Genomic DNA, 72,089 nt, shown 5'->3' with positions numbered 1-72,089 from the left:
CACTCACCTGCTGCCCTCTATATAACACCGCCATAGCCTGGACACTCACCTGCTGCCCTCTATATCACACCGCCATAGCCTGGACACTCAGCATGCTGCCCTCTATATAACACCGCCATAGCCTGGACACTCTGCATGCTGCCCTCTATATAACACCGCCATAGCCTGGACACTCTGCATGTTGCCTTCTATATAACACCGCCATAGCCTGGACACTCTGCGTGCTGCCTTCTATATAACACCGCCATAGCCTGGACACTCAGCATGCTGCCGTCTATATAACACCGCCATAGCCTGGACACTCAGCGTGCTGCCCTCTATATAACACCGCCATAGCCTGGATACTCTGCGTGCTGCCTTCTATATAGCACCGCCATAGCCTGGACACTCAGCATGCTGCCGTCTATATAACACCGCCATAGCCTGGACACTCAGCATGCTGCCGTCTATATAACACCGCCATAGCCTGGACACTCTGCACGCTGCCCTCTATATAACACCGCCATAGCCTGGACACTCAGCATGCTGTCTTCTATATAACACCGCCATAGCCTGGACACTCTTCATGCTGCCTTCTATATAACACCGCCATAGCCTGGACACTCTGCATGCTGCCTTCTATATAACACCGCCATAGCCTGGACACTCAGCATGCTGCCCTCTATATAACACCGCCATAGCCTGGACACTCTGCTCGCTGCCCTCTATATAACACCGCCATAGCCTGGACACTCTGCTCGCTGCCCTCTATATAACACCGCCATAGCCTGGACACTCAGCATGCTGCCTTCTATATAACGCCGCCATAGCCTGGACACTCAGCATGCTGCCTTCTATATAACACCGCCATAGCCTGGACACTCTGCACGCTGCCCTCTATATAACACCGCCATAGCCTGGACACTCTGCACGCTGCCCTCTATATAACAGCGCCATAGCCTGGACACTCAGCATGCTGCCTTCTATATAACACCGCCATAGCCTGGACACTCAGCATGCTGCCTTCTATATAACACCGCCATAGCCTGGACACTCTGCACGCTGCCCTCTATATAACACTGCCATAGCCTGGACACTCTGCATGCTGCCCTCTATATAACACCGCCATAGCCTGGACACTCAGCGTGCTGCCCTCTATATAACTCCGCCATAGCCTGGACACTCAGCATGCTGCCCTCTATATAACACCGCCATAGCCTGGACACTCAGCATGCTGCCGTCTATATAACACCGCCATAGCCTGGACACTCAGCGTGCTGCCCTCTATATAACACCGCCATAGCCTGGACACTCTCAGCATGCTGCCGTCTATATAACACCGCCATAGCCTGGACACTCAGCAGGCTGTCTTCTATATAACACCGCCATAGCCTGGACACTCTTCACGCTGCCCTCTATATAACACTGCCATAGCCTGGACACTCTGCTCGCTGCCCTCTATATAACACCGCCATAGCCTGGACACTCAGCATGCTGCCTTCTATATAACGCCGCCATAGCCTGGACACTCTGCATGCTGCCTTCTATATAACACCTCCATAGCCTGGACACTCAGCGTGCTGCCCTCTATATAACACCGCCATTGCCTGGACACTCTGCATGCTGCCTTCTATATAACACCGCCATAGCCTGGTCACTCAGCATGCTGCCTTCTATATAACACCGCCATAGCCTGGACACTCTGCATGCTGCCCTCTATATAACACCGCCATAGCCTGGACACTCTGCATGCTGCCTTCTATATAACGCCGCCATAGCCTGGACACTCTGCATGCTGCCTTCTATATAACACCGCCATAGCCTGGACACTCAGCATGCTGTCTTCTATATAACACCGCCATAGCCTGGACACTCTGCATGCTGCCCTCTATATAACACCGCCATAGCCTGGACACTCTGCATGCTGCCTTCTATATAACACCGCCATAGCCTGGACACTCTGCACGCTGCCTTCTATATAACACCGCCATAGCCTGGACACTCTGCATGCTGCCTTCTATATAACACTGCCATAGCCTGGACACTCTGCATGCTGCCTTCTATATAACGCCGCCATAGCCTGGACACTCAGCATGCTGCCGTCTATATAACACCGCCATAGCCTGGACACTCAGCGTGCTGCCTTCTATATAACACCGCCATAGCCTGGACACTCTGCATGCTGCCTTCTATATAACACCGCCATAGCCTGGACACTCTGCATGCTGCCTTCTATATAACACCGCCATAGCCTGGACACTCTTCATGCTGCCTTCTATATAACACCGCCATAGCCTGGACACTCAGCATGCTGCCCTCTATATAACGCCGCCATAGCCCGGACACTCTGCACGTTGCCTTCTATATAACGCCGCCATAGCCTGGACACTCTGCATGCTGCCCTCTATATAACACCGCCATAGCCTGGACACTCAGCATGCTGCCCTCTATATAACACCGCCATAGCCTGGACACTCAGCATGCTGCCCTCTATATAACACCGCCATAGCCTGGACACTCAGCATGCTGTCTTCTATATAACACCGCCATAGCCTGGACAATCAGCATGCTGCCTTCTATATAACACCGCCATAGCCTGGACACTCTGCATGCTGCCTTCTATATAACACCGCCATAGCCTGGACACTCTGCATGCTGCCTTCTGTATAACACCACCATAGCCTGGACACTCAGCATGCTGCCTTCTATATAACGCCGCCATAGCCTGGACACTCAGCATGCTGCCTTCTGTATAACACTGCCATAGCCTGGACACTCAGCGTGCTGCCTTCTATATAACACCGCGATAGCCTGGACACTCAGCATGCTGCCCTCTATATAACACCGCCATAGCCTGGACACTCTGCATGCTGCCCTCTATATAACACCGCCATAGCCTGGACACTCAGCATGCTGCCCTCTATATAACACCGCCATAGCCTGGACACTCAGCACGCTGCCTTCTATATAACACCGCCATAGCCTGGACACTCTGCATGCTGCCGTCTATATAACACCGCCATAGCCTGGACACTCTGCATGCTGTCTTCTATATAACACCGCCATAGCCTGGACACTCAGCGTGCTGCCCTCTATATAACACCGCCATAGCCTGGACACTCTGCATGCTGCCTTCTATATAACACCGCCATAGCCTGGACACTCTGCATGCTGCCTTCTATATAACACCGCCATAGCCTGGACACTCTGCATGCTGCCTTCTATATAACACCGCCATAGCCTGGACACTCTGCATGCTGCCTTCTATATAACACCGCCATAGCCTGGACACTCTGCATGCTGCCTTCTATATAACACCGCCATAGCCTGGACACTCTGCATGCTGCCTTCTATATAACACCGCCATAGCCTGGACACTCTGCATGCTGCCTTCTATATAACACCGCCATAGCCTGGACACTCAGCACGCTGCCTTCTATATAACACCGCCATAGCCTGGACACTCAGCATGCTGCCTTCTGTATAACACCGCCATAGCCTGGACACTCTGCACGCCGCCCTCTTTATAACACCGCCATAGCCTGGACACTCTGCATGCTGCCCTCTATTTAACACCGCCATAGCCTGGACACTCAGCATGCTGCCCTCTATATAACACCGCCATAGCCTGGACACTCTGCATGCTGCCTTCTATATAACATCGCCATAGCCTGGACACTCAGCACGCTGCCTTCTATATAACACCGCCATAGCCTGGACACTCAGCATGCTGCCTTCTATATAACACCGCCATAGCCTGGACACTCTGCACGCTGCCCTCTATATAACACCGCCATAGCCTGGACACTCAGCATGCTGCCTTCTATATAACACCGCCATAGCCTGGACACTCAGCATGCTGCCCTCTATATAACACCGCCATAGCCTGGACACTCACCTGCTGCCCTCTATATAACACCGCCATAGCCTGGACACTCAGCATGCTGCCTTCTATATAACACCGTCATAGCCTGGACACTCTGCACGCTGCCCTCTATATAACACCGCCATAGCCTGGACACTCAGCATTCTGCCCTCTATATAACACCGCCATAGCCTGGACACTCAGCACGCTGCCTTCTATATAACACTGCCATAGCCTGGACACTCTGCATGCTGCCCTCTATATAACACCGCCATAGCCTGGACACTCTGCATGCTGCCTTCTATATAACACCGCCATAGCCTGGACACTCAGCATGCTGCCCTCTATATAACACCGCCATAGCCTGGACACTCACCTGCTGCCCTCTATATAACACCGCCATAGCCTGGACACTCACCTGCTGCCCTCTATATAACACCGCCATAGCCTGGACACTCAGCATGCTGCCCTCTATATAACACCGCCATAGCCTGGACACTCACCTGCTGCCCTCTATATAACACCGCCATAGCCTGGACACTCTGCATGTTGCCTTCTATATAACACCGCCATAGCCTGGACACTCTGCGTGCTGCCTTCTATATAACACCGCCATAGCCTGGACACTCAGCATGCTGCCGTCTATATAACACCGCCATAGCCTGGACACTCAGCGTGCTGCCTTCTATATAACACCGCCATAGCCTGGACACTCAGCGTGCTGCCCTCTATATAACACCGCCATAGCCTGGATACTCTGCGTGCTGCCTTCTATATAGCACCGCCATAGCCTGGACACTCAGCATGCTGCCGTCTATATAACACCGCCATAGCCTGGACACTCAGCATGCTGCCGTCTATATAACACCGCCATAGCTTGGACACTCAGCATGCTGTCTTCTATATAACACCGCCATAGCCTGGACACTCTTCATGCTGCCTTCTATATAACACCGCCATAGCCTGGACACTCTGCATGCTGCCTTCTATATAACACCGCCGTAGCCTGGACACTCAGCATGCTGCCGTCTATATAACACCGCCATAGCCTGGACACTCTGCTCGCTGCCCTCTATATAACACCGCCATAGCCTGGACACTCTGCTCGCTGCCCTCTATATAACACCGCCATAGCCTGGACACTCAGCATGCTGCCTTCTATATAACGCCGCCATAGCCTGGACACTCAGCATGCTGCCTTCTATATAACACCGCCATAGCCTGGACACTCTGCACGCTGCCCTCTATATAACAGCGCCATAGCCTGGACACTCAGCATGCTGCCTTCTATATAACACCGCCATAGCCTGGACACTCAGCATGCTGCCTTCTATATAACACCGCCATAGCCTGGACACTCTGCACGCTGCCCTCTATATAACACCGCCATAGCCTGGACACTCTGCATGCTGCCCTCTATATAACACCGCCATAGCCTGGACACTCAGCATGCTGCCCTCTATATAACACCGCCATAGCCTGGACACTCAGCGTTCTGCCCTCTATATAACTCCGCCATAGCCTGGACACTCAGCATGCTGCCCTCTATATAACACCGCCATAGCCTGGACACTCAGCATGCTGCCGTCTATATAACACCGCCATAGCCTGGACACTCAGCGTGCTGCCCTCTATATAACACCGCCATAGCCTGGACACTCTCAGCATGCTGCCGTCTATATAACACCGCCATAGCCTGGACACTCAGCAGGCTGTCTTCTATATAACACCGCCATAGCCTGGACACTCTTCACGCTGCCCTCTATATAACACCGCCATAGCCTGGACACTCTGCTCGCTGCCCTCTATATAACACCGCCATAGCCTGGACACTCAGCATGCTGCCTTCTATATAACGCCGCCATAGCCTGGACACTCAGCATGCTGCCTTCTATATAACACCTCCATAGCCTGGACACTCTGCATGCTGCCTTCTATATAACACCGCCATAGCCTGGACACTCAGCATGCTGCTTTCTATATAACACCGCCATAGCCTGGACACTCTGCATGCTGCCCTCTATATAACACCGCCATAGCCTGGACACTCTGAATGCTGCCGTCTATATAACACCGCCATAGCCTGGACACTCTGCACGCTGCCCTCTATATAACACCGCCATAGCCTGGACACTCACCTGCTGCCCTCTATATAACACCGCCATAGCCTGGACACTCAGCATGCTGCCTTCTATATAACACCACCATAGCCTGGACACTCAGCATGCTGCCCTCTATATAACACCGCCATAGCCTGGACACTCTGCATGCTGCCTTCTATATAACACCGTCATAGCCTGGACACTCTGCACGCTGCCCTCTATATAACACCGCCATAGCCTGGACACTCAGCATGCTGCCCTCTATATAACACCGCCATAGCCTGGACACTCAGCACGCTGCCTTCTATATAACACTGCCATAGCCTGGACACTCTGCATGCTGCCCTCTATATAACACCGCCATAGCCTGGACACTCAGCATGCTGCCTTCTATATAACACCGCCATAGCCTGGACACTCAGCATGCTGCCCTCTATATAACACCGCCATAGCCTGGACACTCACCTGCTGCCCTCTATATAACACCGCCATAGCCTGGACACTCACCTGCTGCCCTCTATATCACACCGCCATAGCCTGGACACTCAGCATGCTGCCCTCTATATAACACCGCCATAGCCTGGACACTCTGCATGCTGCCCTCTATATAACACCGCCATAGCCTGGACACTCTGCATGTTGCCTTCTATATAACACCGCCATAGCCTGGACACTCTGCGTGCTGCCTTCTATATAACACCGCCATAGCCTGGACACTCAGCATGCTGCCGTCTATATAACACCGCCATAGCCTGGACACTCAGCGTGCTGCCCTCTATATAACACCGCCATAGCCTGGATACTCTGCGTGCTGCCTTCTATATAGCACCGCCATAGCCTGGACACTCAGCATGCTGCCGTCTATATAACACCGCCATAGCCTGGACACTCAGCATGCTGCCGTCTATATAACACCGCCATAGCCTGGACACTCTGCACGCTGCCCTCTATATAACACCGCCATAGCCTGGACACTCAGCATGCTGTCTTCTATATAACACCGCCATAGCCTGGACACTCTTCATGCTGCCTTCTATATAACACCGCCATAGCCTGGACACTCTGCATGCTGCCTTCTATATAACACCGCCATAGCCTGGACACTCAGCATGCTGCCCTCTATATAACACCGCCATAGCCTGGACACTCTGCTCGCTGCCCTCTATATAACACCGCCATAGCCTGGACACTCTGCTCGCTGCCCTCTATATAACACCGCCATAGCCTGGACACTCAGCATGCTGCCTTCTATATAACGCCGCCATAGCCTGGACACTCAGCATGCTGCCTTCTATATAACACCGCCATAGCCTGGACACTCTGCACGCTGCCCTCTATATAACACCGCCATAGCCTGGACACTCTGCACGCTGCCCTCTATATAACAGCGCCATAGCCTGGACACTCAGCATGCTGCCTTCTATATAACACCGCCATAGCCTGGACACTCAGCATGCTGCCTTCTATATAACACCGCCATAGCCTGGACACTCTGCACGCTGCCCTCTATATAACACTGCCATAGCCTGGACACTCTGCATGCTGCCCTCTATATAACACCGCCATAGCCTGGACACTCAGCGTGCTGCCCTCTATATAACTCCGCCATAGCCTGGACACTCAGCATGCTGCCCTCTATATAACACCGCCATAGCCTGGACACTCAGCATGCTGCCGTCTATATAACACCGCCATAGCCTGGACACTCAGCGTGCTGCCCTCTATATAACACCGCCATAGCCTGGACACTCTCAGCATGCTGCCGTCTATATAACACCGCCATAGCCTGGACACTCAGCAGGCTGTCTTCTATATAACACCGCCATAGCCTGGACACTCTTCACGCTGCCCTCTATATAACACTGCCATAGCCTGGACACTCTGCTCGCTGCCCTCTATATAACACCGCCATAGCCTGGACACTCAGCATGCTGCCTTCTATATAACGCCGCCATAGCCTGGACACTCTGCATGCTGCCTTCTATATAACACCTCCATAGCCTGGACACTCAGCGTGCTGCCCTCTATATAACACCGCCATTGCCTGGACACTCTGCATGCTGCCTTCTATATAACACCGCCATAGCCTGGTCACTCAGCATGCTGCCTTCTATATAACACCGCCATAGCCTGGACACTCTGCATGCTGCCCTCTATATAACACCGCCATAGCCTGGACACTCTGCATGCTGCCTTCTATATAACGCCGCCATAGCCTGGACACTCTGCATGCTGCCTTCTATATAACACCGCCATAGCCTGGACACTCAGCATGCTGTCTTCTATATAACACCGCCATAGCCTGGACACTCTGCATGCTGCCCTCTATATAACACCGCCATAGCCTGGACACTCTGCATGCTGCCTTCTATATAACACCGCCATAGCCTGGACACTCTGCACGCTGCCTTCTATATAACACCGCCATAGCCTGGACACTCTGCATGCTGCCTTCTATATAACACTGCCATAGCCTGGACACTCTGCATGCTGCCTTCTATATAACGCCGCCATAGCCTGGACACTCAGCATGCTGCCGTCTATATAACACCGCCATAGCCTGGACACTCAGCGTGCTGCCTTCTATATAACACCGCCATAGCCTGGACACTCTGCATGCTGCCTTCTATATAACACCGCCATAGCCTGGACACTCTGCATGCTGCCTTCTATATAACACCGCCATAGCCTGGACACTCTGCATGCTGCCTTCTATATAACACCGCCATAGCCTGGACACTCAGCATGCTGCCCTCTATATAACGCCGCCATAGCCCGGACACTCTGCACGTTGCCTTCTATATAACGCCGCCATAGCCTGGACACTCTGCATGCTGCCCTCTATATAACACCGCCATAGCCTGGACACTCAGCATGCTGCCCTCTATATAACACCGCCATAGCCTGGACACTCAGCATGCTGCCCTCTATATAACACCGCCATAGCCTGGACACTCAGCATGCTGTCTTCTATATAACACCGCCATAGCCTGGACAATCAGCATGCTGCCTTCTATATAACACCGCCATAGCCTGGACACTCTGCATGCTGCCTTCTATATAACACCGCCATAGCCTGGACACTCAGCGTGCTGCCTTCTATATAACACCGCCATAGCCTGGACACTCTGCATGCTGCCTTCTATATAACACCGCCATAGCCTGGACACTCTGCATGCTGCCTTCTATATAACACCGCCATAGCCTGGACACTCTGCATGCTGCCTTCTATATAACACCGCCATAGCCTGGACACTCAGCATGCTGTCTTCTATATAACACCGCCATAGCCTGGACACTCTGCATGCTGCCCTCTATATAACACCGCCATAGCCTGGACACTCAGCATGCTGTCTTCTATATAACACCGCCATAGCCTGGACACTCTGCATGCTGCCTTCTATATAACACCGCCATAGCCTGGACACTCTGCATGCTGCCTTCTATATAACACCGCCATAGCCTGGACACTCAGCACGCTGCCTTCTATATAACACCGCCATAGCCTGGACACTCAGCATGCTGCCTTCTATATAACACCGCCATAGCCTGGACACTCTGCATGCTGCCTTCTGTATAACACCACCATAGCCTGGACACTCTGCACGCCGCCCTCTATTTAACACCGCCATAGCCTGGACACTCAGCATGCTGCCCTCTATATAACACCGCCATAGCCTGGACACTCAGCATGCTGCCCTCTATATAACACTGCCATAGCCTGGACACTCTGCACGCTGCCTTCTATATAACACTGCCATAGCCTGGACACTCTGCATGCTGCCTTCTATATAACACTGCCATAGCCTGGACACTCAGCGTGCTGCCCTCTATATAACACTGCCATAGCCTGGACACTCAGCATGCTGCCTTCTATATAACACCGCCATAGCCTGGACACTCAGCATGCTGCCCTCTATATAACACCGCCATAGCCTGGACACTCAGCACGCTGCCTTCTATATAACACCGCCATAGCCTGGACACTCTGCATGCTGCCGTCTATATAACACCGCCATAGCCTGGACACTCTGCATGCTGTCTTCTATATAACACCGCCATAGCCTGGACACTCAGCGTGCTGCCCTCTATATAACACCGCCATAGCCTGGACACTCTGCATGCTGCCTTCTATATAACACCGCCATAGCCTGGACACTCAGCACGCTGCCCTCTATATAACACCGCCATAGCCTGGACACTCTGCATGCTGCCTTCTATATAACACCGCCATAGCCTGGGCACTCAGCACGCTGCCTTCTATATAACACCGCCATAGCCTGGACACTCAGCATGCTGCCTTCTGTATAACACCGCCATTGCCTGGACACTCTGCACGCCGCCCTCTTTATAACACCGCCATAGCCTGGACACTCTGCATGCTGCCCTCTATATAACACCGCCATAGCCTGGACACTCAGCATGCTGCCCTCTATATAACACCGCCATAGCCTGGACACTCAGCATGCTGCCGTCTATATAACACCGCCATAGCCTGGACACTCAGCATGCTGCCCTCTATATAACACTGCCATAGCCTGGACACTCTTCACGCTGCCTTCTATATAACACCACCATAGCCTGGACACTCTGCACGCCGCCCTCTATTTAACACCGCCATAGCCTGGACACTCAGCATGCTGCCCTCTATATAACACCGCCATAGCCTGGACACTCAGCATGCTGCCGTCTCTATATCACCGCCATAGCCTGGACACTCAGCATGCTGCCCTCTATATAACACCGCCATAGCCTGGACACTCTTCACGCTGCCTTCTATATAACACCGCCATAGCCTGGACACTCTGCACGCTGCCCTCTATATAACACCGCCATAGCCTGGACACTCAGCATGCTGCCTTCTATATAACGCCGCCATAGCCTGGACACTCTGCATGCTGCCTTCTGTATAACACCGCCATAGCCTGGACACTCAGCATGCTGCCTTCTATATAACGCCGCCATAGCCTGGACACTCAGCATGCTGCCTTCTGTATAACACTGCCATAGCCTGGACACTCAGCGTGCTGCCCTCTATATAACACTGCCATAGCCTGGACACTCAGCATGCTGCCTTCTATATAACACCGCCATAGCCTGGACACTCAGCATGCTGCCCTCTATATAACACCGCCATAGCCTGGACACTCAGCACGCTGCCTTCTATATAACACCGCCATAGCCTGGACACTCTGCATGCTGCCGTCTATATAACACCGCCATAGCCTGGACACTCTGCATGCTGTCTTCTATATAACACCGCCATAGCCTGGACACTCAGCGTGCTGCCCTCTATATAACACCGCCATAGCCTGGACACTCTGCATGCTGCCTTCTATATAACACCGCCATAGCCTGGACACTCAGCACGCTGCCCTCTATATAACACCGCCATAGCCTGGACACTCTGCATGCTGTCTTCTATATAACACCGCCATAGCCTGGACACTCAGCACGCTGCCTTCTATATAACACCGCCATAGCCTGGACACTCAGCGTGCTGCCTTCTATATAACACCGCCATAGCCTGGACACTCAGCATGCTGCCTTCTGCATAACACCGCCATAGCCTGGACACTCTGCACGCCGCCCTCTTTATAACACCGCCATAGCCTGGACACTCTGCATGCTGCCCTCTATATAACACCGCCATAGCCTGGACACTCAGCATGCTGCCTTCTATATAACACCGCCATAGCCTGGACACTCTGCATGCTGCCTTCTATATACACCGCCATAGCCTGGACACTCAGCATGCTGCCCTCTATATAACACCGCCATAGCCTGGACACTCAGCACGCTGCCTTCTATATAACACCGCCATAGCCTGGACACTCAGCACGCTGCCTTCTATATAACGCTGCCATAGCCTGGACACTCAGCGTGCTGCCCTCTATATAACACCGCCATAGCCTGGACACTCTGCAGCTGTACAACTACAAGTCTCAGCAGTCGCCTCATTGTCCGCTTCCTTGTTGGTTGAACTACAGATCCCAGCGAGTCTGTGTACAGTGTCACTGCTCCAGGGGGTGCAGCGGTTATGAGAAGGGGGTAACACACTTACTACGAGTGCCCCTCCATGACAGACCCCTTTATAGGCCGCCTCCACCTCTAGTAGGCTTACACTGTTGTTGGTATGGTTACAGTTAGGTGACACGGACCTGTTCAGTATACTGTGAGTAGCGCTGTCTCTCTGATTCATTCTCGCCTTGACTACTGTAACTCCTTACTAATCGCTCTTCCCCTCACTAAACTCTCCCCTCTACAATCTATCCTGAATGCAGCGGCCAGGCTCATCTATCAGGCTAGACGCTACAGCGAGGCCTCTGGTCTGTGCCAGTCGCTACATTGGCTGCCTATTCATTATAGAATAAAATATAAAGTTATTACTCTCATCCACAAGGCTCTCCATAATGCTGCACCTCCCTACATTTCCTCCCTCATCTCTGTCTACCGCCCAACCCGTGTTCTCCGCTCACTCAATGATCTAACACTTACATCCTCTATTATCAGAACCTCCCCCGCTCGTATACAAGACTTCTCCCGAGCTGCACCACTTCTCTGGAATGCTCTACCCCGGACAATCAGATTAACTCCCAATTTCTACAGCTTCAAACGCAAACTGAAGACGCATCTTATCAAACAGGCCTATCACAATGTCTAACGTAAACCCTTAACCCTCCTCTGTCCCCGCTCCCACATTACCCCACATGATATGATGTTGTCTCAGGATAACTTTATAGGTCCAAGCTCCATCCACATGTTACAGGACACGACTGGTGACGGCTCATAAAGTCTTATGTTTCTGTAATCAAGGTGACTGTCATTACAAAAATGTCTGACCCCTGTATAAGCAATGTCACCCCTGACCACTTCTCTCTCCTGTATACTGGTGTATCACTCAGTATATGATATCCCTGTATATACAGTGCACAGTACCACCTCTCTCTCCTGTATACTGGTGTATAGCTCAGTATGTGATATCCCTGTATATACAGACAGCGCACAGTACCACCTCTCTCTCCTGTATACTGGTGTATCGCTCAGTATGTGATATCCCTGTATATACAGACAGCGCACAGTACCACTTCTCTCTCCTGTATACTGGTGTATAGCTCAGTATGTGATATCCCTGTATATACAGACAGCGCACAGTACCACTTCTCTCTCTCCTGTATACTGGTGTATTGCTCAGTATGTGATATCCCTGTATATACAGACAGCGTACAGTACCACCTCTCTCTCCTGTATACTGGTGTATTGCTCAGTATGTGATATCCCTGTATATACAGACAGCGCACAGTACCACTTCTCTCTCCTATATACTGGTGTATTGCTCAGTATATGATATCCATGTATATACAGACAGCGCACAGTACAACTTCTCTCTCCTGTATACTGGTGTATCACTCAGTATGTGATATCCCTGTATATACAGTGCACAGTACCACCTCTCTCTCCTGTATACTGGTGTATTGCTCAGTATATGATATCCCTGTATATACAGACAGCGCACAGTACCACCTCTCTCTCCTGTATACTGGTGTATAGCTCAGTATGTGATATCCCTGTATATACAGACAGCGCACAGTACCACTTCTCTCTCTCCTGTATACTGGTGTATCGCTCAGTATATGATATCCCTGTATATACAGACAGCGCACAGTACCACTTCTCTCTCTCCTGTATACTGGTGTATTGCTCAGTATGTGATATCCCTGTATATACAGACAGCGTACAGTACCACCTCTCTCTCCTGTATACTGGTGTATTGCTCAGTATGTGATATCCCTGTATATACAGACAGCGCACAGTACCACTTCTCTCTCCTATATACTGGTGTATTGCTCAGTATATGATATCCATGTATATACAGACAGCGCACAGTACAACTTCTCTCTCCTGTATACTGGTGTATCACTCAGTATGTGATATCCCTGTATATACAGTGCACAGTACCACCTCTCTCTCCTGTATACTGGTGTATTGCTCAGTATATGATATCCCTGTATATACAGACAGCGCACAGTACCACCTCTCTCTCCTGTATACTGGTGTATAGCTCAGTATATGATATCCCTGTATATACAGTGCACAGTACCACCTCTCTCTCCTGTATACTGGTGTATCGCTCAGTATATGATATCCCTGTATATACAGCGCACAGTACCACTTCTCTCTCCTGTATACTGGTGTATAGCTCAGTATATGATATCCCTGTATATACAGACAGCGCACAGTACCACCTCTCTCTCCTGTATACTGGTGTATCGCTCAGTATATGATATCCCTGTATATACAGACAGCGCACAGTACCACCTCTCTGTCCTGTATACTGGTGTATTGCTCAGTATGTGATATCCCTGTATATACAGCGCACAGTACCACTTCTCTCTCCTGTATACTGGTGTATAGCTCAGTATATGATATCCCTGTATATACAGACAGCGCTCAGTACCACCTCTCTGTCCTGTATACTGGTGTATAGCTCAGTATGTGATATCCCTGTATATACAGACAGCGCACAGTACCACTTCTCTCTCTCCTGTATACTGGTGTATCGCTCAGTATATGATATCCCTGTATATACAGACAGCGCACAGTACCACCTCTCTCTCCTGTATACTGGTGTATAGCTCAGTATGTGATATCCCTGTATATACAGACAGCGCACAGTACCACCTCTCTCTCCTGTATACTGGTGTATAGCTCAGTATGTGATATCCCTGTATATACAGACAGCGCACAGTACCACTTCTCTCTCCTGTATACTGGTGTATCACTCAGTATATGATATCCCTGTATATACAGACAGTGCACAGTACCACTTCTCTCTCCTGTATACTGGTGTATCGCTCAGTATATGATATCCCTGTATATACAGACAGTGCACAGTACCACTTCTCTCTCCTGTATACTGGTGTATCGCTCAGTATGTGATATCCCTGTATATACAGACAGCGCACAGTACCACCTCTCTCTCCTGTATACTGGTGTATAGCTCAGTATGTGATATCCCTGTATATACAGACAGCGCACAGTACCACCTCTCTCTCCTGTATACTGGTGTATAGCTCAGTATGTGATATCCCTGTATATACAGACAGCGCACAGTACCACCTCTCTCTCCTGTATACTGGTGTATCACTCAGTATATGATATCCCTGTATATACAGACAGCGCACAGTACCACTTCTCTCTCCTGTATACTGGTGTATTGCTCAGTATGTGATATCCCTGTATATACAGACAGCGCACAGTACCACCTCTCTGTCCTATATACTGGTGTATCGCTCAGTATATGATATCCCTGTATATACAGACAGCGCACAGTACCACCTCTCTGTCCTGTATACTGGTGTATCCCTCAGTATATGATATCCCTGTATATACAGACAGCGCACAGTACCACCTCTCTCTCCTGTATACTGGTGTATCCCTCAGTATATGATATCCCTGTATATACAGACAGCGCACAGTACCACCTCTCTCTCCTGTATACTGGTGTATCCCTCAGTATATGATATCCCTGTATATACAGACAGCGCACAGTGCCACCTCTCTGTCCTGTATACTGGTGTATCCCTCAGTATATGATATCCCTGTATATACAGCGCACAGTACCACCTCTCTCTCCTGTATACTGGTGTATTGCTCAGTATGTGATATCCCTGTATATACAGCGCACAGTACCACTTCTCTCTCCTGTATACTGGTGTATAGCTCAGTATATGACATCCCTGTATATACAGACAGCGCACAGTACCACCTCTCTCTCCTGTATACTGGTGTATAGCTCAGTATATGATATCCCTGTATATACAGACAGTGCACAGTACCACCTCTCTCTCCTGTATACTGGTGTATTGCTCAGTATGTGATATCCCTGTATATACAGACAGCGCACAGTACCACTTCTCTCTCCTATATACTGGTGTATTGCTCAGTATATGATATCCATGTATATACAGACAGCGCACAGTACAACTTCTCTCTCCTGTATACTGGTGTATAGCTCAGTATGTGATATCCCTGTATATACAGACAGCGCATAGTACCACTTCTCTCTCCTGTATACTGGTGTATCCCTCAGTATATGATATCCCTGTATATACAGACATTGCACAGTACCACCTCTCTGTCCTGTATACTGGTGTGTAGCTCAGTATGTGATATCCCTGTATATACAGACAGCGCACAGTACCACCTCTCTCTCCTGTATACTGGTGTATAGCTCAGTATGTGATATCCCTGTATATACAGTGCACAGTACCACTTCTCTCTCCTGTATACTGATGTATCCCTCAGTATGTGATATCCCTGTATATACAGTGCACAGTACCACTTCTCTCTCCTGTATACTGGTGTATCACTCAGTATGTGATATCCCTGTATATACAGTGCACAGTACCACTTCTCTCTCCTGTATTCTGGTGTATAGCTCAGTATATGATATCCCTGTATATACAGACAGCGCACAGTACCACCTCTCTCTCCTGTATACTGGTGTATAGCTCAGTATATGATATCCCTGTATATACAGTGCACAGTACCACCTCTCTGTCCTGTATACTGGTGTATAGCTCAGTATGTGATATCCCTGTATATACAGACAGCGCTCAGTACCACCTCTCTGTCCTGTATACTGGTGTATCGCTCAGTATATGATATCCCTGTATATACAGACAGCGCACAGTACCACCTCTCTCTCCTGTATACTGGTGTATAGCTCAGTATGTGATATCCCTGTATATACAGACAGCGCACAGTACCACTTCTCTCTCCTGTATACTGGTGTATCACTCAGTATATGATATCCCTGTATATACAGACAGTGCACAGTACCACCTCTCTCTCCTGTATACTGGTGTATTGCTCAGTATGTGATATCCCTGTATATACAGACAGCGCACAGTACCACCTCTCTGTCCTATATACTGGTGTATCGCTCAGTATGTGATATCCCTGTATATACAGACAGCGCACAGTACCACCTCTCTCTCCTGTATACTGGTGTATCGCTCAGTATATGATATCCCTGTATATACAGACAGCGCACAGTACCACTTCTCTCTCCTGTATACTGGTGTATCGCTCAGTATATGATATCCCTGTATATACAGCGCACAGTACCACTTCTCTCTCTCCTGTATACTGGTGTATCCCTCAGTATATGATATCCCTGTATATACAGACAGCGCACAGTACCACTTCTCTCTCCTGTATACTGGTGTATCGCTCAGTATGTGATATCCCTGTATATACAGACAGCGCACAGTACCACCTCTCTCTCCTGTATACTGGTGTATCGCTCAGTATGTGATATCCCTGTATATACAGACAGCGCACAGTACCACCTCTCTCTCCTGTATACTGGTGTATAGCTCAGTATGTGATATCCCTGTATATACAGACAGCGCACAGTACCACTTCTCTCTCCTGTATACTGGTGTATCACTCAGTATATGATATCCCTGTATATACAGACAGTGCACAGTACCACCTCTCTCTCCTGTATACTGGTGTATTGCTCAGTATGTGATATCCCTGTATATACAGACAGCGCACAGTACCACCTCTCTGTCCTATATACTGGTGTATCGCTCAGTATGTGATATCCCTGTATATACAGACAGCGCACAGTACCACCTCTCTCTCCTGTATACTGGTGTATCGCTCAGTATATGATATCCCTGTATATACAGACAGCGCACAGTACCACTTCTCTCTCCTGTATACTGGTGTATCGCTCAGTATATGATATCCCTGTATATACAGCGCACAGTACCACTTCTCTCTCTCCTGTATACTGGTGTATCCCTCAGTATATGATATCCCTGTATATACAGACAGCGCACAGTACCACTTCTCTCTCCTGTATACTGGTGTATCGCTCAGTATGTGATATCCCTGTATATACAGACAGCGCACAGTACCACCTCTCTCTCCTGTATACTGGTGTATCGCTCAGTATGTGATATCCCTGTATATACAGACAGCGCACAGTACCACCTCTCTCTCCTGTATACTGGTGTGTAGCTCAGTATATGATATCCCTGTATATACAGACAGCGCACAGTACCACTTCTCTCTCTCCTGTATACTGGTGTATCGCTCAGTATGTGATATCCCTGTATATACAGCGCACAGTACCACTTCTCTCTCTCCTGTATACTGGTGTATCGCTCAGTATGTGATATCCCTGTATATACAGACAGCGCACAGTACCACCTCTCTCTCCTGTGTACTGGTGTATAGCTCAGTATATGATATCCCTGTATATACAGACAGCGCACAGTACCACTTCTCTCTCTCCTGTATACTCGTGTATTGCTCAGTATATGATATCCCTGTATATACAGACAGTGCACAGTACCACCTCTCTCTCCTGTATACTGGTGTATCGCTCAGTATATGATATCCCTGTATATACAGACAGCGCACAGTACCACCTCTCTCTCCTGTATACTGGTGTATCGCTCAGTATATGATATCCCTGTATATACAGACAGCGCACAGTACCACTTCTCTGTCCTGTATACTGGTGTATAGCTCAGTATGTGATATCCCTGTATATACAGCGCACAGTACCACCTCTCTCTCCTGTATACTGGTGTATCGCTCAGTATATGATATCCCTGTATATACAGACAGCGCACAGTACCACCTCTCTCTCCTGTATACTGGTGTATAGCTCAGTATGTGATATCCCTGTATATACAGACAGCGCACAGTACCACCTCTCTCTCCTGTATACTGGTGTATCGCTCAGTATATGATATCCCTGTATATACAGACAGCGCACAGTACCACCTCTCTCTCCTGTATACTGGTGTATAGCTCAGTATGTGATATCCCTGTATATACAGACAGTGCACAGTACCACCTCTCTCTCCTGTATACTGGTGTATCGCTCAGTATATGATATCCCTGTATATACAGACAGCGCACAGTACCACCTCTCTCTCCTGTATACTGGTGTATCGCTCAGTATATGATATCCCTGTATATACAGACAGCGCACAGTACCACTTCTCTGTCCTGTATACTGGTGTATAGCTCAGTATGTGATATCCCTGTATATACAGCGCACAGTACCACCTCTCTCTCCTGTATACTGGTGTATCGCTCAGTATATGATATCCCTGTATATACAGACAGCGCACAGTACCACCTCTCTCTCCTGTATACTGGTGTATAGCTCAGTATGTGATATCCCTGTATATACAGACAGCGCACAGTACCACCTCTCTCTCCTGTATACTGGTGTATCGCTCAGTATATGATATCCCTGTATATACAGACAGCGCACAGTACCACCTCTCTCTCCTGTATACTGGTGTATAGCTCAGTATGTGATATCCCTGTATATACAGACAGCGCACAGTACCACCTCTCTCTCCTGTATACTGGTGTATCCCTCAGTATGTGATATCCCTGTATATACTGACAGCGCACAGTACCACCTCTCTCTCTCCTGTATACTGGTGTATTGCTCAGTATATGATATCCCTGTATATACAGACAGCGCACAGTACCACTTCTCTCTCTCCTGTATACTGGTGTATCCCTCAGTATATGATATCCCTGTATATACAGACAGCGCACAGTACCACCTCTCTCTCCTGTATACTGGTGTATCGCTCAGTATATGATATCCCTGTATATACAGACAGCGCACAGTACCACCTCTCTCTCCTGTATACTGGTGTATAGCTCAGTATGTGATATCCCTGTATATACAGACAGCGCACAGTACCACCTCTCTCTCCTGTATACTGGTGTATCGCTCAGTATATGATATCCCTGTATATACAGACAGCGCACAGTACCACCTCTCTGTCCTGTATACTGGTGTATCCCTCAGTATGTGATATCCCTGTATATACAGACAGCGCACAGTACCACTTCTCTCTCTCCTGTATACTGGTGTATCCCTCAGTATATGATATCCCTGTATATACAGACAGCACACAGTACCACCTCTCTCTCCTGTATACTGGTGTATCGCTCAGTATATGATATCCCTGTATATACAGACAGCGCACAGTACCACTTCTCTCTCCTGTATACTGGTGTATAGCTCAGTATATGATATCCCTGTATATACAGACAGCGCACAGTACCACCTCTCTGTCCTGTATACTGGTGTATCCCTCAGTATGTGATATCCCTGTATATACAGACAGCACACAGTACCACCTCTCTCTCCTGTATACTGGTGTATCGCTCAGTATATGATATCCCTGTATATACAGACAGCGCACAGTACCACTTCTCTCTCCTGTATACTGGTGTGTAGCTCAGTATATGATATCCCTGTATATACAGACAGCGCACAGTACCACCTCTCTGTCCTGTATACTGGTGTATCGCTCAGTATATGATATCCCTGTATATACAGACAGCGCACAGTACCACTTCTCTCTCCTGTATACTGGTGTATCGCTCAGTATATGATGTCCCTGTATATACAGTGCACAGTACCACCTCTCTCTCCTGTATACTGGTGTATAGCTCAGTATGTGATATCCCTGTATATACAGACAGCGCACAGTACCACCTCTCTGTCCTGTATACTGGTGTATCGCTCAGTATATGATGTCCCTGTATATACAGTGCACAGTACCACCTCTCTCTCCTGTATACTGGTGTATCGCTCAGTATATGATATCCCTGTATATACAGCGCACAGTACCACCTCTCTCTCCTGTATACTGGTGTATCGCTCAGTATATGATATCCCTGTATATACAGACAGCGCACAGTACCACCTCTCTCTCCTGTATACTGGTGTATCGCTCAGTATATGATATCCCTGTATATACAGACAGCGCACAGTACCACCTCTCTCTCCTGTATACTGGTGTATAGCTCAGTATGTGATATCCCTGTATATACAGACAGCGCACAGTACCACCTCTCTCTCCTGTATACTGGTGTATCTCTCAGTATATGATATCCCTGTATATACAGACAGCGCACAGTACCACTTCTCTCTCCTGTATACTGGTGTATCCCTCAGTATATGATATCCCTGTATATACAGACAGCGCACAGTACCACTTCTCTCTCCTGTATACTGGTGTATCGCTCAGTATGTGATATCCCTGTATATACAGACAGCGCACAGTACCACTTCTCTCTCCTGTATACTGGTGTATCGCTCAGTATATGATATCCCTGTATATACAGACAGCGCACAGTACCACCTCTCTGTCCTGTATACTGGTGTATCCCTCAGTATATGATATCCCTGTATATACAGACAGCGCACAGTACCACTTCTCTCTCTCCTGTATACTGGTGTATCCCTCAGTATATGATATCCCTGTATATACAGACAGCGCACAGTACCACTTCTCTCTCCTGTATACTGGTGTATCGCTCAGTATATGATATCCCTGTATATACAGACAGCGCACAGTACCACCTCTCTCTGTCCTGTATACTGGTGTATCGCTCAGTATATGATATCCCTGTATATACAGACAGCGCACAGTACCACCTCTCTCTGTCCTGTATACTGGTGTATCGCTCAGTATATGATATCCCTGTATATACAGACAGCGCACAGTACCACTTCTCTCTCCTGTATACTGGTGTATCGCTCAGTATGTGATATCCCTGTATATACAGCGCACAGTACCACCTCTCTCTCCTGTATACTGGTGTATCGCTCAGTATATGATATCCCTGTATATACAGACAGCGCACAGTACCACCTCTCTCTCCTGTATACTGGTGTATTGCTCAGTATATGATATCCCTGTATATACAGACAGCGCACAGTACCACCTCTCTCTCCTGTATACTGGTGTATCGCTCAGTATGTGATATCCCTGTATATACAGACAGCGCACAGTACCACCTCTCTCTCCTGTATACTGGTGTATTGCTCAGTATATGATATCCCTGTATATACAGACAGCGCACAGTACCACCTCTCTCTCCTGTATACTGGTGTATTGCTCAGTATATGATATCCCTGTATATACAGACAGCGCACAGTACCACCTCTCTCTCCTGTATACTGGTGTATCGCTCAGTATATGATATCCCTGTATATACAGACAGCGCACAGTACCACTTCTCTCTCCTGTATACTGGTGTATCGCTCAGTATATGATATCCCTGTATATACAGACAGCGCACAGTACCACCTCTCTCTCCTGTATACTGGTGTATAGCTCAGTATGTGATATCCCTGTATATACAGACAGCGCACAGTACCACTTCTCTCTCTCCTGTATACTGGTGTATAGCTCAGTATGTGATATCCCTGTATATACAGACAGCGCACAGTACCACCTCTCTCTCCTGTATACTGGTGTATCGCTCAGTATGTGATATCCCTGTATATACAGACAGCGCACAGTACCACCTCTCTCTCCTGTATACTGGTGTATCCCTCAGTATATGATATCCCTGTATATACAGACAGTGCACAGTACCACCTCTCTCTCCTGTATACTGGTGTATTGCTCAGTATGTGATATCCCTGTATATACAGACAGTGCACAGTACCACTTCTCTGTCCTGTATACTGGTGTATCGCTCAGTATGTGATATCCCTGTATATACAGACAGTGCACAGTACCACTTCTCTGTCCTGTATACTGGTGTATCGCTCAGTATATGATATCCCTGTATATACAGACAGCGCACAGTACCACCTCTCTCCTGTATACTGGTGTATCCCTCAGTATGTGATATCCCTGTATATACAGCGCACAGTACCACCTCTCTGTCCTGTATACTGGTGTATCCCTCAGTATGTGATATCCCTGTATATACAGCGCACAGTACCACCTCTCTCTCCTGTATACTGGTGTATCGCTCAGTATATGATATCCCTGTATATACAGACAGCGCACAGTACCACCTCTCTCTCCTGTATACTGGTGTATCGCTCAGTATGTGATATCCCTGTATATACAGACAGCGCACAGTACCACCTCTCTCTCCTGTATACTGGTGTATAGCTCAGTATATGATATCCCTGTATATACAGACAGCGCACAGTACCACTTCTCTCTCTCCTGTATACTGGTGTATCGCTCAGTATATGATATCCCTGTATATACAGACAGCGCACAGTACCACCTCTCTCTCCTGTATACTGGTGTATAGCTCAGTATATGATATCCCTGTATATACAGACAGCGCACAGTACCACCTCTCTCTCCTGTATACTGGTGTATCGCTCAGTATGTGATATCCCTGTATATACAGCGCACAGTACCACTTCTCTCTCCTGTATACTGGTGTATCACTCAGTATATGATATCCCTGTATATACAGACAGTGCACAGTACCACTTCTCTGTCCTGTATACTGGTGTATCGCTCAGTATATGATATCCCTGTATATACAGACAGCGCACAGTACCACCTCTCTCCTGTATACTGGTGTATCCCTCAGTATGTGATATCCCTGTATATACAGCGCACAGTACCACCTCTCTGTCCTGTATACTGGTGTATCCCTCAGTATGTGATATCCCTGTATATACAGCGCACAGTACCACCTCTCTCTCCTGTATACTGGTGTATCGCTCAGTATATGATATCCCTGTATATACAGACAGCGCACAGTACCACCTCTCTCTCCTGTATACTGGTGTATCGCTCAGTATGTGATATCCCTGTATATACAGACAGCGCACAGTACCACCTCTCTCTCCTGTATACTGGTGTATAGCTCAGTATATGATATCCCTGTATATACAGACAGCGCACAGTACCACTTCTCTCTCTCCTGTATACTGGTGTATCGCTCAGTATATGATATCCCTGTATATACAGACAGCGCACAGTACCACCTCTCTCTCCTGTATACTGGTGTATAGCTCAGTATATGATATCCCTGTATATACAGACAGCGCACAGTACCACCTCTCTCTCCTGTATACTGGTGTATCGCTCAGTATGTGATATCCCTGTATATACAGCGCACAGTACCACTTCTCTCTCCTGTATACTGGTGTATCACTCAGTATATGATATCCCTGTATATACAGACAGTGCACAGTACCACTTCTCTCTCCTGTATACTGGTGTATCCCTCAGTATGTGATATCCCTGTATATACAGCGCACAGTACCACCTCTCTCTCCTGTATACTGGTGTATAGCTCAGTATATGATATCCCTGTATATACAGACAGCGCACAGTACCACTTCTCTCTCCTGTATACTGGTGTATTGCTCAGTATATGATATCCCTGTATATACAGACAGCGCACAGTACCACCTCTCTCTCCTGTATACTGGTGTATCGCTCAGTATGTGATATCCCTGTATATACAGACAGCGCACAGTACCACTTCTCTCTCCTGTATACTGGTGTATCCCTCAGTATGTGATATCCCTGTATATACAGACAGCGCACAGTACCACTTCTCTCTCCTGTATACTGGTGTATCGCTCAGTATGTGATATCCCTGTATATACAGACAGCGCACAGTACCACTTCTCTCTCCTGTATACTGGTGTATCCCTCAGTATGTGATATCCCTGTATATACAGACAGCGCACAGTACCACCTCTCTCTCCTGTATACTGGTGTATCACTCAGTATGTGATATCCCTGTATATACAGCGCACAGTACCACCTCTCTCTCCTGTATACTGGTGTATTGCTCAGTATATGATATCCCTGTATATACAGACAGCGCACAGTACCACTTCTCTCTCCTGTATACTGGTGTATCCCTCAGTATGTGATATCCCTGTATATACAGACAGCGCACAGTACCACCTCTCTCTCCTGTATACTGGTGTATCACTCAGTATGTGATATCCCTGTATATACAGACAGCGCACAGTACCACCTCTCTCCTGTATACTGGTGTATCCCTCAGTATATGATATCCCTGTATATACAGACAGCGCACAGTACCACTTCTCTCTCCTGTATACTGGTGTATCCCTCAGTATGTGATATCCCTGTATATACAGCGCACAGTACCACTTCTCTCTCTCCTGTATACTGGTGTATCCCTCAGTATATGATATCCCTGTATATACAGACAGCGCACAGTACCACTTCTCTCTCTCCTGTATACTGGTGTATTGCTCAGTATGTGATATCCCTGTATATACAGACAGCGCACAGTACCACCTCTCTCTCCTGTATACTGGTGTATTGCTCAGTATATGATATCCCTGTATATACAGACAGTGCACAGTACCACTTCTCTCTCCTGTATACTGGTGTATTGCTCAGTATGTGATATCCCTGTATATACAGCGCACAGTACCACCTCTCTCTCCTGTATACTGGTGTATAGCTCAGTATATGATATCCCTGTATATACAGACAGCGCACAGTACCACTTCTCTCTCCTGTATACTGGTGTATTGCTCAGTATATGATATCCCTGTATATACAGACAGCGCACAGTACCACCTCTCTCTCCTGTATACTGGTGTATCGCTCAGTATGTGATATCCCTGTATATACAGACAGCGCACAGTACCACTTCTCTCTCCTGTATACTGGTGTATCCCTCAGTATGTGATATCCCTGTATATACAGACAGCGCACAGTACCACTTCTCTCTCCTGTATACTGGTGTATCGCTCAGTATGTGATATCCCTGTATATACAGACAGCGCACAGTACCACCTCTCTCTCCTGTATACTGGTGTATCCCTCAGTATGTGATATCCCTGTATATACAGACAGCGCACAGTACCACTTCTCTCTCCTGTATACTGGTGTATCGCTCAGTATGTGATATCCCTGTATATACAGCGCACAGTACCACCTCTCTCTCCTGTATACTGGTGTATCACTCAGTATGTGATATCCCTGTATATACAGACAGCGCACAGTACCACCTCTCTCCTGTATACTGGTGTATCCCTCAGTATATGATATCCCTGTATATACAGACAGCGCACAGTACCACTTCTCTCTCTCCTGTATACTGGTGTATTGCTCAGTATGTGATATCCCTGTATATACAGACAGCGCACAGTACCACCTCTCTCTCCTGTATACTGGTGTATTGCTCAGTATATGATATCCCTGTATATACAGACAGTGCACAGTACCACTTCTCTCTCCTGTATACTGGTGTATTGCTCAGTATATGATATCCCTGTATATACAGACAGCGCACAGTACCACCTCTCTCTCCTGTATACTGGTGTATTGCTCAGTATATGATATCCCTGTATATACAGACAGCGCACAGTACCACCTCTCTCCTGTATACTGGTGTATCGCTCAGTATATGATATCCCTGTATATACAGACAGCGCACAGTACCACCTCTCTCTCCTGTATACTGGTGTATTGCTCAGTATATGATATCCCTGTATATACAGACAGCGCACAGTACCACCTCTCTCTCCTGTATACTGGTGTATTGCTCAGTATATGATATCCCTGTATATACAGACACAGTACCACTTCTTAGATTTTTCCTTTATTGTATCCTCTAGTTTATTTTCAGTATCTTGATCAGCAGGCTCATGGCGGTTCCCGCGAGGAAGAGACAGATGCGAGAATTCATGACGGTCTCGGTCAGGACATGGTCTAAGATGTAGCTCTGAAAGAAGAGGCAGCCATAGATAAGTATGTGACCCCCGGAGAGTCCAGCGGGGGCAGGTAAGTGGCTGTACCTGGAGGCAGTGGGACAGGCAGCCATTGGTGCGATGACTGTACCCCACCGTGCTCAGCGCTTCCCGGGCAAAGTCCTCGCTGCTCTTCACCAAAATGTTGGCTTTTGGGCGAAGGGTCATATTGGTGGAAACCAAGTGCGGAAGGACAGACTGAGGAGACAGAGCAGAGACGTCACTTTAAGAAGTTGCGCTGTATACTGTAAGACATCAGGCCTTATACTCCAGTCACATACAGAGCTGCAGTAATCTGTCTACTGTTATAATGTGTCTTATACTCTAGTCACATATAGAGCTGCAGTAATCATTCTACTCTTATATTATGTCTTATACTCCAGTCACATACAGAGCTACAGTAATCAGTTTACTGTTATAATGCGTTATACTCCAGTCACATATAGAGCTGCAGTAATCATTCTGCTGTTATATTATGTCTTATACTCTAGTCACATATAGAGCTGCAGTAATCATTCTGCTGTTATATTATGTCTTATACTCCAGTCACATATAGAGCTGCAGTAATCATTCTGCTGTTATATTATGTCTTATACTCTAGTCACATATAGAGCTGCAGTAATCATTCTGCTGTTATATTATGTCTTATACTCCAGTCACATATAGAGCTGCAGTAATCATTCTGCTGTTATATTATGTCTTATACTCTAGTCACATATAGAGCTGCAGTAATCATTCTGCTGTTATATTATGTCTTATACTCTAGTCACATACAGAGCTGCAGTAATCATTCTGCTGTTATATTATGTCTTATACTCTAGTCACATACAGAGCTGCAGTAATCATTATGCTGTTATAGTATGTCTTATACTCCAGTCACATATAGAGCTGCAGTAATCATTCTACTCTTATATTATGTCTTATACTCCAGTCACATATAGAGCTGCAATAATCATTCTGCTGTTATATTATGTCTTATACTCTAGTCACATACAGAGCTGCAGTAATCATTCTGCTGTTATATTATGTCTTATACTCTAGTCACATACAGAGCTGCAGTAATCATTCTGCTGTTATATTATGTCTTATACTCTAGTCACATACAGAGCTGCAGTAATCATTATGCTGTTATATTATGTCTTATACTCCAGTCACATATAGAGCTGCAGTAATCATTCTACTCTTATATTATGTCTTATACTCCAGTCACATATAGAGCTGCAATAATCATTCTGCTGTTATATTATGTCTTATACTCTAGTCACATACAGAGCTGCAGTAATCATTCTGCTGTTATATTATGTCTTATACTCTAGTCACATACAGAGCTGCAGTAATCATTATGCTGTTATAGTATGTCTTATACTCCAGTCACATACAGAGCTGCAGTAATCATTCTGCTGTTATATTATGTCTTATACTCTAGTCACATACAGAGCTGCAGTAATCATTCTGCTGTTATATTATGTCTTATACTCTAGTCACATACAGAGCTGCAGTAATCATTCTGCTGTTATATTATGTCTTATACTCTAGTCACATACAAAGCTGCAGTAATCATTCTGCTGTAATATTATGTCTTATACTCTAGTCACATATAGAGCTGCAGTAATCATTCTGCTGTTATATTATGTCTTATACTCTAGTCACATACAGAGCTGCAGTAATCATTCTACTGTTATATTATGTCTTATACTCTAGTCACATACAGAGCTGCAGTAATCATTCTACTGTTATATTATGTCTTATACTCTAGTCACATACAGAGCTGCAGTAATCATTCTACGGTTATATTATGTCTTATACTCTAGTCACATACAGAGCTGCAGTAATCATTCTGCTGTAATATTATGTCTTATACTCTAGTCACATATAGAGCTGCAGTAATCATTCTGCTGTTATATTATGTCTTATACTCCAGTCACATACAGAGCTGCAGTAATCATTCTACTGTTATATTATGTCTTATACTCTAGTCACATACAGAGCTGCACTAATCATTCTACTGTTATATTATGTCTTATACTCTAGTCACATACAGAGCTGCAGTAATCATTCTACTGTTATATTATGTCTTATACTCTAGTCACATATAGAGCTGCAGTAATCATTATGCTGTTATAGTATGTCTTATACTCTAGTCACATACAGAGCTGCAGTAATCATTCTACTGTTATATTATGTCTTATACTCTAGTCACATATAGAGCTGCAGTAATCATTATGCTGTTATAGTATGTCTTATACTCTAGTCACATATAGAGCTGCACTAATCATTCTACTGTTATATTATGTCTTATACTCTAGTCACATATAGAGCTGCAGTAATCATTATGCTGTTATAGTATGTCTTATACTCTAGTCACATATAGAGCTGCACTAATCATTCTACTGTTATATTATGTCTTATACTCTAGTCACAGATAGAGCTGCAGTAATCATTATGCTGTTATAGTATGTCTTATACTCTAGTCACATACAGAGCTGCAGTAATCATTCTACTGTTATATTATGTCTTATACTCTAGTCACATATAGAGCTGCAGTAATCATTCTACTGTTATATTATGTCTTATACTCTAGTCACATATAGAGCTGCAGTAATCATTCTGCTGTTATATTATGTCTTATACTCCAGTCACATCTAGAGCTGCAGTAATCATTCTGTTGATATATCCTATTCTCTAGTCACATATAATGCAGCAGTCGCATCCAGAGCTGTAGTCATGTTTCTGCTGTTAGATCTTGTTTTATATATTCATGTCATACTGCAGTCACAACCAGAGCTGTAATCTGAATTCTGATAGTATCCCTTGTTTTATACCCCAGTCACATCCCAAGCTGCAATACCCTGTGAGATGACATGATGTATAAAGACTTCCTAGAGCATTGGCGAGGAATCTTCTGTGGTAACCCTGAGCCAGCAGGGGGCAGCAGGCATCTTACAGCTCTGGGGGTGACTGGAGTATAAGACACTACATTGTTAGGTCAGTTCACCAGGTTTTGGTTCCTTTCAGTCCTTACAGGCCCAGTGTAGGTGATGGGTGCGGGGCGCGGGCCACAGGGGAGGGCTCAGGAGGCCGCCACATAACAGCGGCAATGCCCCCCAGGCGCGCTCTGACACTCACCGCAGCGCACAGCGCACAGCGCACAGCGTACACCTACCTGCACTATAATCCCATCATGCTTGTACTCATTGTACAGGGAGCGGGAGAAGAAGTCCATGAAGGCCTAGGAGAGAGACAGTGTGATGTGAGACACGAGAGTGATAGGGATTGTAGTGATAGGGATTGTAGTGATAGGGATTGTAGTGATAGGGATTGTAGTGAGAGTGATTGTAGTGATAGGGATTGTAGTGATAGGGATTGTAGTGATAGGGATTGTAGTGATAGGGATTGTAGTGATAGGGATTGTAGAGTGATAGGGATTGTAGTGAGAGTGATAGGGATTGTAGTGATAGGGATTGTAGTGATAGGGATTGTAGTGATAGGGATTGTAGTGAGAGTGATAGGGATTGTAGTGATAGGGATTGTAGTGATAGGGATTGTAGTGATAGGGATTGTAGTGATAGGGATTGTAGTGAGAGTGATAGGGATTGTAGTGATAGGGATTGTAGTGAGAGTGATAGGGATTGTAGTGATAGTGATTGTAGTGATAGTGATTGTAGAGTGATAGGGATTGTAGAGTGATAGGGATTGTAGTGAGAGTGATAGGGATTGTAGTGATAGTGATTGTAGTGATAGTAATTGTAGTGATAGGGATTGTAGTGATAGGGATTGTAGTAAGAGTGATAGTGATTGTAGTGATAGGGATTGTAGTGATAGGGATTGTAGTGAGAGTGATTGTAGTGATAGTGATTGTAGTGATAGGGATTGTAGTGATAGGGATTGTAGTGATAATACTACGAGTCAGCGACTGTGGGGATTGTAGAGAGAATGCAGAGGATGAGACTGATATTGTTGAGTATAGTGATAATGAGAGTAATGTGAGTGATTATAGTGATAGTGATCTGGATAATGATAGTGATGTGAATGTGGGAAGAATATGCAAATCTGTCTTCCATGGTGTAATTAGGAAGACAGTGAAGTCATGAAGTCCAATAGAGGGAACTCCCTTTAACATCATGCCCGACCTTCCCAGAGGCCTTTGCTGCAATGATGTGGGATTTTACCAAGTACAGCTAAGGGAGACCACCTAAATGGTGGTCTCTCCCTAAGGAGTGACGATATCCCCTTAATTTAGTGATGTGGATGATGTTAGTGATAGTGATGGTGCTTGTGATTGGTTACACAGTTCAGTCCAGTATATCTATCGGATTCAGCCAAGGGATGAGGAAAGAACACAGCTGATGGGGCGCGAGGGTTACACAAGAATTATATGCCATGACATCAACGCCAATGTTATTTGCTGTAACTTAACAGCTAAGCTTTTTTGAAGATTCACAGCTCTTACAGTATATATCCAGCACATGGGGTAGGCTATTCCACAGATTCACAGTCCTCACAGTATAAATCCAGCACCTCGGGTAGGCTATTCCACAGATTCACAGTCCTTACAGTATAGATCCAGCACCTCGGGTAGGCTATTCCACAGATTCACAGTCCTTACAGTATAGATCCAGCACCTCGGGTAGGCTATTCCACAGATTCACAGTCCTTACAGTATAGATCCAGCTCCTGGGGTAGGCTATTCCACAGATTCACAGTCCTTACAGTATAGATCCAGGTCCTGGGTTAGGCTATTCCACAGATACACAGTCCTTACAGTATAGATCCAGCTCCTAGGGTAGGCTATTCCACAGATTCACAGTCCTTACAGTATAGATCTAGCACCTCGGGTAGGCTAGTCCACAGATTCACAGTCCTTACAGTATAGATCTAGCACCTCGGGTAGGCTAGTCCACAGATTCACAGTCCTTACAGTATAGATCCAGCTCCTAGGGTAGGCTATTCCACAGATTCACAGTCCTTACAGTATAGATCCAGCTCCTAGGGTAGGCTATTCCACAGATTCACAGTCCTTACAGTATAGATCCAGCTCCTAGGGTAGGCTATTCCACAGATTCACAGTCCTTACAGTATAGATCCAGCACCTCGGGTAGGCTATTCCACAGATTCACAGTCCTTACAGTATAGATCCAGGTCCTGGGGTAGGCTATTCCACAGATTCACAGTCCTTACAGTATAGATCCTTGTTTTGAAAATTTTTGACTCTGAATTTGACTTGACACAAATCGATTGCCTGGTGTTCTATATGGCGGCATTTGCCATCAGACCTGCAGGTATTTGTGTTAGTATCGTATTTGTGCAGGTGTTACATATGACATTCTATAGGTACCTTAGTCGCCCCATACATGGCGATCATTGGGTATGGACGGGCCGCGGCTGCAGACGATAGGTTGATGATCAGACCTTTTTTCCTGTGGAGAAGAGAGGACAATGCAAGTCAGTGTCCTGTCACTTCCACAATTATACCAGTGTGTACAGTGACCAGGGAGGATCGGGTGCACCAGACGGTGCAAGTATAGCAGTGCTGAGTGCACTAAAGGCCACACAGCAGGGGCCGCAGAGACCGGGCAACTCCTTACCAGGTGGGGACATGTATATGATATTTAAAGGGGCGATACAGCTAATACCCCACAAAATTGTACTTTTATATTTTTTCTTCTGTGTGTCACACCGAGGCGGAACCGCCAAGCGTGTCTCCATGTTTTATCCTTGCAACTTCCAAAATCACTTACATGTTCCGTCTCCACATCACTGCCAGTGACTTTACTTCCCTCTTTGTATGCATAGTCCCCTGTAAGTTCTCAGTCAGTCTCCTTCCCCCTCTGTATATATAGTCCCCTGTAAGTTCCCAGTCAGTCTCCTTCCCCCTCTGTATATATAGTCCCCTGTAAGTTCCCAGTCAGTCTCCTTCCCCCTCTGTATATATAGTCCCCTGTAAGTTCCCAGTCAGTCTCCTTCCCCCTCTGTATATATAGTCCCCTGTAAGTTCCCAGTCAGTCTCCTTCCCCCTCTGTATATATAGTCCCCTGTAAGTTCCCAGTCAGTCTCCTTCCCCCTCTGTATATATAGTCCCCTGTAAATTCCCAGTCAGTCTCCTTCCCCCTCTGTATATATAGTCCCCTGTAAGTTCCCAGTCAGTCTTTCTTCCCCCGCTGTATATATAGTCCCCTGTAAGTTCCCAGTCAGTCTTTCTTCCCCCTCTCTACATATAGTCCCCTGTAAGTTCCCAGTCAGTCTTCTTCCCCCTCTGTATATATAGTTTCCGCTAAGTTCCCAGTCAGTCTCCTTCCCCTTCTGTATATACAATCCTAAGTTCTATGAAGCTGGAGGATGTCTATGTAACAGTCTTGTAAGTGCACAAAACACCCCCAACCTGCACCTACCCCAGACACCCCCCCTCCCCACTCCGTACCTCTGCACCATTTTAGGGAGCACAATCTTGGTCATCTGTAAAACATAATCATGTGATCAAATGTAAGCGAAACACTGAAGGTTCAATATCACCCTATAGGAGGAGGGGCAGACTCATAGCTCCCTTCTGTATCACCCTATAGGAGGAGGGGCAGACTCATAGCTCCCTTCTGTCTGTATCACCCTATAGGAGGAGGGGCAGACTCATAGCTCCCTTCTGTCTGTATCACCCTATAGGAGGAGGGGCAGACTCATAGCTCCCTTCTGTATCACCCTATAGGAGGAGGAGCAGACTCATAGCTCCCTTCTGTATCACCCTATAGGAGGAGGGGCAGACTCATAGCTCCCTTCTGTATCACCCTATAGGAGGAGGGGCAGACTCATAGCTCCCTTCTGTCTGTATCACCCTATAGGAGGAGGGGCAGACTCATAGCTCCCTTCTGTATCACCCTATAGGAGGAGGGGCAGACTCATAGCTCCCTTCTGTCTGTATCACCCTATAGGAGGAGGGGCAGACTCATAGCTCCCTTCTGTCTGTATCACCCTATAGGAGGAGGAGCAGACTCATAGCTCCCTTCTGTATCACCCTATAGGGGGAGGAGCAGACTCATAGCTCCCTTCTGTCTGTATCACCCTATAGGAGGAGGGGCAGACTCATAGCTCCCTTCTGTATCACCCTATAGGAGGAGGGGCAGACTCATAGCTCCCTTCTGTATCACCCTATAGGAGGAGGGGCAGACTCATAGCTCCCTTCTGTCTGTATCACCCTATAGGAGGAGGGGCAGACTCATAGCTCCCTTCTGTCTGTATCACCCTATAAGAGGAGGGGCAGACTCATAGCTCCCTTCTGTATCACCCTATAGGAGGAGGGGCAGACTCATAGCTCCCTTCTGTATCACCCTATAGGAGGAGGGGCAGACTCATAGCTCCCTTCTGTATCACCCTATAGGAGGAGGGGCAGACTCATAGCTCCCTTCTGTATCACCCTATAGGAGGAGGGGCAGACTCATAGCTCCCTTCTGTCTGTATCACCCTAAAGGAGGAGGGGCAGACTCATAGCTCCCTTCTGTATCACCCTATAGGAGGAGGGGCAGACTCATAGCTCCCTTCTGTATCACCCTATAGGAGGAGGGGCAGACTCATAGCTCCCTTCTGTCTGTATCACCCTAAAGGAGGAGGGGCAGACTCATAGCTCCCTTCTGTCTGTATCACCCTATAGGAGGAGGGGCAGACTCATAGCTCCCTTCTGTCTGTATCACCCTATAGGAGGAGGGGCAGACTCATAGCTCCCTTCTGTCTGTATCACCCTATAGGAGGAGGAGGAGCATATACCTATTATTGATAAGCTTACTTACATGCACCATGGATAGTACATTGCAGTTCAGTATGTCTTCTATTCTCTAGCAATGAAAACAAATGAAAAGGATAATTATTTATCAGAAATCTTTAGGCTTTCAGTATATCTCCCAACTTTTGAAAAGCAGTAAGAGGGACAAATAGCAGCACATGGAGGTATATACAGGATCTGGGTTAATGAAGGCGCTCTTTGTGTCTAGATAGTGGATAAGGACATTGCGGGAGTTTCTTGCATTTATCAGCAGACCAAGCAATCCTCTGTACTGGTGATCTGTCTGCCATCACGTAACCACTGCCCCAACACCTCATAACAGGTCAGAATGATATAGATGGCAGACAATTTGTTGAAACGACCATCCTGCTTGTCTAAGTCCAATAATATGCCCCCTCTCAATGTCTGTGAAATGCGCAATATGTCTTTGAGTACATTGTAGAAGCAACGATCTCCCTCCAAAAGGTACACTAACCAAAAGTAGCCTCTGAGAGCCTTTTCATATGGCATTGAAGAAAGCACACTTGTGCCCTCTTGTGGCAGGAACCGGTGTCTAATCAGACCACAGCAGTAATCATTTACATATCTGACTGCAGCAATCTGACATTTCTGTCTGGGTGCGGTATATTTTATCAGCGAGTGTATTTTGCATTAATCCTGTATCTACATATGGTATTAATATGTCCACATAGAATCAATGAGACATGTACTGACCTTACTGATATCAGGGACCTCAAGAAATCTTGTCACTTCAGAGTAGTAAGTCATCCCGACGTTGTTCACTGTAGCAAGAGAAAACAGTGGTTAATGTCCGTCCTCACCGGTGGTCAGCTGTTCTGTCCTGGGTTCTGTCATCTGACCATAAGAATCGTGTGGTCTACAACATTGTCAATATAATTCATGAGTCTCAGGTAGATGCAGAATCTTCGGTTATCAGACTCTTCTCATACACAATGTATTTAGCATATACAATCTTATCATATCTGATCCGTTGTTCCACCCATGAATCTCCTTGAGGAGGCATCAAAATCTCTCCAAAGGCAACATGACCTAGAAGTCATAAAGCGTCCAACAACCCGCAGCTAGACTCAGTGTTCCTGACTAGGGTTGAGCCGATCTTGACTTTTCAGGATCCGATTTCCGATCATTTTTCATTCGAATCCGATCTTGATCCCAATGCAAGTCAATGGGATTATTTTTTTACTAATCGGAGATTGGATTTTAAAAACAATCCTATTCACTATACAGCATGGAATCTAACAATTGAACGCTTTAATTGTTAGAATCCACGCTGTGTAGTGATTTTTTTTTTAATCCTCTGGCTACTTAGTCCCCCCTGGTGTCCACTTACCTGCAGAGATGGCTGGTCCGGTGCCCGGTGTTCTCGTTCTTCTTCTCTTCGCTGCCTCCGCCTCCCAGGTTAGGAGAGTGTGGGCGGGTACTGGGAGGGGAGACGTCACATCTCGCCACCCTGTACCCGCCCACACTCTCCTAAGTCACAAGCCCCTCCTTCTTCCTAGCTCTTTAACACTAACCTGGGAGGCGGGGGCAGCGAGGCGAAGAAGAACGAGAACACCGGGCACCGGACCAGCCATCTCTGCAGGTAAGTAGCTACTAGAGATGTTAGCTAGTCTCCCATTAGAATGAATGGACACAGCCGGCGCGCAGAGGGTTAAGGCTGTGTGCCGGCTGCTTCCATTCATTCCTATGGAACCACAGCAGAGCCTTCACACTGAGTTTACACTCCGCTCAAAATGAGCGGAGCGTATACTCAGTGGGAAGGCTAACATTGTTAGCTTTTCTCACAATGCTGGTCCAGTAGCAAAGCATTGTGGGAAATAATCACCGATCTCCATCCCACCTAAAAAGATCGTGTTCGGAATTCCGATCGCGACCGTGAAATTTTCTCCATCGCCGATCGGAATCCGATCTTTTCTGAACTCGATCACTCAACCCTATTCCTGATCTGATAAATGGCCCTGCAAAAACTTGTGAAGTTGTCCCATACCGTAGAAGAAACTTCTAGATATGGGTTAACGTTCTATGGAATGAAGTGTCAGTAATGGCCAAGGAATAACCCCAAGGTGAAGTGAGTCAACATCAAAAAAGATTATCCAATGACCTCCAACCTCTGCTACAATCAATACACTTGACCTCATAAAATGGAAGAAACCATAGAAAACGGGACAAAAATGGCCATACTTGTCCTACCCTGTAGAGGAGACGTGTAGACAATTCTTGGATGTTGTGAGATAATGCTCTATAGACAGAAGTGTAAGGAGTGGCCAGAGAGGACCTGAATTACTCCAAGAATCAACTCAACATCTGAAAAGAATGTCTTCAAAGATCTTCTAAGATATCTTCAATGAGAAAGAAACCAAGCAAAAATGGGAGATAAACATCAATACTTGTCTCACGTCGGCCGGTTCCGGCTTGGAGTGGAATGGTGTTCTGTCATTGGAAGAGTCCGATCGTGAAATTTGCTCGATCACCGATCGGGATCCGAACTTTCCTGATCCCGATCGCTCAAACCTAGTCAATGCTTCTCTATGGGAAAAGTCACTTTTAGGGTTTGATTTCAAAAGCCGATTTCCGATCGTTGTGATAGTGAAATTTGCTCGATCGCCGATCAGGATCCGATCTTTTCCGATCCCGATCGCTCAACCCTAGTCAGAAGTGGAGCTTGTTGGATGTCTATGGTCTTGTGTCTGGTGTATGGGCATTGATAAGACTATTGGGTTTTTGACCTTGGGTTGTTCATAGGATTAGATCTCTTGGTTTACCTAGGATGCCGATATCCAGGTTCTTTAAGGTGTTCTCCACCTTTGAATAAATCTCAGGTCCTCCCGTGAAGTCCAGCTGGATGATCTTGGTTTTTCGTCGGGTTTCTTTTTCTAAGGATATAATATACATAGGTTATGGTTGATATATCATGAAACATCACTAGATAGATATGAGATGAATGTCTTATATGTGTTATTCTAAGGAGTTAGGGGTATTTTCCCTTGCAGAGGCTTAAGATAAAACAATTAGACTTACTCACCTCTCCATTCAATTGGGCATACCTCCCAACCGGCCCGATTTCCCCGGGACATTCACGATTTCTGTGACGTGTCTTGCGGTCCCGGTTGGAGGGAGGTATGACCCGATTACAACTCAGATCTGCGTCCGGAGGACGCAGATCTGAGTTGAACACATACGCGACTAAACAAGGAGCTGTCACAGCTCAGCTCCATGCTTTGCCGCGTCGCTCCGGCTAGTGGCTGTGTAGACGCGATGTGATGATGTCACATTGCGCCTACAACAGTATTAGCGAGACTGCGGAGAGAGCGGCGGGGGAGCGAGGAAAAGGTGAGTGTAATGTATGTACACATTGATGTGGAACATGAAGCTGGGGGCACGGCATGACACTGGGGGCAGAGATGGGGGGACATGAATCTGGGGGCAGAGATGGGGGACATGAATCTGGGGGCAGAGATGGGGGGGACATGAATCTGGGGGCAGAGATGGGGGGACATGAATCTGGGGGCAGAGATGGAAGGACATGAATCTGGGGGCAGAGATGGAAGGACATGAATCTGGGGGCAGAGATGGAGGGACATGATTCTGGGGGCAGAGATGGGGGGGCATGAATCTGGGGGCAGAGATGGGGGGACATGAATCTGGGGGCAGAGATGGAGGGACATGAATCTGGGGGCAGAGATGGAGGGACATGAATCTGGGGCAGAGATGGAGAGGACATGAATCTGGGGGCAGAGATGGAGGGACATGAATCTGGGGGCAGAGATGGTGAAGACATGAATCTGGGGGCAGAGATGGAGGGACATGAATCTGGGGGCAGAGATGGAGGGACATGAATCTGGGAGCAGAGATGGAGGGACATGAATCTGGGGCAGAGATGGAGAGGACATGAATCTGGGGGCAGAGATGGAGGGACATGAATCTGGGGGCAGAGATGGTGAAGACATGAATCTGGGGGCAGAGATGGAGGGACATGAATCAGGGGGCAGAGATGGAGGGACATGAATCTGGGGGCAGTGTGTGTTACTGGAATGGCACGGAGAGTGACGGTGTGTGTTACTGGTAAGGCGAGTGACGGTGTGTGCTGCTGGTACGGCGAGTGACGGTGTGTGTTACTGGTACGGCAAGTGACGGCGTGTGCTACTGGTATGGGGAGTGACGGTGTGTGTTACTGGTACGGTGAGTGACGGTGTGTGCTGCTGGTACAGCGAGTGACGGTGTGTGCTACTGGTACGGCGAGCGACGGTGTGTGCTACTGGTACGGCGAGCGACGGTGTGTGCTACTGGTATGGGGAGTGACGGTGTGAGTTACTGGTACGGCGAGTGACGGTGTGTGCTACTGGTACAGCGAGTGACGTTGTGTGCGATTGGTATGGCGAGTGACGGTGTGTGTTACTGGTATGGCGAGTGACGGTGTGTGTTACTGGTACAGCGAGTGACGGTGTGTGTTACTGGTACGGGGAGTGACGGTGTGTGCTACTGGTACGGCGAGTGACGGTGTGTGTTACTGGTACGGCGAGTGACGGTGTGTGCTACTGGTACGGCGAGTGACGGTGTGTGCTACTGGTACGGCGAGTGACGATGTGTGTTACTGGTACGGCGAGTGACGGTGTGTGCTACTGATACGGCGAGTGACGGTGTGTGCTACTGATACGGCGAGTGACGGTGTGTGCTACTGATACGGCGAGTGACGATGTGTGTTACTGGTACGGCGAGTGACGGTGTGTGCTACTGATACGGCGAGTGACGGTGTGTGCTACTGATACGGCGAGTGACGATGTGTGTTACTGGTACGGCGAGTGACGGTGTGTGCTACTGATACGGCGAGTGACGGTGTGTGCTACTGATACGGCGAGTGACGGTGTGTGCTACTGATACGGCGAGTGACGGTGTGTGCTACTGATACGGCGAGTGACGGTGTGTGCTGCTGGTATGGTGAGTGACGGTTTGTGTTACTGGTACAGCGAGTGACGATGTGTGTTACTGGTACGGCGAGTGACAGTTAATTTTACTCTGAGGATCACATCTTCATTCTTGATATTATATATCTTGAATAAACCTCCATACTGTACCTACTGTGTGGGATCTTCTTGCCTCTTACCTATCTCATCTGCGACTTTTTTTAGTTTCTCAACAGTCCGACTTATAAGGACGACATCAAAGCCCCGTCTGGCCAACTGCAGAAAGAAGTAGAAGTAAGAGACAGCTATAACCAATAGGTAACTAGACTGTTAGAGAGCCGTGTACTTACCTCCATCGCGTAGGCCTTCCCAATTCCATCTGTCGCTCCAGTTACCACTGTGGGAGAAGTGAACAGACCATTGTTACATGGAATATACTTGGCATTCCTGTATGTGAATGGCGATATTCCATTTCTTAGCTCTTATTACACATTAGATTACTAGGAGAAATATTATAGTTCTCTTTTTCATAGACTTTTTGAAAAGATGTCGGTATCACATGGCGCGTTTATAGCTCCAGATATTACTCTTGTGCCTAAACCCGTTCTGGAAGTTTATAAGGGACCGGCACCCTGTGAAGATATTATATTACCTTCCTCTTTGTTATACTGGTGAATTGAGTTGAAAAATCTATATCTGGTTAACCAGGATCTATGAGATGGGGCGGGTGTTACTCGGGGTCACCTGAGTGCAATACAATTAATTAGTCACTTTTTAAACTTTGCGAATAAGCACTAAAGGTTCCCGTACAGATAATGGGGGATCTCTCTGACCGGCACTGTCACTAGGGGGCGGAATAGGAGACATCTCTGACTGATACCATTATTGGGGCATAATGCGAGCACTAGGGGACGTAATAGTCACTCTCTCTGTCTGACACTGTTACTGGGGACGTAATAGTCACTCTCTCTGTCTGACACTGTTACCGGGGACGTAATAGTCACTCTCTCTGACTGACACTGTTACCTGGGACGTAATAGTCACTCTCTCTGACTGACACTGTTACCTGGGACGTAATAGTCACTCTCTCTGACTGACACTGTTACCTGGGACGTAATAGTCACTCTCTCTGACTGACACTGTTACCTGGGACGTAATAGTCACTCTCTCTGACTGACACTGTTACCTGGGACGTAATAGTCACTCTCTCTGACTGACACTGTTACCTGGGACGTAATAGTCACTCTCTCTGTCTGACACTGTTACTGGGGACTGACACTGTTACCTGGGACGTAATAGTCACTCTCTCTGACTGATACTGTTACCGGGACTTAATAGTCACTCTCTCTGACTGACACTGTTACCGGGGACGTAATAGTCACTCTCTCTGTCTGACACTGTTACTGGGGATGTAATAGTCGCTCTCTGTCTGACACTGTTACTGGGGACGTAATAGTCACTCTCTCTGACTGACACTGTTACCTGGGACGTAATAGTCACTCTCTCTGACTGACACTGTTACTGGGGATGTAATAGTCACTCTCTCTGTCTGACACTGTTACTGGGGATGTAATAGTCGCTCTCTGTCTGACACTGTTACTGAGGACGTTATAGTCACTCTCTCTGACTGACACTGTTACTGAGGACATTATAGTCACTCTCTCTGACTGACACTGTTACCTGGGACGTAATAGTCACTCTCTCTGACTGATACTGTTACCTGGGACTTAATAGTCACTCTCTCTGTCTGACACTGTTACTGGGGACGTAATAGTCACTCTCTCTGTCTGACACTGTTACTGGGGATGTAATAGTCGCTCTCTGACTGACACTGTTACTGAGGACATTATAGTCACTCTCTCTGACTGACACTGTTACCTGGGACGTAATAGTCACTCTCTCTGACTGACACTGTTACCTGGGACGTAATAGTCACTCTCTCTGTCTGACACTGTTACTGGGGACTGACACTGTTACCTGGGACGTAATAGTCACTCTCTCTGACTGATACTGTTACCGGGACTTAATAGTCACTCTCTCTGACTGACACTGTTACCGGGGACGTAATAGTCACTCTCTCTGTCTGACACTGTTACTGGGGATGTAATAGTCGCTCTCTGTCTGACACTGTTACTGGGGACGTAATAGTCACTCTCTCTGACTGACACTGTTACCTGGGACGTAATAGTCACTCTCTCTGACTGACACTGTTACTGGGGATGTAATAGTCACTCTCTCTGTCTGACACTGTTACTGGGGATGTAATAGTCGCTCTCTGTCTGACACTGTTACTGAGGACGTAATAGTCACTCTCTGACTGACACTGTTACTGAGGACATTATAGTCACTCTCTCTGACTGACACTGTTACCTGGGACGTAATAGTCACTCTCTCTGACTGATACTGTTACCTGGGACTTAATAGTCACTCTCTCTGTCTGACACTGTTACTGGGGACGTAATAGTCACTCTCTCTGTCTGACACTGTTACTGGGGACGTAATAGTCACTCTCTCTGTCTGACACTGTTACTGGGGATGTAATAGTCGCTCTCTCTGACTGACACTGTTACTGGGGACGTAATAGTCACTCTCTCTGTCTGACACTGTTACTGGGGACGTAATAGTCACTCTCTCTGTCTGACACTGTTACTGAGGATGTTATAGTCACTCTCTCTGACTGACACTGTTACCTGGGACTTAATAGTCACTCTCTCTGTCTGACACTGTTACTGGGGATGTAATAGTCACTCTCTCTGACTGACACTGTTACTGGGGACGTAATAGTCACTCTCTCTGTCTGACACTGTTACTGGGGATGTAATAGTCGCTCTCTCTGACTGACACTGTTACTGGGGACGTAATAGTCACTCTCTCTGTCTGACACTGTTACTGGGGACGTAATAGTCACTCTCTCTGTCTGACACTGTTACTGGGGACGTAATAGTCACTCTCTCTGACTGACACTGTTACTGGGGATGTAATAGTCGGTCTCTGTCTGACACTGTTACTGGGGATGTAATAGTCACTCTCTCTGACTGACACTGTTACTGAGGACATTATAGTCACTCTCTCTGTCTGACACTGTTACTGGGGATGTAATAGTCACTCTCTCTGACTGATACTGTTACCTGGGACTTAATAGTCACTCTCTCTGTCTGACACTGTTACTGGGGACGTAATAGTCACTCTCTCTGTCTGACACTGTTACTGGGGATGTAATAGTCGCTCTCTGTCTGACACTGTTACTGAGGATGTTATAGTCACTCTCTCTGACTGACACTGTTACCTGGGACTTAATAGTCACTCTCTCTGACTGACACTGTTACTGGGGACGTAATAGTCACTCTCTCTGTCTGACACTGTTACTGGGGATGTAATAGTCACTCTCTCTGACTGACACTGTTACTGAGGACATTATAGTCACTCTCTCTGTCTGACACTGTTACTGGGGATGTAATAGTCACTCTCTCTGACTGATACTGTTACCGGGACTTAATAGTCACTCTCTCTGTCTGACACTGTTACTGGGGACGTAATAGTCACTCTCTCTGTCTGACACTGTTACTGGGGATGTAATAGTCGCTCTCTGTCTGACACTGTTACTGAGGATGTTATAGTCACTCTCTCTGACTGACACTGTTACCTGGGACGTAATAGTTACTCTCTCTGACTGACACTGTTACCTGGGACGTAATAGTCACTCTCTCTGACTGATACTGTTACTGGGGACGTAATAGTCACTCTCTGACTGACACTGTTACCGGGGACACAATAGTCACTCTCTCACTGATACTGTGTTCCAGGGATACAGACTTCGTCCCAGTGTAGAAGCTAGGGTCCCACCCCGTATCAACAGGCAAAAGAAGAGCTTCACACAAATATATGTGCCAACCAAATAAATGTATTTATTGGTAGAGCTTAGTGGAGCAAACGTTTTCGGTCTGAGTGGACCTTCCTCAGGCTCTGTAAGGTGTAGAAAACAGTCGCAGGTAGCTATGGTCTGAAGGTAAGTAGGGCCAGGCGCTTCCTTGTGGCTGTTTGCCTGTTCCCTGTGCGCATACTATATTTCATTTTTACTTATTTTTCTCCACGGAGAGAGCGGGCCTCGGATTGGTCGGCAGAGGTTACTGGCCCTACTTACTTTCAGACCATAGCTACCTGCGACTGTTTTCTACACCTTACAGAGCCTGAGGAAGGTCCACTCAGACCGAAAACGTTTGCTCCACTAAGCTCTACCAATAAATACATTTATTTGGTTGGCACATATATTTGTGTGAAGCTCTTCTTTTGCCTGTCTCTCACTGACACTGTTACTAAGGATGTAATAGTCACTCTCTCTGTCTGATAGTGTTACTGGGGACGTAATAGTCACTCTCTGACTGACACTGTTACCGGGGACATAATAGTCACTCTCTGACTGACACTGTTACCGGGGACATAATAGTCACTCTCTGACTGACACTGTTACCGGGGACATAATAGTCACTCTCTGACTGACACTGTTACCGGGGACATAATAGTCACTCTCTGACTGACACTGTTACCGGGGACATAATAGTCACTCTCTGACTGACACTGTTACCGGGGACATAATAGTCACTCTCTGACTGACACTGTTACCGGGGACATAATAGTAACTCTCTGACTGGCAATGTTCCCGGGGACGTAATAGTCACTCTCTGACTGACACTGTTACCGGGGACATAATAGTAACTCTCTGACTGGCAATGTTACCGGGGACGTAATAGTCACTCTCTCTGACTGACACTGTTACCTGGGACGTAATAGTCACTCTCTCTGACTGACACTGTTACCTGGGACGTAATAGTCACTCTCTCTGACTGACACTGTTACCTGGGACGTAATAGTCACTCTCTCTGTCTGACACTGTTACTGGGGACTGACACTGTTACCTGGGACGTAATAGTCACTCTCTCTGACTGATACTGTTACCGGGACTTAATAGTCACTCTCTCTGACTGACACTGTTACCGGGGACGTAATAGTCACTCTCTCTGTCTGACACTGTTACTGGGGATGTAATAGTCGCTCTCTGTCTGACACTGTTACTGGGGACGTAATAGTCACTCTCTCTGACTGACACTGTTACCTGGGACGTAATAGTCACTCTCTCTGACTGACACTGTTACTGGGGATGTAATAGTCACTCTCTCTGTCTGACACTGTTACTGGGGATGTAATAGTCGCTCTCTGTCTGACACTGTTACTGAGGACGTAATAGTCACTCTCTGACTGACACTGTTACTGAGGACATTATAGTCACTCTCTCTGACTGACACTGTTACCTGGGACGTAATAGTCACTCTCTCTGACTGATACTGTTACCTGGGACTTAATAGTCACTCTCTCTGTCTGACACTGTTACTGGGGACGTAATAGTCACTCTCTCTGTCTGACACTGTTACTGGGGATGTAATAGTCGCTCTCTGTCTGACACTGTTACTGAGGATGTTATAGTCACTCTCTCTGACTGACACTGTTACCTGGGACTTAATAGTCACTCTCTCTGTCTGACACTGTTACTGGGGATGTAATAGTCGCTCTCTCTGACTGACACTGTTACTGGGGACGTAATAGTCACTCTCTCTTTCTGACACTGTTACTGGGGACGTAATAGTCACTCTCTCTGTCTGACACTGTTACTGGGGATGTAATAGTCGGTCTCTGTCTGACACTGTTACTGGGGATGTAATAGTCACTCTCTCTGACTGACACTGTTACTGAGGACATTATAGTCACTCTCTCTGTCTGACACTGTTACTGGGGATGTAATAGTCACTCTCTCTGACTGATACTGTTACCTGGGACTTAATAGTCACTCTCTCTGTCTGACACTGTTACTGGGGACGTAATAGTCACTCTCTCTGTCTGACACTGTTACTGGGGATGTAATAGTCGCTCTCTGTCTGACACTGTTACTGAGGATGTTATAGTCACTCTCTCTGACTGACACTGTTACCTGGGACTTAATAGTCACTCTCTCTGACTGACACTGTTACTGGGGACGTAATAGTCACTCTCTCTGTCTGACACTGTTACTGGGGATGTAATAGTCACTCTCTCTGACTGACACTGTTACTGAGGACATTATAGTCACTCTCTCTGTCTGACACTGTTACTGGGGATGTAATAGTCACTCTCTCTGACTGATACTGTTACCGGGACTTAATAGTCACTCTCTCTGTCTGACACTGTTACTGGGGACGTAATAGTCACTCTCTCTGTCTGACACTGTTACTGGGGATGTAATAGTCGCTCTCTGTCTGACACTGTTACTGAGGATGTTATAGTCACTCTCTCTGACTGACACTGTTACCTGGGACGTAATAGTTACTCTCTCTGACTGACACTGTTACCTGGGACGTAATAGTCACTCTCTCTGACTGATACTGTTACTGGGGACGTAATAGTCACTCTCTGACTGACACTGTTACCGGGGACACAATAGTCACTCTCTCACTGATACTGTGTTCCAGGGATACAGACTTCGTCCCAGTGTAGAAGCTAGGGTCCCACCCCGTATCAACAGGCAAAAGAAGAGCTTCACACAAATATATGTGCCAACCAAATAAATGTATTTATTGGTAGAGCTTAGTGGAGCAAACGTTTTCGGTCTGAGTGGACCTTCCTCAGGCTCTGTAAGGTGTAGAAAACAGTCGCAGGTAGCTATGGTCTGAAGGTAAGTAGGGCCAGGCGCTTCCTTGTGGCTGTTTGCCTGTTCCCTGTGCGCATACTATATTTCATTTTTACTTATTTTTCTCCACGGAGAGAGCGGGCCTCGGATTGGTCGGCAGAGGTTACTGGCCCTACTTACTTTCAGACCATAGCTACCTGCGACTGTTTTCTACACCTTACAGAGCCTGAGGAAGGTCCACTCAGACCGAAAACGTTTGCTCCACTAAGCTCTACCAATAAATACATTTATTTGGTTGGCACATATATTTGTGTGAAGCTCTTCTTTTGCCTGTCTCTCACTGACACTGTTACTAAGGATGTAATAGTCACTCTCTCTGTCTGATAGTGTTACTGGGGACGTAATAGTCACTCTCTGACTGACACTGTTACCGGGGACATAATAGTCACTCTCTGACTGACACTGTTACCGGGGACATAATAGTAACTCTCTGACTGGCAATGTTACCGGGGACGTAATAGTCACTCTCTCTGTCTGACACTGTTACCGGGGACGTAATAGTCACTCTCTGACTGACACTGTTACTGGGGACGTAATAGTCACTCTCTCTGTCTGACACTGTTACCGGGGACGTAATAGTCACTCTCTGACTGACACTGTTACCGGGGACATAATAGTCACTCTCTGACTGACACTGTTACCGGGGACATAATAGTAACTCTCTGACTGGCAATGTTACCGGGGACGTAATAGTCACTCTCTCTGTCTGACACTGTTACCGGGGACGTAATAGTCACTCTCTGACTGACACTGTTACTGGGGACGTAATAGTCACTCTCTCTGTCTGACACTGTTACCGGGGACGTAATAGTCACTCTCTCTGACTGACACTGTTACCGGGGACGTAATAGTCACTCTCTCTGACTGACACTGTTACCGGGGACGTAATAGTCACTCTCTCTGTCTGACACTGTTACCGGGGACGTAATAGTCACTCTCTCTGTCTGACACTGTTACCGGGGACGTAATAGTCACTCTCTCTGTCTGACACTGTTACCGGGGACGTAATAGTCACTCTCTGACTGACACTGTTACCGGGGACGTAATAGTCACTCTCTCTGTCTGACACTGTTACCGGGGACGTAATAGTCACTCTCTGACTGACACTGTTACTGGGGACGTAATAGTCACTCTCTCTGACTGACACTGTTACCGGGGACGTAATAGTCACTCTCTGACTGACACTGTTACTAAGGATGTAATAGTCACTCTCTCTGTCTGACACTGTTACCGGGGACGTAATAGTCGCTCTCTGACTGACACTGTTACCGGGGACATAATAGTCACTCTCTGACTGGCAATGTTACCGGGGACGTAATAGTCACTCTCTGACTGACACTGTTACCGGGGACATAATAGTAACTCTCTGACTGGCAATGTTACCGGGGACGTAATAGTCACTCTCTCTGTCTGACACTGTTACCGGGGACGTAATAGTCACTCTCTGTCTGACACTGTTACCGGGGACGTAATAGTCACTCTCTCTGACTGACACTGTTACCGGGGACATAATAGTAACTCTCTGACTGGCAATGTTACCGGGGACGTAATAGTCACTCTCTCTGTCTGACACTGTTACCGGGGACGTAATAGTCACTCTCTGACTGACACTGTTACCGGGGACGTAATAGTCACTCTCTGACTGACACTGTTACCGGGGACGTAATAGTCACTCTCTGACTGACACTGTTACTGGGGACATAATAGTAACTCTCTGACTGGCAATGTTACCGGGGATGTAATAGTCACTCTATCTGTCTGATAGTGTTACTGGGGACGTAATAGTCACTCTCTGACTGACACTGTTACTGGGGACGTAATAGTCACTCTCTCTGACTGATACTGTTACTGGGGACGTAATAGTCACTCTCTCTGACTGACACTGTTACCGGGGACATAATAGTAACTCTCTGACTGGCAATGTTACCGGGGACGTAATAGTCACTCTCTCTGTCTGACACTGTTACCGGGGACGTAATAGTCACTCTCTGACTGACACTGTTACCGGGGACGTAATAGTCACTCTCTGACTGACACTGTTACCGGGGACGTAATAGTCACTCTCTGACTGACACTGTTACTGGGGACATAATAGTAACTCTCTGACTGGCAATGTTACCGGGGATGTAATAGTCACTCTATCTGTCTGATAGTGTTACTGGGGACGTAATAGTCACTCTCTGACTGACACTGTTACTGGGGACGTAATAGTCACTCTCTCTGACTGATACTGTTACTGGGGACGTAATAGTCACTCTCTCTGACTGACACTGTTACCGGGGACATAATAGTAACTCTCTGACTGGCAATGTTACCGGGGACGTAATAGTCACTCTCTCTGTCTGACACTGTTACCGGGGACGTAATAGTCACTCTCTGACTGACACTGTTACTGGGGACGTAATAGTCACTCTCTCTGACTGACACTGTTACCGGGGACGTAATAGTCACTCTCTCTGACTGACACTGTTACCGGGGACGTAATAGTCACTCTCTGACTGACACTGTTACTGGGGACGTAATAGTCACTCTCTCTGTGTCTGACAGTGTTACTGAGGACGTAATAGTCACTCTCTGTCTGACACTGTTATCGGGGACGTAATAGTCACTCTCTGTCTGACACTGTTACTGGGGACGTAATAGTCACTCTCTCTGTGTCTGACAGTGTTACTGAGGACGTAATAGTCACTCTCTGTCTGACACTGTTATCGGGGACGTAATAGTCACTCTCTGTCTGACACTGTTACAGGGGACGTAATAGTCACTCTCTGACTGACACTGTTACTGGGGACGTAATAGTCACTCTCTCTGACTGACACTTTTACCGGGGACGTAATAGTCACTCTCTCTGACTGACACTGTTACCGGGGACGTAATAGTCACTCTCTGACTGACACTGTTACTGGGGACGTAATAGTCACTCTCTCTGACTGATACTGTTACTGGGGACGTAATAGTCACTCTCTCTGACTGACACTGTTACCGGGGACATAATAGTAACTCTCTGACTGGCAATGTTACCGGGGACGTAATAGTCACTCTCTCTGTCTGACACTGTTACCGGGGACGTAATAGTCACTCTCTGACTGACACTGTTACTGGGGACGTAATAGTCACTCTCTCTGACTGACACTGTTACCGGGGACGTAATAGTCACTCTCTCTGACTGACACTGTTACCGGGGACGTAATAGTCACTCTCTGACTGACACTGTTACTGGGGATGTAATAGTCACTCTCTCTGTGTCTGACAGTGTTACTGAGGACGTAATAGTCACTCTCTGTCTGACACTGTTATCGGGGACGTAATAGTCACTCTCTGTCTGACACTGTTACTGGGGACGTAATAGTCACTCTCTCTGTGTCTGACAGTGTTACTGAGGACGTAATAGTCACTCTCTGTCTGACACTGTTATCGGGGACGTAATAGTCACTCTCTGTCTGACACTGTTACAGGGGACGTAATAGTCACTCTCTGACTGACACTGTTACTGGGGACGTAATAGTCACTCTCTCTGACTGACACTTTTACCGGGGACGTAATAGTCACTCTCTCTGACTGACACTGTTACTGGGGACGTAATAGTCACTCTCTCTGTGTCTGTGGGCTGTGTATACATGTCATGGTGTATATACTGTGTCTGGGCAGTGTATACATGGTGTATATAATGGGACTGGGCTGTGTATACTTATTAGTCCAAACACACCATAGGTGTCACTGAGCGCTCTACCGTGTATGGAAACGTGTTCACACTGAGCAGGAATCCTGGCTGCACGGAGACACTCCCGGACTGTTACTCGGGATGGAAAATGAATGCAAGAAAAAAGGTTCCAGCATGCCGTATATAATAAAATATAACTTTTACTGAAGCATGGTTAAAAACCTAAACAATAGCCATGGATCCATATAAAAGAAATAACATACAAGAGCTTACGCGTTTCGGGTGTTCGAAAAGAAACGATCCCTTAGTCATAGCAAACTCCATACTTATGTATATACTAGATGTTGGCTATGTGTATACATATGATGGAGTATATACTGGATGTGGGGTGTATATACATATGATGGAGTATATACTGGATGTGGGGTGTATATACATATCATGGAGTATATACTGGATGTGGGGTGTATATACATATCATGGAGTATATACTGGATGTGGGGTGTATATACATATCATGGCGTATATACTGGATGTGGGGTGTATATACATATCATGGCGTATATACTGGATGTGGGGTGTATATACATATCATGGCGTATATACTGGATGTGGGGTGTATATACATATCATGGCGTATATACTGGATGTGGGGTGTATATACATATCATGGAGTATATATTGGATGTGGGCTGTGTATACTTGTCATGGTGTGTATACTGGATGTGGGCTGTGTGTATACATGTCATGGAGTATATACTGGATCTTAGCTGTGTATATATGTCATGGAGTATATACTGGATCTCGGCTTGTCTATAAGTCAGAGTGTATATACTGGATGTGGGTTATGTATACATGTCATAAAGTATATACTAGATGTGGGCTGTGTATGTATGTTATGGAGTATATACTGGATTTGGGTTATGTATACATGTCATGGTGTATATACCGTATCTGGTCTGTGTATGGTGCATATACTGTATCTGGGCTGTGTATACATGTCATGTATATACCGTATCTGGGCTGTGTATACATGTCATGGTGTATATACCGTATCTGGGCTGTGTATACATGTCATGGTGTATATACCGTATCTGGGCTGTGTATACATGTCATGGTGTATATACTGTATCTGGGCTGTGTATACATGTCATGTATATACCGTATCTGGGCTGTGTATACATGTCATGGTGTATATACCGTATCTGGGCTGTGTATACATGTCATGGTGTATATACTGTATCTGGGCTGTGTATACATGTTATGGTGTATATACCGTATCTGGGCTGTGTATACATGTCATGTATATACCGTATCTGGGCTGTGTATACATGTCATGGTGTATATACCGTATCTGGGCTGTGTATACATGTCATGTATATACCGTATCTGGGCTGTGTATACATGTCATGGTGTATATACTGTATCTGGGCTGTGTATACATGTTATGGTGTATATACTGTATCTGGGCTGTGTATACATGTCATGGTGTATATACCGTATCTGGGCTGTGTATACATGTCATGGTGTATATACTGTATCTGGGCTGTGTATACATGTCATGTATATACTGTATCTGGGCTGTGTATACATGTCATGGTGTATATACTGTATCTGGTCTGTGTATACATGTCATGGTGTATATACTGTCTCTGGGCACGTGTCTTGCTCACATGAGCTTGCACTCCAGGTATATACAGCATTGGTAGGAGCAGTACATGGATCCCCAATAGTCATAGTGTACCCCGTCCCGCTTACCTGCCCATCCTCCATACTTCTTGAGGTTAGTCCTCCACCACTGGGAGAGTATATGGTTTTTGATTCCGACCAGCAGGGTCCACACCTGCTTCAGGACCAGATATGACAGAGCCAGGAGCCCCAGCAGGTGGAGCCACTGTTGGGATAGAGTGTCCTCCATGTGATGGTCCCTGTGGTCCTGTGTGTTGTCCCCTGAGTTGGCCGCACTATATCACTGCGCTCTACCTGTCCCTCCTCTGCTTGTTAATACTTAGTAATACAACGCCTCCTTTATTTAACCCTATAATCCTCCACGTGGGCGGTGTGTCTTGTAACGTCGTATTTGCCGTAAATCGGTTTGTGACACCTGCGAGAACAGGCGGAGTAGGTGTAATATGTAATTACCCTCGATTATAAATCTCTCTTGATACCTTCGCCCCACCTTTGTTGGTTTTTCCTTCCATATCTGGCACAGGATGGGAAGAATATTCTGCATTTTATCTTCTGTCCTGGTCCTTGGTTTTGTGGATTCTCCTACAAAAGGCAGCCATGCATAAGTATTCACACCCCACTTATACCATGGCATCATGAGTGCAACAAAAGTCTCCAAATCAGTCATGGATGAGGTTAATAGAAGGTGCCCGGCGGGGGGTGGCGGGCAGGATATGTTGTAGATATTTGGAGTACAAATAAGTCAATGATTAAAGAAATGGAGAGAATATGAGACAACGGAGTGACTGGGAATATCAGGAGAGGCGATAAGAGGGGCCCTGACCACTGGGACCCCCAATGATCAGGAAACGTAGGTCTTTTGCACCCCAGTCTGCATGGAGCAGCAGTCCCATAGAGATGAATGGAGCTGCAACGCCCCTGTACGACCACCGATCCATTCAAGGAGTGTTATAGGTGGGACTCTGACCAAAGGGACCCTCATTGGTCGTGATAATAGAGGTCACTTGTGCCCCTGTCAACATGGAGCAGTGGTCCCATAGATCTCCATTCAAGGGACCCCTGTTTTACCATCAATTGGGGGTCCCAGTGGTCAGATCAGACACCTCGCACTGATCCAGCTTACCTCATCCACCTTATTATTGCTTATACATCACCCATGTTTAACCCTTCCTTTCCTGGATTCCTTTTGCAGTTGGTAGCCTGCACTATGCAGCGTCACATACCAGTAGGTATGTGAAATATCCTCGCTCGCCCTTGATCTGTGCCACCTTAAAAGGACACAGCTGTACATATCGATTGTGATTGGTCCCTGTATCTTTGTAGCATTCCTCTGCCATCACCTGTATGAAAAACATAGTGATCCATGCCAAAAGTACCAAAGGTTACAAGAGACTCGTCACGGGCATAGGTACTGTATGCAGAGGCGGGCACAGATTGTGAGGCACGGACTGGGATCTATACTACTGTAACTGGGGTCACTGACGGGTAATTTACTCAAGGTCATTTTAAAGATCACTGTAGGAGTAAATATTTCTAAAACGTAACTTTTACTAATACTTATTTACAATTGGCCTATAAAATATAACACATAGTGCAGTATGACTTCACTACTATTAGGCAACAATTGGTAACTTTTGTATCGCCCTCCCCATACAGTCATCTGCAAGATATTCTTCCCTGTGCAGCTATCAATTAGGTCTGTTGAAAGCCACACGAATTAACCCCTTGATGTCCGGGTAATAAGATAAGATAAGATAATACTTTAATAGTCCCACAGTGGGGAAATTTCAGTAAGTTACTGCTGCAAAGTAATACAGATACAGGATAATACACAGTAATATATTACAGGACACACATATGCTGAGAAGAGAAGATATACTAGGAGTCCATAGCAGCTAAGGAAGACTTCAGGATCACTTAGTTCTCTGTGCGGAGTGTCTTCGCTTGGTCTGATGTAGATTATACAGCCTGGTCGCGGTTGGAAGGAAGGACCTGCGATAGCGCTCCTTCTCACACTTGGGGTGAAGCAGACGGTCACTTACAGTGCTGCCAAGTCCCATCAGGGTCTCATACATGGGGTGGGATTTGTTCTCCCGCATGGAGGTCACCACGGACAGTATCCTTCTGTCACCCACCAGCTGTACTGGGTCCAGGGGGCCCCCCAGGACAGAGCCGGCCCTCCTGATCAGCCTGTCAAGTCTATTTCTGTCCCTGGTTGATATACTGCTCCCCCAGCAGGCTACACCGAAAAAGATGGCTGAGGCAACCACAGAGTTGAAGAAGGCCCTAAGAAGTGTCCCCTGGACTCCGAAGGCCCTCAGCCTCCTGAGCAGGTAGAGTCTGCTGTGGCCCTTTCTGTGCAGCGCCTCCAGGTGATCGGCCCAGTCTAGTTTATTATTGAGGATCACACCCAGATACTTATAGGTCCTGACTATCTCAATACATGTTCCTTGGATCTCCACCGGGGTCGGAGCACCTCTCCGTTTCCCAAAGTCCACCACCATCTCCTTGGTCTTCCCAGCATTAATCCTGAGCTGGTTCTGCTGGCACCATTCTACAAAATCCCGGTTTAAGTCTCTGTATTCCCTATCGTCACCATCAGTGATAAGGCCGACTATAGCAGAGTCATCGGAGTACTTCTGTAAGTAACAGCTGGATGAGTTGTGCTTAAAGTCAGCAGTGTACAGTGTGAAGAGGAATGGGGCAAGAACTGGACCTTGTGGTGCCCCCGTACTACAGATCACAGTGTCAGACACACAGTCCCGGGCTCTCACATACTGAGGGCGGTTTGTCAGGTAGTCTAGGATCCAGTAGGACAGGTGATGGTCCGCACCACTGAGGTTCAGCTTCTCCCTCAGTAGCCCTGGCTGAATGGTGTTGAACGCACTGGAGAAATCAAAGAACATTATTCTCACAGTGTTCCCGGGTTTCTCCAGGTGAGAGAGAGCTCTATGAAGAAGGTGGATGATGGCATCATCTACCCCAATGCCTGGCCGGTAGGCAAACTGGAGGGGGCCAGAGCGGAGCTCACTAGGGGGAGTAGGTGTGTCAGGACCAGTCTCTCTAGGACCTTCATCAGGTTGGATGTCAGTGCTACGGGTCGGTAGTCATTGTAGTCCATCGGGTTGGGTTTCTTTGGGACCAGTCAGATACCACGCAAGATGTTTTCCACAGTCGAGGTACCACTCCCAGCTTTAGACTCATATTGTACATAATAATAATAATGGTGTAGGGGAGAGACCTACTTGATCAGGTAGCAATTAACACACTTTAACAGGTAGTGAAAGCTCTGTGGTCTTGGTAACAGTCCTGCATATGTTTGTAAGAGATCATTCCTATAGCTGCAGTCTCTCCACAAGCCGTAATATCACTTCCCCTGTATAGTGTTAGCCGTCTATCTACATTCACATAGGAACAGTACGGTCCTGAAGCTACCTACAAATCTAACAATCCCCTACTACTTAATTCACCAGGTCCATTCCTAACTTAAGAGGCCCCTGGTTTCCCCTCTACGCGTTTCGCTAGGTAGACTAGCTCATCAGGAGGATGGTAATGTGGGAATCGATGTATCTGCAGTTAAAACTGCATTTCCCGCGTCCTTGATGGTAGGACGCGGTACCTCTGTACTGTCGGCGTGCGCGCCGACTCGCTCAAGTATTTGAAGCGGAGGCCCCACCCCCGGACCGCCCACTAACGACGCGTCGTGTTTCTATTGGGCACGCCCTCTGTGACGTCCAGCTACCTCCCGGGGGTGTCAACCATCTATCGGATGCTCGCAGGAGGATCGCCCTTTAAGCAGACATATTTGGGAATATCATAGTGGCAATATGGAGGAAATATCATTCCAGGGATTAGAAGTGATTAGAGCTCACCCTAGGGGAGGAGATTGGGACAGAAAGATCCTACAAATGGAGGCGGAGTGGACATATAGGCTTAAAAGCCTCTCCCCTGGAGGGTTAAATGAAAATATTAACTTTATAACTACAAGAGACTCGTCACGGGCATAGGTACTGTATGCAGAGGCGGGCACAGATTGTGAGGCACGAACTGGGATCTATACTACTGTAACTGTAGCAAATCCTTGTCAGCCATTGTGCTGGGATACATCTCGGAATCAGTGGTAGAATTGTGAGGGTACCAAGAGATCTTTGTACGACACTCGAGATGCCGAGGTGGGATAGAGTCTGTATATAACTGCTACAAGGGACCTTAAAAATTGCAGTATAATAGGGTGAAATCTTGGCCCCAATTTACTATGAAATATAATCCTTCAAGAGGAAAAAGATTCCGAGTCCTTTGACCATAAATCTGCTCTACATGGCAGGTTCTCCTCCAAGATTTTTCAGTTTTCTGTTGTATTATCCACATCATCCATAATGGAAGGCATTCTCCACTAGAATCAAGTATCTGGGGTTTGTATCAATAGATGAGACCTTCCTTGTCCCAAGACAGAAGGTAGAACTTACTTCAATCAATCAATCAATCAATCAATCAATCAATCAGGAGGTCACCTGAAGCTACAGTCATGAGCTTGTTCTACCAAATACTATTCTAAGATCAGAGAACAAAACCCCCAGATCTTTGGGTCACCTCATGTCTATTCTTCTTCAATGGTGGTTGAACAAAAGTTGCCTTACCAAAAGTTGTTCGCCCATGGCTCCCCCCCACCCGGGAGTCCTCAGTTTAGACGTCTCTGGTTTGGGTGGTCGCCTTTGTAGAGATGAGTTGGGTATAGAAGAAGTGGACAGCGACAGAGAAGCTTTACTCATTTACTCTTACCTCAAGCAAGTAGGGACCAAGAGCTTGGTGTTATCCAAACAATGCAACCAACTTATACACTGGACAGAAGCAAATCCGTAATCCATCTCGACAATCCATATCAGCGGAAAGAACACCACCATAGTGGCATGGTCAAAACTTTCTCCGAGGAGGTGGACCTCCACTCAGAAGTATTCTCTCAAATTTCAGCCAAGATAGGCCAGCCTAAGTTGGATGTGATGGCAATAAGATCCACCTCAAAAACCAAGAATTTTTGTTTTCTCTTCAAGAAAGACCATCCCATAACCTTAGACAGACTGACAATTTAATGGGAAAAGATCAAGTACGTGTTTCTCCCAATTCACTTGATTTTTGGAATCCCGAGGAAAATTCGGGACAAAGACGTGGTAGCCAATCCTCCACACTGGTTTCTGCTTGTGTTAATATTATCAAAGTAATGGATTCCACCACTATGATCCCAGTTACCTCCACCTGACATCTTTGAAGTTGTGCAGAGTTCGATAAACGTAAAAGTAGTGGTAAACATAGTTCCCTGTCGTCCTTACCAGCGGCACAATGTGGGGTATTTCGTGCCCCTGTGTGCTGGTAGGACAGGCGGAGTTTTAATTAGCCATGTATTAATTTCACATGGCTTGCTCCCTTTAAGAGGGCACAGATACCTCCCCCTGTGTGTTTTTTTCTGTCCTGTGTAAAGGATCGGACAGGTGGGGAGGACTCTGTGTCCTCCTAAAAAGAAAGAAGGAAAGAAGAAGGTGTGAGTATTCAGTTGCAGGTACTTACCTGTTCAGTCTTCTTCTGTGAGTGCTCCGTCCTGCTAGGCTTGTCTCTCAGTCCTGCACAGGAGACTAAGGTTTTATATTTTGTCATTCCCTGCCTCCCTCCCTCCCCATTTGGTTACCATTTGTTCCCGTTCTGCCTCACTGACATGGTGAGCCGCGCGCCGTCCGTCCGGCGCCTGCGCGCGGCTCCAGCTGGGAACTTCCGGTTTTCGGAACCTCCCTGTCTGGGAGATTTGTTTCCGCCCGGCCGGTCAAGGGTGACACTGGCAACTTCCGGTCTAGCCTCCGCCGCTCCGGGACCACACAGTGTGCAGCGGAGAGCGTAATTGCTGGTCTGGAGAAGGTCTTATGTCTGGATGACATAGGGAGGGGGCGACTCCTGAATTAGGAGCGCTCACAATGAGGGCTGGAACGGAGCTCACTTTTGTTTAAGGCCACGCCCCTTCCGGTCTACGGGGCTGTAAAAGGGCATGGCGGCTTCTCTCATTTACCTGCTAGCATTAACCCTAGCTGGTTCCGCATTGTGGCCTGTACTGCTGCTTAAACTGCATCATTTCTAAAAAGAAGTTTGGTAAGTTGTTTTGGCAGAAGCTGGGTGAGTCTCCTTTATGGTTCCTTGAATGTACTCCTTATGTTCCATATCCTATGCTTAGGTATCGCTGAAAAGCTAGTTTTCTATTTGTCATGTCTTCCTCTTCCACCCCTCCCGGGGATCAAGTCAAACGGAAGAAGTCTTCTAAAAGGAGACATCTGGCATGCATTGAATGTGACGTTCCACTACCTGATGGTAGGTGCAGTTTTCTTTTTTCCTCCGGTATTTCTCCCAATGGTGGGAGTATCCTGAATGTCATCCTTTGCCTTTAGGCTTTGACTGGTCACGCTGCCAGCAATGCAGAGGACCTCTGCGGGAGGAACCCGTTACCAGTGATATGGTAGCATGGGTCAAGGAGTACATGGTGAGTACGTTAGCTGCTTAAAGGGGTAGGGTCCCCTCCGGCTTCTAAGTATCCTTGTTTGTTACAGGATGATTCCTTAAAGGATATCCGTACTTCACTGGCTCAGCTCACCAAGAAGCAGCGCGTGGAGAGGCGTTCTGCTTCACTGCCCTCCCTGGAACGTCTCCAGGTGGAGGATGTGTCCATGTCATCGGACAATCAGTCCTCCTGTACCAGCAGACCAATTTTCCACCGGGAGAAGACTAATAAGCTGCTGAAGGCCATCCGGTCGTGGGACCAGGTTGGCGAGGGGGAAGCCTCTGCGTCCACCTCTGAAAAGCGGAGGGTTTTTCAAGTGGACGCCTCCATGGCCAGCTTAATGGAACAAGAGTGGAAGCAGCCGGAGAAGGCTTACGTCACCACCAGAGCTTTCAAAGCAGTGTATCCGATTGATCCCTCCCAGCTGGATCGCTGGGGTCCGCCGCCCAAGGTGGACTTGGCCATCTCAAAACTCTCCCGTCGCACTGTCGTGCCCATCAATGACGGGTCAAATCTCCAAGATTTACTTGATAGGAGAGTGGATTCAACACTCAAGAAGGCATATTCGTCTGCTTCAGCCCAGGTGACAGTGGGCATCGCCTCCACGGAAGTAGCGGATAAGCTTCAAGCCCGGTTGGACCATCTGGAGTGGGATATCGACTCCGGGGTCAACAGGGACGACATCCTGGCGTCCATGGGGGAGATCCGTCTTGCTACGGATTTCTTGAGAGAATCGGCAAGACAGCAGGTGAAGTTGGCTTCCAAGGCCATGGCCCTGAATACCGCTGCCAGGAGGCCCTTGTGGCTCAAACCCTGGCGGGCTGATGTCGCCTCCAAATTTTCGTTATGTTCTCTCCCCTTTCAACCAGGGAAGGTTTTCGGCCAGGGTCTGGACGACCTGATGGAGGGACTGGCTGAAGGCAAAGGCAAGTCTCTACCGCAAGCGTCCAGGGGAAGGAGGCCTCCCCCTCCTAGGGGTCGAGGCTCTACATCGCAGTTCAGGCCTCAGGGTAATCAGAGACGCCCCAGATACCGCCCAAAAGGGGCGGGGCGGGGGATCCCCAAGGAGGACCCTAAGAAGAAGGGGTTTTGAAGAAATGCCGCTCTCTGTGACCAGCTCTCCTGTAGGAGGGCGCCTTTCCAATTTTTCCATGGCGTGGCATCAACACATTCTGGATCCCTGGGTCCTTCAAGTTGTTCAGCGGGGGTACGCAATAGAGTTCTCCCACCCTCCTGTGGATCGGTTCATCACTACGTGGGTTTTACCAGCTCTACAACAAGACTGCCTGGAGGCTTCCGTGGCAGAATATTTTTCAAAGGGGGCCCTGGAAAGGGTCCCTCCTTCAGAAGTGGGACAAGGAGTTTATTCACCCGTGTTCCTGGTTCCAAAGTCCACAGGAGGGTGGCGGATGATCATAGATCTTCGGTTCCTCAACCTTTTCATAAAAAAGAAGCCATTCAGAATGGAGTCCATAGACTCAGTAACCAACTTTCTATTACACAGCGAAGTCATGGTCACCCTGGACCTGAAGGATGCCTACTTACACATTCCCATCTTCCCGCCACACAGGAAATATCTACGTATAGCCGTTCTTATGGCTGGTCACAGAGAGCACCTACAATTCACCGCACTACCGTTCGGCATATCGTCAGCCCCGTACGTGTTTACCAAGATGGTCGCCCCAGTTGCCACCGCCCTCAGACTGCAAGGCCTTTTCGTGGTTCCCTACCTCGACGACTGGCTTATAAAAGCTCAGTCTACTTCAATTCTCCATCACCACCTCCAGATAGCCATCCCCTTCCTCCAAGAGTTGGGTTGGCTGATCAATTGGGAGAAGTCAGAAATAGTGCCATCCACCCGGAAGAAATTCCTGGGGTTTATTCTGGATTCCCAGAGCATGCAGATTTTCCTATCTCATCCAAGGCGAGCGAAGATAGAAACTTCGGTTCAAGGCCTTCTCAGGACTCGGCGGGTCACCATCCGCACCACCATGCGTGTCCTGGGCCTAATGTCGTCTTCAGCCAAAGCGGTCCCTTGGGCTTTATGGCATTTGCGTCCCTTCAGATGGAAGTGTTGAGAGCCTGTAACGGATCTCCACGGGGACTGCACAGGAAGATCTGCCTTTCTCCCGGTACCCGTCTTTCCCTCAGATGGTGGATACACCTGAAAGACGGAAGGTCCTCGGTCCAACCTCGTTGGACCCTGTTGACAACAGATGCATCCCATTTGGGATGGGGAGCCCACCTAGACGGCGGGACCGTCCAAGGTCTGTGGAGGAATCCAGAGGTAGGAACCTCCAACTTGAAGGAGCTAAGGGCAGTCTATCTGGCGCTGAAGTACTTCTCCCCTTTCCTCGAAGGGAAGGCAGTCAAAGTCCGGTCAGACAACATGACGACGGTGGTATATCTGAACAAGCAAGGCGGCACCAGGGTTCCAGCCCTACTGAGAGAGGCGAACTTGATCTTCACGTGGGCAGAGAAGAATCTGTCCCACCTATCCGCTGTTCACATCAAAGGCTCCCTGAACATAGTAGCGGATCAGTTGAGTCGGGGTATCCCTGTATCAGGAGAATGGTCTCTCAATCAAGACATATTCCAACAGATTGTCCAGGCATGGGGCCTTCCAGACGTCGACCTTATGGCAACCCGACTCAACGCCAAGGTGGAAACCTTCTGCTCCCTGTACCAGGAGGACAATGCCTTGGCAGTGGATGCCCTGTCCATCCCATGGAGGTTCAGGCTGATATACATCTTCCCTCCAGTTTCCATCATACCCAAGGTATTGATGAAAATCAGACAGGACCAAGTCTCGGGAATTACCATAATCCCGTTCTGGCCAAAAAGGACTTGGTTTGCCCAGCTCATGTGGATGAGTCAAGGCAGGTATTGGAGGCTTCCCCCCCTCCCAGATCTGGTGACACAAGGAGAGCTGAGACACCACGATCTGAGGAGATTCAATCTGACAGCCTGGAGGTTGACCAGTCCCTATTAAGGAATAGAGGACTGTCTCAAGGCGTTCTAAGGACTTTAGCCAGCGCCAGGGCCAACTCTACCAATAAGAATTACCGTAGGATCGGTAATATTTTTCAGGCCTGGTGCACGGATCACGATGTGGACTCCTCCGATCCCCCTGTGAGGGCGATACTGGATTTCCTTCAGGATGGCCTAGACAGAGGGCTTGCAGCTTCTAACCTGAAGGTACATGTGGCCGCTCTGTCCGCCTATCTGGGGAGGCGGTTGTCTCAGGATCCTTTAGTGAGCACCTTTATTAAAGGGGCAACTAGGCTGAGACCAGCAGTATCTGCTCCGGTCCACCAATGGGACCTCAACATGGTCCTAACGGCACTTTGTGTTGCTCCATTTGAACCTCTGGAGGAGGTGGATCTTAAGTGGCTGTCTTATAAGGTGTCTTTTCTCCTCGCTATCACCTCGGCGAAAAGAGTAGGAGAGCTTCAAGCACTTTCATCGGAAGCTCCTTACATTGCCTTCTTTGAAGACCGGGTTCAATTAAGGTTTCTGCCGGGGTTCAGACCGAAGATTTCATCTACGGCGAATGTGGGCCAACTCATTTGCCTGCCAACCTTTTTTCCAGTTCCCACTTCTCCTGAGGAGGAGAAGTGGCACACCCTAGATTTAGTCCGGAACCTGCAGATTTATCTTCAGCGCACACGCGCATTCAGGAAGTCGGAAAACTTGCTAATAAATTTTGTAGGGGGCCATAAAGGCCTCAAGGCTTCTAAAGCAACCATCTCCCGCTGGGTGAAAGAAACAATTAAATTGGCTTTTGTAAATCAGAACTTACCTCCGCCCACTGTCCTAAGGGCCCACTCGACGCGGGTAGTATCGACTTCTTGGGCGGAAGTCAAGGCTCTTGCCTTGGACCAAATTTGTGCAGCAGCATCCTGGTCTTCAGAATCGACTTTTGTGAAGCACTACCGACTTGATCGGTATGGCTCAGAAGCTACTGCCTTCGGGCGCACTGTATTACATTCTGCTTGTGTTTAATGTCCCACCCTTATGGGGATTACTTGCTATTTCCCCACATTGTGCCGCTGGTAAGGACGACAGGGAACGAAGGATTATGTAGATAATCTTGTTTCCCTTAGTCCTAACAGCGGCACAAGGATTTCCCCCCCTATTGTTGTTTATTTGAAATGTATGTATTATTACTTGTTATTTACACACAGGGGGGAGGTATTTGTGCCCTCTTAAAGGGAGCAAGCCATGTGAAATTAATACATGGCTAATTAAAACTCCGCCTGTCCTACCAGCACACAGGGGCACGAAATACCCCACATTGTGCCGCTGTTAGGACTAAGGGAAACAAGATTATCTACATAATCCTTCGTTCCAGACCACCGGGACCCCCAATGATCATGAAAATGTGGGTCCATTGCACCCCAATTTGGATGGAGCAGCAGTCCCATAGAGATGAATGGAGTTGCCGTGCACCTGTATGACCACTGATCCATTCAAATGGGCATATAAGGGACCTCCAGTCTCCTGATCAGGAGTGTTATGGGTGGGAGTCTGACCAAAGGGACTCCCTTTGGTCATGATAACAGGGGTCACTTGTGCCATTGTCAGAATGGAGCAGTGGTCCCATAGATCTGTAGCACTCCCACACGCCCACCACTCCATTCAAATGGGTGTACAAGGGACCTCTGTTTTCGGACCGATTGGGGGTCCCAGTGGTCAGATCAGACACCTCGCACTGATCCAGCTTACGTCATATCCTTATTATTGCTTATACATCACCCATGTTTAACTCTTCCTTTCCTGGATTCCTTTTGCAGTTGGTAGCCTGCACTATGCAGCGTCACATACCAGTAGGTATGTGAAATATCCTCGCTCACCCTTGATCTGTGCCACCTTAAAAGCTCTTCCATCACCTGTATGAAAACATAGTGATCCATGCCAAAAGTACCAAAGGTTACAAGAGACTCGTCACGGGCATAGGTACTGTATGCAGAGGCGGGCACAGATTGTGAGGCACGAACTGGGATCTATACTACTGTAACTGTAGCAAATCCTTGTCAGCCATTGTGGTGGGATACATCTCGGAATCAGTGGTAGAATTGTGAGGGTACCAAGAGATCTTTGTACGACGTTCGAGTTGCCGAGGTGGGATAGAGTCTGTATAAAACTGCTACAAGGGACCTTAAAATTGCAGTATAATAGGGTGAAATCTTGGCCCCAATTTCCTACAAAATATAACCGTTCAAGAGGAAAAAGATTCCGAGTCCTGTGCCCATAAATCTGCTCTACATGGCAGGTTCTCCTCTAAGATTTTTCAGTTTTCTGTTGTATTATCCACATCATCCTCGACTCATGAGCATGGGCTGGGCAAATCAAGTCCTCTTTGGCCAGAATGGGGTGATGGCTATTACAGAGACTTGGTCCTGTCTGATTTTCATCAATACCCGTAGTATCATAGAAAGTGGAGGGAATATGAAAGCCAGTCTTAAACCCAAGGGATGGACAGGGCATCCACTGCCAAGGGATTGTCCTCCTGGTATAGTGAGCAGAGCGTCTCCACCTTGGTGTTAAGGTCCATTTCTGGGAGACCCCAATTCAGGATGATCTGTTGGAATACCTCTGGATTGAGGGACCATTCGCCTGATACAGTAGAGCCCCGACTCAACTGATCCGTTATCATATTCAGAGAGTCCCTGAAACGCGATACATGGGACAGTTTTCTTTCTGCCCATGTGAAAATCAAACTCCTCTCTCTGAGGAGAGATAGAGACCTGGTTCCTCCTTGTATGTTCAGACACATTACAGTGGTCATACTGTCCCAACGGATCTTGATAGCTGTCCCTCTGAGAAGAGGCGAGAAGTGAAGCAATGCCAGGAAAACAGCACTGAGTTCTTTCCACCTCTTGTTTGCTCCATCAACCTTGTACAGTCCTGTCATCCAGATGGGCTCCCCATCCCGAGAGGGATGCATCAGTTGCCAACAGGGTCCAACTAGGTTGGACCGGGGACCTTCCGTCTTTCAGTTGTATCCACCATCTGAGGGAAAGACAGGTACTGGGAGAGAGGCAGATCTTCTTATCGAGACCCTGCAGAGAATGGTTGCAGGCACTCTATGTGGAGGGGACGCAAATGCCATAAAGCCCAAGGGACCGCCATGGCTGAGGATGCCATCAAGCTGAGGACTCTCATCAGGGTTTTGATGGATACACACCATGTCCTGAATAGAAACCGGGCGGCTGCTATTATCCTTAGCTTTCTTGGAACGGTCAAAGAGACCTGCAATTTTTCTGAGTCCAGGAGGAACCCCAGGAACTTCCTCTGGGTTTGCTGGCACTAGTTCAGATTTCTCCCAATTTATTAGACACCCCAACCTCTAAAGGAAGGATACGGCTAGCTGAAAATGTTGAAGAAGAACTGGTATGGACTGAGCTTTTATTAGTCAGTCATCGAGGTAGGGAACAACGAACAGGCTTTGAAGCCTGAGGGCAGCAGCGACTGGAGCCACCACTTTGGTGAACGTGTGGAGGGCGGAAGAGAGGCCGAAAGGAAGAGTCGAAAACAGGTAATGCTCCCTGTGACCGGAAACTAGGATGGCAATTCTGAGGCATTTCCTATGTGGCAGATAAATGGATATATGCAGATAAGCATCCTTCAAATCCAAGGTGACCATGACCTCGCCCTTTTGAGAAAAGAAGTCATGGAACTTATGGATTCCATCCTGAAATTATTTTTTTCTTATAAACTGGTTTAGGTACCTTAGGTCTATGATCATCCTCCAGTCTCCTGATGGCATTGGCACCAGGAAGACTGGAGAGTAAACCCCCAAACCTTGTTCTAGAAGGGGAACACTTTCCAGGGTCCCCTTTTTGATGTAGTCGCTGATGGAATCCTCCAGTATAGACTGCCGGGCAACAGGAAGGGAACGCGTCATAACGAAATGATCATGAGGAGGATGGAGAAACTCTATAGCGTACCTGCGCTCCACTACTTGCAAGACCCAGGGGTCTTGGATGTACTCTCACCACACGGAAAGAGAATGGGAGAGACGAGTTCCACAGGTAGCTTTGTCACAGATAGCAACCCCCCCCATCAAAAGTCTGGCTTCTTTTTTTGGATGAACCTTAGGGAGCCTACACCAAGACCCTCTGGAGTGGAACCTTGAGCACCTTTGGGGCTGGGGTCTAGACTGGGGAGGAGAATCATGATCTCTACCATATAGGTCTGCCCCTATATGATTGGGGCAAAGACTTACCCTTCCTATCCGCCAACCCCTCCGTTAGCTCATCAAGGCCTCTGCCAAACACATTCCCTGGCTCAAAAGGTAGAGAACACAGAGTGAATTTGGAGGTGTTATTTGCCCTCCAGGGTATAAGCCACAAGGGCCTTCTGGCCGCAGTGGAGAGGGCCATAGACTTGGACGATAGCTTCAGCTGCTGACAAGAAGCTTTGCCCAGAAAGTCGGCTGCCAAAACTACCAAATTCATAGAGGCTAAGAGGTGGTCTCTGGGCACCCTGGAATCTATATCCCTCTCTAGTTTCGCATGGTGGGCGTGCAAACTGTCAGAAACTTCCATGGACGCGATGGCTACCGAGACCTGAGCCGAGGCCACGGAATAACACTTCTGCAGGGTTCCTTCCACACACTGGTCTAAGGGTTCTTGAGTATTTGACCCATCATCCACAGCAACCACCGTAAGGCGGGATAGTTGTGACACCACCATATCAACTTTAGGAGGAGCACCCCATCAGTCCAGCTGAGATGACACAATTTGGTACACGGACCTGACGTGTCGGGTATCCATATGTGATTTTTCCTGATGCTTCCACTCAAGCTCCATAAACTTGGCCAGAGACTCGTCCACATCGAAGACCACATGGATGAGGAGGCTTTTCCATGAACATCACGATCCTTCGACCAGATGGACTTCAGCAGCCTATTAACCTTGTCCACAGGAAATAAAGGTCTGCTGGAAATGCTGGAGACTTCATCTCCAGAAGAGATAGTCTTGTCCACTACCTGAAGGTCCTCAATGGAAATTAGCCAGAGGAAGCGACTATCAAGCCGTTGTTTTTTCACAAGTTGGAAGATGGAGTTACGGGTGTCCTTTAACGAATCCTCCTAGAAAGAAAAAGAGAAAGGACGCTTACCTGGCAATACAGCCAGCCAGCCAGCCTGCTACCTCAGCAACGGACTTTGAAGTCCTGACTCACCATGAACTCCTTAACCCAGACTACCACATCCCGGGTAGAAGGCTCCTCTCCAGGGATCCCACAGCAGGAGCAGCAGCGGAAGCAGTCATTGCCTGCCAACTCGAACAATAATTGCTGAATAGGCAAAACACAGTGTCACCTCGATGGAGACGAGTCCCCAACAGCATACCGTCACATGGCGTGCCACCATCTGCACATGCAAGATGTTTCTGTTTGGTCCCTCCCTTCTACCTCCTGAAGTCTTCAGGACACAAGGTAGAGGATGACATCTAAAGGAACAAAAAACTTTAGGTCGAGACTGGCACAGGAAAGTGCCTTTACACTGTACCTTAGGAACTGGAATAGAATTTCACACCACAGTGAAAAGATAGCCAAACTGAAGTCAACAGGCAGCTGGTAGTCCAAGTTGTTATTGCAACATCTGAAAGGCTAGAATTTTTTAAGGTTTCCTTGTCTGTCTTAAGTCATCAATTGTAGACCATGAACTTGTGCATGGAAGAGCCTTTTCTGGAGAAATAGATCTTTCCGGACTGGGAGTTTCCAGAACCTGCTTTTCAAAGTATATAATGTGAGAAATAACCATGCCCGACCGGGTCATTATGGCATTACTGCTGTTGACTTGGTTTTGTCATCTAGAAATTTCCTCAGAACTTCTGGGATGAAAAGGATTGGAGGACATGCATAAACCAGTAGACCAGTTTTATTGTCTGATTTCCTATTGCTATAGAGTTTCCTTTTGGATACCGGAACCAAAGCCTTTTGGTTTTTGCGATGTTCCATGGCCAGTGTTTCTGAGGATGGCCCGTCTTTTGGGTAAACTTCTTTTGGATTTAAAACCTTCTTCTCCTGGGTTTAACACTTTTGACAATTGTTGACTCGTGGAACCTCCTTGTAGGTTTATGTTATTACATAAGGCTAAGGCTAGGGTGGCCTACCTTGTGGCTCGCCAGGAATGTTTGGAAGTGATGCAATGCCAGCTTGATGGCTTTCAGTCCTCTTCTTCCCTGGATGACCATCGTTGTGGAATCATTACCAATCTGGGTTGCACCGAGGAGATAGAGAGAAGCTCTTGTCCCAGTGGTCGGCTTCCTTTCCCATATCGTTATAATGTTTGTTTGCAGACCTCTTATATGAACATTTGCCCAGTGCACTGTATTTAATGATGAGGTTAATAGACCTAATGTTGGTTCTTGTGTCACTTCCTCCACCTCGTGGAGAACGAATTGACCAGAAACCCCTGCTCCTCTAGAGTCTTCAGATTCATCCAAAGATGAGTAAGATACAGTTCCCTGCGAGGGAGATATAAGGAGTAGAGATGAGCGAGTAATATTCGATCGAGTAGGTATTCGATCGAATACTACGGTATTCAAAATACTCGTACTCGATGGAGTACCACTCGCTATTCGAATGGAAAAGTTCGATGCAGCACCAGCATTGATTGGCCGAATGCTATACAGTTGGCCAATCAACGCTGGTTCTTCTCCTACCTTTAGCGTCTTCCGGCTCTGAATTCACTCTGCCAGGCATTGGGCCTGGGCAGAGCCGACTGTGTATGCCCACGCTACAAGAAAATGGCCGCTTTGACTGTAAGTGGCCATTTTCTTGTAGCGCGTGCATGCGCAGTCGGCTCTGCCCAGGCCCGATGCCTGGCACAGTGAATTCAGAGCCAGAAGATGCCGCGGGGACGCTGCACGGAGAAGACTTCTCGGACGATCCAGCCCGACCCTCACTCGTGGACTTGGTAAGTATAATTTGATCGAACGTTGCCTACCCCTGAAACAAGCATTTTCCCCCCATAGACTATAATAGGATTCGATATTCGATTCGAGTAGTCGAATATTGAGGGGCTACTCGAAACAAATATCGAACATTTTACTGTTCGCTCAGCCCATTGTCCAGGTTTGGAGTAACAAATTCCCTATAGATGTAGGGCTGGTGTTAGGACTATGACAACCTTCATAAACACTGGAGGGGCTGAGGAAATCCCAAATTGAAGAACTGGAAATGTAATCTTCCAGGGTTTTGTCCGGGACCTTTTTATTACATTTTCACCTAGCTTATGCTAAATTATCTGAATGAGTGGACCTACACGTATTTGCACCTAGAACTGACAGAACGGATCGCTCACTAACGGGGAATCTGTACCGGACCCCCATTAATGTACGATCCGGGTGACGGCGTGTCTGCCATAGGTTCGTCATCACGGCTATATACCATTCCATAAAATGGACTTCTACATGCTAGACATAGTGGCTTGCAAAAGTATTCAGACCCCTTGAACGTTATCACAACCACAAACCTAAATGTATTTTATTGAGATTTTCAGGGATAACCAACACAAAGTAGCCGATAATTGTGAAGTGGAAGGAAAATGGAGAGTTCTCAAAATTTTAATCAAATAAAAATCTTAAAATGTGACGTGCAAAAGTCTTCATCCCCCGTCTTCTGATACCCCTATGTCCAATCCAGTGCACACCATCGTCTTCAGAAGTCACTTAATGAGTTATAGAGTCCATCTATGTGAATGTAGTCTCTGGATCTATTACGGTATAGATAAGTGAAATGTTCTGCGGATCTGTCTCGGTTACTGCTTCTTTGGTTTTGTGTTGTTCTCAAGTGATTTTTTACCTTTCTTCGCAAATCTTCTTATAATCCTGGAGTCCAGGAGGGAGTCTGATATAATAAGGCTGAGAAAGTAACTCTGCAGAAAAACAGAAGAAGCCATGAAGAGTATGAGGTCAGTCGTATGACATATGCCCTGTGCTTGCAGTGTGGCCACTAGATGGCAGTATTTATAATGTGTGCTATCAGCTGGAATCTTGCTGGAGAAAGGTTATACACAGAGGCGTAGCTAGCGGGGGAGCAGAGGGGGCCCCAGGCCCACTGAGTCTGTGGGGCCCACCATTAATGCTTTACTTTTAACTAGATCAGTGTCTGCAGACACCGATCTAGTTAAAACCCATCCTTGTCTTCAAAACTGAAAGCCAATACAGGCCTGCGATTTACAAGACACGAAGAGCAGACAAAACACGTCTGCTCTCGGCACAGGCCGGCGTGATGACGTCATCTGTGTGTACCCTGTGCATAGAACGTATGGCCAAGAAGAGAAGGCGGCAGCTCTAGCTCCATTCAGCAAAGGATCCCAGGTAGGGGAGTATTACTTTTTTTTAGCACAGTTGTGGGTAATTTAATAGTATTCGGGGTTGTTAGGAGGGGAAATATACGGGAGGATTCATTAGGGGGAATTCTGATGATGGTGGTTCATTTATATAAGGTCTTTTAGGGGGCATCACAAGGGGGGGGACATTGATATAAGGAGTCATTAGGGGCACAGTATTTATGTTAGGGGGAATTAGGGGTATAACATAAGGGGGCAATTCACTTGGGCTTTATTAAGGCTTAGATCAGTAAAGGATCGTGATTTTTCCTGCTACCTTTAGATTTTGTCTCTGTGACGGCGTTCCGTAGAAATCCCGGTTTTCGCTGGTATGCAAATGAACTCTCTCGCAGCAATGGGGGCGGGCCCCAGCGCTCAAACAGCACTGGGGGCGTCCCCAATGCTGCGAGAGAACTCTCCAGTGCCGTCTCCATCTTCTTCAGGAACGGGGTCTTCTTCGTGTCTTCTTCCGGGGGTTGGCTTCAAACTTCTAGGCCACGGGCCTAGGGCAAAGTCGATTGCACATGCCCGCCGGCCACAAGAAAATGGCTGCTTACACAGTATTGAACAGGCTCGTCCCTCCTGTGCTCAACCCCTAGCTATGTCTCTGGTTATGCAGTACCAGTAGTCTACAGCTGGGGGGCATTGTATCAGGAGGTATACATGACTGGCATGTATATATGTTGTTACATATTTAGTTTCTACTTACGTCATACGTTATACTCCAGTCACCTCCAGAGCTGCATTTATAAAGAATTACCTGGATTGCATGTGAGAGGCAGCCGCTGGTGCGATGTGTGTACCCCACAGTGTTCAGAGCTTCTCGGGCAAAAGCCTTGGAGTCTATTACAAGAAGATTAGTCTGTAAATTCTGGGTCATGTTGGTGGAGACGGCCAGGGGCATCACGGACTGTGGACACACAAGGAGACATTAGTAGTGATGTATCTAATCCTATCATGTGATACTGTATACTGAGCTGTGTATCTAATCCTCTCCTGTGTGATACTGTATACTGAGCTGTGTATCTAATCCTATCCTGTGTGATACTGTATACTGAGCCGTGTATCTAATCCTATCCTGTGTGATACTGTATACTGAGCTGTGTATCTAATCCTATCCTGTGTGATACTGTATACTGAGCCGTGTATCTAATCCTATCCTGTGTGATACTGTATACTGAGCTGTGTATCTAATCCTATCCTGTGTGATACTGTATACTGAGCCGTGTATCTAATCCCATCCCGTGTGATACTGTATACTGAGGTGTGTATCTAATCCTATCCTGTGTGATACTGTATACTGAGCCGTGTATCTAATCCTATCCTGTGTGATACTCTATACTGAGCTGTGTATCTAATCCTATCCTGTGTGATACTGTATACTGAGCTGTGTATCTCATCCTATCCTGTGTGATACTGTATACTGAGCTGTGTATCTAATCCTATCCTGTGTGATACTATATACTGAGCTGTGTATCTAATCCTATCCTGTGTGATACTGTATACTGAGATGTGTATCTAATCCTATCCTGTGTGATACTGTATACTGAGCTGTGTATCTAATCCTATCCTGTGTGATACTGTATACTGAGCTGTGTATCTAATCCTATCCTGTGTGATACTGTATACTGAGCCGTGTATCTAATCCTATCCTGTGTGATACTGTATACTGAGCTGTGTATCTAATCCTATCCTGTGTGATACTGTATACTGAGCCGCGTATCTAATCCCATCCCGTGTGATACTGTATACTGAGGTGTGTATCTAATCCTATCCTGTGTGATACTGTATACTGAGCCGTGTATCTAATCCTATCCTGTGTGATACTCTATACTGAGCTGTGTATCTAATCCTATCCTGTGTGATACTGTATACTGAGCTGTGTATCTCATCCTATCCTGTGTGATACTGTATACTGAGCTGTGTATCTAATCCTATCCTGTGTGATACTGTATACTGAGCGGTGTATCTAATCCTATCCTGTGTGATACTGTATACTGAGCTGTGTATCTAATCCTATCCTGTGTGATACTGTATACTGAGCTGTGTATCTCATCCTATCCTGTGTGATACTGTATACTGAGCTGTGTATCTAATCCTATCCTGTGTGAGACTGTATACTGAGCTGTGTATCTAATCCTATCCTGTGTGATACTGTATACTGAGCTGTGTATCTAATCCTATCCTGTGTGATACTGCCTGCTGAGCTGTGTATCTCATCCTATCCTGTGTGATACTGTATACTGAGCTGTGTATCTAATCCTATCCTGTGTGAGACTGTATACTGAGCTGTGTATCTAATCCTATCCTGTGTGATACTGTATACTGAGCTGTGTATCTAATCCTATCCTGTGTGATACTGTCTGCTGAGCTGTGTATCTAATCCTATCCCGTGTGATACTGTATACTGAGCTGTGTATCTAATCCTATCCTGTGTGATACTGTATACTGAGCTGTGTATCTAATCCTCTCCTGTGTGATACTGTATACTGAGCTGTGTATCTAATCCTATCCTGTGTGATACTGTATACTGAGCTGTGTATCTAATCCTATCATGTGTGATACTGTATACTGAGCTGTGTATCTAATCCTATCCTGTGTGATACTGTATACTAAGCTGTGTATCTAATCCTATCCTGTGTGATACTGTATACTGAGCTGTGTATCTAATCCTATCATGTGTGATACTGTATACTGAGCTGTGTATCTAATCCTATCCTGTGTGATACTGTATACTAAGCTGTGTATCTAATCCTATCCTGTGTGATACTGTATACTGAGCTGTGTATCTAATCCTATCCTGTGTGATACTGTATACTGAGCTGTATCTAATCCTCTCCTGTGTGATACTGTATACTGAGCTGTGTATCTAATCCTATCCTGTGTGATACTGTATACTGAGCTGTGTATCTAATCCTGTCCTGT

General features: G+C 47.2%; 2 protein-coding genes across 2 annotated transcripts in view; both read right to left on the bottom strand.

The window, feature by feature from the left end:
* Positions 1-26,369: 26,369 nt before the first annotated feature.
* Positions 26,370-51,640, bottom strand: LOC142202335 (very-long-chain 3-oxoacyl-CoA reductase-B-like). Its single transcript, XM_075272412.1, has 11 exons — positions 51,355-51,640; positions 39,571-39,617; positions 39,421-39,496; positions 37,082-37,192; positions 35,013-35,080; positions 34,306-34,350; positions 32,952-32,986; positions 31,869-31,950; positions 29,697-29,762; positions 26,582-26,731; positions 26,370-26,508 (listed from the first exon to the last, which is right to left on the bottom strand). Exons 1-11 carry the CDS (start codon positions 51,512-51,514, stop codon positions 26,398-26,400), a joined length of 951 nt encoding a protein of 316 aa, XP_075128513.1. The 5' UTR covers positions 51,515-51,640; the 3' UTR covers positions 26,370-26,397.
* Positions 51,641-68,450: 16,810 nt separating this feature from the next.
* LOC142202334 (very-long-chain 3-oxoacyl-CoA reductase-B-like) overlaps positions 68,451-72,089 on the bottom strand; it is a 33,484-nt gene continuing 29,845 nt past the window's right edge. The window contains exons 10-11 of the mRNA XM_075272411.1: positions 69,925-70,074; positions 68,451-68,708 (exon numbers count right to left, since the gene is read on the bottom strand). Of these exons, the coding sequence (XP_075128512.1) occupies positions 68,592-68,708; positions 69,925-70,074 (267 nt within the window). The 3' untranslated portion in view covers positions 68,451-68,591. The remainder of the gene's footprint in view (positions 68,709-69,924; positions 70,075-72,089) is intronic.

This window comes from Leptodactylus fuscus, chromosome 5 (assembly GCF_031893055.1).
Source record: "Leptodactylus fuscus isolate aLepFus1 chromosome 5, aLepFus1.hap2, whole genome shotgun sequence".
NCBI classification, from domain to species: domain Eukaryota; kingdom Metazoa; phylum Chordata; class Amphibia; order Anura; family Leptodactylidae; genus Leptodactylus; species Leptodactylus fuscus.
Note: the sequence above shows the minus strand (reverse complement) of the source record. Positions and strands in the feature narration are given on the sequence as shown.

Excerpts from the sequence above, each read along its gene's own strand:
- LOC142202335 (XM_075272412.1), bottom strand. The coding sequence starts at position 51,514 with ATGGAGGACACTCTATCCCAACAGTGGCTCCACCTGCTGGGGCTCCTG. Across the intron at positions 34,351-35,012 it reads AGGTCCCTGATATCAGTAAG|AGAATAGAAGACATACTGAA; the intron begins GTCAGTACATGT and ends TTTCATTGCTAG. Across the intron at positions 32,987-34,305 it reads ATGTACTATCCATGGTGCAT|ATGACCAAGATTGTGCTCCC; the intron begins GTAAGTAAGCTT and ends TATGTTTTACAG.